Source organism: Schistocerca nitens, chromosome 11, assembly GCF_023898315.1.
Source record: "Schistocerca nitens isolate TAMUIC-IGC-003100 chromosome 11, iqSchNite1.1, whole genome shotgun sequence".
Taxonomy (NCBI): Eukaryota; Metazoa; Arthropoda; class Insecta; order Orthoptera; family Acrididae; genus Schistocerca; species Schistocerca nitens.
In genome coordinates, this window is record NC_064624.1 from 70,715,317 (window position 1) to 70,769,779 (window position 54,463).

Consider the following 54,463-nt stretch of genomic DNA (forward strand, 5'->3'; position numbering starts at 1 on the left):
AGCAAAGGGCAGGATCTCCCAGGTGTAAATGATGCACTTTTTGTTTATGGTAGAGACACACATTATTTTACTTCAGTGTACATCATATCTTACATTGTGAATTGCCTAATAGTTGAGAGATACGCCGTGTACCGTACACAGGCTACCTTGAACAGCATCCATAATTTCTTCATCATCGTCTTCACGTGTCGAGCTCTCGTACTGATTATGAACGCTAGGTAGAGTACCTGTCTCCCGTAGTATTCTAAATACTCCACTAATGATTCGTCCATTCGGAATCCTCCGAGATGGATAACGTCCGCGATATTCGTTAATTTCAGCCGTAGCATTGCCATCACATTTTCCATAAATAAACACTATATCGGCGTATTCATACGTCGTAAATTTGAAAGGCATCCCTATTTCAGAAATAATCTACAAACTACAACAGTTACTATATGGTTTTACTTAAATACACTGTTCTTATTGTGTTCTTTGATTGAACAGTACAGAAAACTAACTCGTGTAAAGGTTAGGGAACGACTGAAACAACTCATTAATGGTAACCAACAATGACATAAACGTTACTACATTCTTAATGAAAAGTAAACAAATTTACTTGTATAACAACCTTGCCTTCTCTGGACGTTCCACTGCAGATAGACGTCTGGGTCATGTTTTATTAGATTCAACAGACCAGTAACAACAAGATAAATAGAAATCGTGCTTTAATTTAACCTCGTACAGTTTTGCGAGCGTGATGCTTGGCTTATGAGCAGCCGCTCGACCACGAGACCCAAGTTTTCTCACCGCCCACCTAAGTCATAGTACTTGCCGTGGATCCTATTGCAGTTTGGAATTCCTGTATGATGGTCTGGGCAGATGTCTGTTTATAACACATTACGACCCTCTTCAACTGTAGGCGCTCTCTGTCAGTCAACAGACGAGATCGGCCTGTACGCTTTTGTGCTGTATCACATTGGAAATAGTGGACCTAGTGATATTTAGGATTGTAGAAATCTCGCGTGCAGACGTATGACACAAGTGACACCTAATGACTTGGCCACATTCGAAGTCTGTGAGTTTCGCAGAGCGCCCCATTCTGCTGTCTCACGGTGACGAATGACTGCAGATGTCGGTCATATGGAGTTCCTGGCAGTAGGTAGCAAACAATGCACCTAATATGAAAAACTTATGTTTATGGGGGTGTCCGGATGCTTTTGTTCTCGTAGTGTTTGCCTATGACCTCCCATTAAACCCCTGGACCCATTTCACCGAAATAAGACAAACAAACAAACTACATGACTGTATGAGCATCATCACTGCTTGTCTTGTAGCCTTCCAGGTCGATAGGAGTGAGAATATGGACCATATCGTATTTTGACAGCTCATGACATATCAGATGCTCCGTATAATAGGCATGTTGTGTTCATATAGAGGTGGCTGGTCTTAGGAACCTGCTTTGCTGTGATGCCTACTAATCGACTGTACAAAACGGTTTTACAGAGGGTAGGCTGTACTGAACAACAGTGTGTTGGGATCAAGTAGAACTGACCTGGTTTATCGATTTTCTTTGCATGACATCAGGGGCACTGATTGGTTTCAAGTCCCTGATGTGTAAGCTGCAATCCACAATATGTTTGTTGTGGGAATATTATCAGCCTGCTTTATCGACATGTTTAGTAATGGCTACATATGTGGGTGGGCATGGCTGGGGAATTTCTAAATGGATAGAGGAGGGGATGGACTGAGGGAGGGACCAGGAAATGATGGACTGCGTAAATGGAGGCAGTGGGAGATGATAGGAGGCGATGGACCGAGAGAGAAGGAGCAGGAGAAGACATAAAGAGAGATGGGAGTGGGAGGAGGTGAACACTGAGTGGCCGGGAGTAGAAGATGAATGAGGAGAGGCGGCTGGGGTAGATGAGTGGGGGATAGGAGGAGATGGGTAGGAGAGATGGGCAGGAGGAGAGGAAAAAATGTAGGGAAGAAGAGATGGTTCAAAATGGCTCTAAGCACTATGGGACTTAATTTCTGAGGCTATCAGTCCTGTAGACTTAGCACTACTTAAACCTAACTAACCTAAGAACATCACATACATCAATGCCCAAGGCATGATTCGAACCTGCGACTGTATCAGCTGCATGGTTCCAGACTGAAGCGCCTAGAACCGCTCGGCCACAGTGGCCAGTGAAGAAGAGATGGGTTTGGAGAAGAGGAAAGAAAGGTAGAGAGGTGTAGGAGATAATGGAAAGAGAAACGGTGGCAGGAGGAGATGGATAAGAGAAAGAGGCCAGTAGGAAGTGGATAGGGAAGGATGGGAGATGCAAAGGGAGAGGGTGCAAGAGGAAATGGATATATAGAGGGGGCAGATTTAGATGGAATAACAGATTGGAGGCAGGAAGAGATGGAGAGGGAGAGTGATGGAAAGGCTATGGACAAAGTGGGGAGGAGGATGTGGACAGTGAGAAAAGGGAAAGGAGAAAATGGAGAGAGGGGGTGGAGTAGATGGACAGAGTGAGAGGGAGGAGGAGGAGATGTAGAGAGAGAAAATAGAGGAGATAATCAGAGGTAGAGGGAGAATGAGATGAACTGAGACAGGGGTTGCAGGAGCCAGATGGATAGTGTAGGTGAGTAGTAAGATGGAAAATGATGAGGGCATAGGACTGGACAGACAGACAGAGGGGTGAGGAGGAGATGGATGAAGACAGTGTGCAGGCAGAGATGTATGCAATATATGTGCCATACAGGTTTGCAAGTGAAATTGTGGGAACAGTGACATACAACTGATCCTCTAAACTGTACACCCATATCACAGACATTATAGTCAGTAAGATTTTGGAATATACAGGCTGATCCAAGTTTATAAAGTACCTTGAATCATCGGCACATGGACAGCACTGACTCAGGAAATATCTTTCTTATGGAACCCTACTGGCTTTTTGTCCACACAAAGTAATTACTGCTATCGACAGAGGACCTGTAGTTGATTCCATAATTCTAGACCTACAGATAGCTTTTAACACCGTTCCTCACAACCAGCTTCTAATAAAATTACATACCTGTGGAGTATCATCTGTGACTGGATTCGTGAGTTTACGCTATAAAGCTCTCATTATTCATCTCTTGGTGCTCCATCTCTCTTTCCATCCCTCTTTATCCCCATCCATCCCCATCTGCCCCTTTCTCTAGCATTCCCTTCTCTATGTATTTCAACCTCCCCAGACATGTAGCCCCTATTAAACGTGATGACAAAACAAGCTGACAATACTCCCACAACACGCCTATAATACTGTGTGGCCTACATCTCAAGGGCTTGAAACCATTTTCTTCTCTTGATTTATATGTTGTGGAGCTCTGTATGGCGACTGCAGGGTGAACCATCTCAAACTTGCACTGCAAATATTATGGAAATGGAATGTGATATTGACGTGCAGTTTTCACAGAATGAATTGGAAGCCAGAGTCTCGTACTGTTGGTCAATACGCAGATTGTAATAATACTTAGAAACTGTATTTTCTGTACCTGCAATTTTTCAAATGAAACAAATCTTATTGCCAGTAACAAACTAAAAATGGGGTAAACTAGAATTTCAGTGCTGTTTGCTGCAAAAGTCTAGTGCGAGCCAGTTATGGGATATCACATTGTGAAAAGTTTCCACATTGACACTTCTTTGTGCCATCCAACCTGCATAGTTGTTAGATCGATGTTGTTACGTTGGTTTACAGTGTGCTTGTGTGTTCCTTGAGTGCACTGCTATGAGTTACTAAGTGACAGTCTAAGCAGTATCCCATGTGTGTACAATGGGATTTATCGGTGCAGAAAAAGCTGACATGTTCATGGTGTATGGAGAGTGTAGGAAGAATGCAGTGCATGTGGCAGGAGCCCAGTCTCGGCCATCTTCTCAATAATTTGTGTGAAAATGATAGTGTAAGAACTATGGACCGCAACAGAATGAAACAAGTGATGAGAGATGGGAGGAAATTAATTTTCTTGCTGTTGTTGCAGTTGATCAACACAGTACCTCCTGTGCAATCGATTGTGGAAGTGGCATGAGTCAGGCAAGTGCCCTACACATTCTCCATCAGCGTAAATTCCATCCCCATTACATCTACCTCAGTCAAGAGCTCCATGGAAACAATTATAAGAATCGTGTTAACTTCTGTACATAAGCATTACGACTAGTACTCCAGATGTTTCATGTGTCTTCTTTCGTGGTGAAGCCAGGTAAACGGTGAAAACGTGCACTATTGGTATGTTGACAATCCCCATTGGCTTCCTTGGGTGGAACATCAGTGCCCATGGAGTGTAAACATTTGCTGTGGGATAGTAAACCATCAAATCATAGGCATGAGTTTCATAGATAGAACACTGAATGCGCACAACTATCACAGCCTCCTAACAAACCATCTCCCACAGATACTAGAAGGCTTTCCTCTGCGCACAAGGAGGAACCTGTGTTACCAATATGACCGCTGTGCACTACATAGTGAGTGGAGTTTTACAGCGTGTCTTCACAAATTGTTTCCAAAACGTTGGATTGGATGGCGAGGACCAGTACGTTAGCTGCCCCATTTTCCAGATTTGATGCCTGTTGACTTTTTCTGTGGAGAAAGCTGAGTGACGCTGTCTGCAAGGACATACCGACTACACTTGATGATACGCAACGAGTCATAACTGCAGCCTGCTCGGAGATGTTCGACGAAATGCTAGCATGTGTGCAGCAGTCGCTCCATATCAGATAGGAAACGTGTGCTGCCGCTGCTGGTGGTCATTGTGAACACAACCTGTGATGGTCAGTCAGCTACCTCGTTACTGCCCAGAATCCCCATAACTAGTGCATACATTTACGTTGTCCTTTAGTGTGTACTACCACAGGTATTGTACAAGTGACAGTGTGGCAACCTTACAAAGTATTTTATTGTAAGCAGCTTGCAATAGAATCCTGCAACAAACCAAACAACATTATAATTTACGCTATTTTTAGTTTCTTAATGACAGTAAGCATTGTTCCATTCAAAAAGTGTACCTTTGCACAAAAAATACACTTTACAAATATTATTACAAACTGTTTATTGGCCAACAATACGGAGCCCTGACTACCTGTACGTTCTGTGATAACTGCGCATCAATAGCAATATTTTCGGTGCAAATTTTATGTTAGTCACCCTGTATGTATACTTTACATTTTCTGTTACGCATATAGCTGCATCCAAGCTGCTGTCCTGGAAACTAGCATGAGTTCTTGCAGTTCCCATGTGACCAACCAGTACATCCGAACATTATGAAGCACCGAGAAGAAAACTATCTATTGACACATAATCAGCAAGGTCTCAGAAAATATCGTTCTTTTAAAACACGACTAGGTCTTTTCACTCACGAAGTAATAAGTGCTGTCGACGGGGGCTTCCTATTTTTAGATTTCCAAAAGGCTTTCGACACCGTTCCTCACAAGCTTCTTCCAACCATGCCTATGGAATATCTCCAGAGTTGTGCGACTTGATTCGTGATTTCCTGTCAGAAACGCCACAGTTTGTAGTAACAGACGGAAAGACACCGAGTAAAACAGAAGTAATATCCGGCGTTCCCGAAGGAAGTGTTATAGGCCCTCTATTGTTTCTGGTCTGTATTAACGACATAGGAGACAAATTGAGTAGCCGTCTTAGGATCTTTGCAGAAGATGCTGTCATTTATTTTCTTGCAATGTCATCAGATGACCATACCGAATTGCAAAATGATTTAGATAAGATATCTGTGTTGTGCGGAAAATGGGAATCGACACCGAATAAACAAAACTGTGAAGTTATTCTCATGAGTACTAAAAGAAATCCGTTAAATTTCGATTACGCGATGACTCACGCAAATCTGAAGGCTGCAAATTCAATTAAATGCTTTGGGATTACAATTACAAATAACTGAAATTGGAACGAGCACATAGATAAGGTTGTGGGTAGAGCAAACCTAACACTGTGATTCATTGGCAGAACACTTAGAAGGCGCAACAGGTCTTCTAAAGAGACTGCTTACACCACGCTTGTCCGCCCTATTTTGGAGTATTGCTGTGCGGTGTGGGATCCCCATCAGGTGGTACGGACGGATGACACCTGAAAAGTTCAAAGAAGGGCAACTCGTTTTATATTATCGCGAAATAGGGGAGATAGTGCCACAGAAATGATATGTGAATCGGAGTGGGAATCATTAAAAAAAAAAGCGTTTTTCGTCGCAATGCGATCTTCTTATGAAATTTCAATCATCAGCTATTTCCTCCGATTGCGAAAACATTCTGTTGGCACCCACCTACATAGGGAGAAATGATCATCACTATAAATCAAGAGAAATTAGGGCTCACACAGAAAAATTTATGTACTGGTTTTTCCCGCGCACCACTCGAGAGTGGAACGGTAGAGAGACATCTTGAAGGTGATTCATTGAACCCTCTGCCAGGCACTTTATTGTGAGTAGCTGAGTAATCACGTAGATGTAGATGTAGATGTAGAACCCTGCATAGCATATGGGACTCTATCTAGAAAAATCCGTTGACAGGGTACGATCGCATTCCTCTGCTGAATGTACCAAACAGCCATTTGGGAAGCTTGAGAAAGGGATCACATGTTGCCACTGGGCGCGTCCTGTGGAGCAGAGGACACTCAAGTCGCCCTCTTGTGACGCAGTCGCCATGCAGAGCAGACGCTCCTGTATTTTCAGCCTTCTGTCGTAGCTGACCGCACTTTGCCGAATTTTCCTTTCTCTGCTCTCTGGTACCAGAAACCAGCTTGCTCTAAACGCGCGCTACCCTCTTCTCTCTTTCCTGCACCAGTACTTCACTAACAGACTGATGAACGTCCCTAAACTCCAGCCTGGACAAGACCTCGTGTACTCCGTAGTTTTCAAAATGTAGCAGAATGTTGGTTTCTCTGACAGTGCTCTTCTCTCGCATTCTTGACACAGTCCACTTCCACAACTGGTGCGATTTGTATAATTATTGTGAACTGGTTTTGACTTTACCACTATACAGGAAACTGGTAACATTCTGTGTAATGCTGTGCAAATGCTTTGTTGTACATAAAGAACGTGAGTGAGTAATGTATGAGGGAGTGCCTGAGTTTCTCTCAATATATGCGAGATGACTCATATAAGATTTTGACCTTGAAAATACACAATGTGATCAAAAGTATTCGGACACCTGGCTGAAAATAAGTTACAAGTTCGTGGCCTCTCCATCACTAATACTGGAATGTAATATGGTGTTGGCTCACCCTTTGCCTTGATGACAGCTTCCACACTCGCAGGCATACGTTCAATCAGGTGGTGGAAGGTTTCTTGGGGAATGGCAGCACATTCTTCTCACTATCACATGTCAAATAGTGGACCTAGGGATGTGTAGGAGTGTGGAAATCTCGCATACAGACGTATTATAAAAGTGACGTCTAATCGCCAGACGATGTTCAAAGTCCGTGAGTTTTTGTGAATTTTTTGATTAATTTCAGCAAAAATAACAAAGTTGCTCTGTGATATCCGCTGAAGATTGTGAGTATAGTTCTCCAATTACGTGCAGTGTAGCCATTCCGATTTTCATCTGAAATCAGAAAGGATTTGATTTTACGTTACTAACTTATTTTCTAAGAATATGAGCCTCAGTGCAGGTGAAAATAATGGAGATTAAAAACTGTGCAGGCGTTGGAACAATTTACTGCGATTTTCACGTTTTTTTCTCCATTTAGGCGAAGAAAAATACCCGTGAAATCATGACATCTCCTCATAAGTTGGTTCATATAATTAGTAATTTTATACACAATCATACTATCACATTTAATAATGATCGATTCAATACTTTTTGAGTCAGACTGCACGCAAATGTGAAAAAAGTCATTTGGAGATGAACGCATTTGAGAAATCAATTCTTGGAAACTGGAAGTTCAAGGAAGTCAACAATAATGTAAAATACTTACCAATTGATCTGCGATTCCAGCGCCATATAGTAACCATTCTTCTTCCTCACAGGCTTCATTTTGCGCTTGCTGCAGTGCTTTGCGTGCCTTCCGACTTTTCTTCGATTCAATGAACTACGTCGATTGTGCCAGCATACGCGCTGGTTATCCATTTGTTCGGTATAACTGAAGCTTTACGTGTCTCCTACAGTTCCTGCCTCGTTCATGGCCATCAGAAGGGATGAATTTCCTTCATTGAATAAGCCAGCTGCTAAATACGACACCAAATCAACCACTTTTAGTCCGGAGTGCAAGTGTTTGGGAGCTAATCACCAAATAGTGGAATTAAAAGTTTCATTAGCATTTTGTGTGTGGCCACCTACACATTTCTCCAGTAATTCATCCCCTGATAAATCTTATATCGGAAGAATTTCTTTCTGTACGAATGCGAATTTCCCTTTGAAATTTTGACAGAGTATTCTTGGATAGTTAGCTTAACGATTTATACAATAAAAACTGGATTTTTCGAACCTGCTAGTGTGGTTTCCCCATTAACCATCGTAATCCAGATTAGGTTACTATATTAATTTAGATTTTCTATCCAGTTTGGTGAAAGTAAATAAATTGTGGAGATTTACTTACTTATCAATTTACAGATTCTCCAGCAGTTGTTTATTTGGTCTGACAGCATTGTCCTTACATCATGTTCTGCAGAAGCGTTAGTTGGTTCAACTGCATTTTTGTCGCGGTACTCACAGCTGCCGACTATAGCGACTCTCATCCCAGTACAGGTAAAGATTTTACTTGTACAAATTTACGTAAGTCTGTATATGATAACGAATAACCAGTTTTAGCAGGTAATGAAAAACATATTCCATATTTTCATTAAGTATTTCACATATTTGTTTCTCGATCCTGAACTCACAGTCTACCACTTTGGAACTGACAATTTGAGTAAGTGCCATTATTTTCCATTACTTCCAGAAACTTTTCGTGGTTCAAGAAATTCATGCAGTGCAAACTTATCTCATTGCTAGACTTATTTGATGATTTAATAACTGTTTTGGGTCATTTGATTATTATGTGTAAAATCTCTAACTTCACTGAGCTCCTATTATTATTATTTATTATTATTATTATTATCGTTAATTCCCCATTAAGGAAAGCGTTAAAACACAATCAATATTCACAAAGACAATATGGTACATAAATTGGTACATTTCAAATTCATGGCACTTTTTTGTCTCTTTCTTTTCTCTTCCCAAAAACCTTTCATAAATTCACTGTGTTTCTTCTTCCTCTCTTCTGTCCACTTCTTTCCTGGTTTCTTCTCTTTTGGTGTTTCTTTGAATTTCTGTTTGTTGATTTTTTCTCTGTATTTTCCTGTGTTTGATATTTCTTCTGTGGAGATGTTTAGATTTTTGAGGTCTTCCATGGTTTCCTTTACCCAGTTAGTTTTCACCTTATTCGTCGCCACTATGTTAAAAATCTTCTTGGACAGCCTATTTTCATTCATCCTATGAATGTGCCCATAGAATTTTGCCCTTCTTTTTCTGATATTGTCTGTAATTGTCTCTGCCTGTTTGTACAATTCTTTCTTGGTCTCTTTATCCAGATCCCCTGTCTCTGAACTGGCCCATAGATCTTTCTCAGAATCTTCCTCTCTTGCTTTTCCATTTCCTTGATTTTAGTTCTTCCTCTGATTACTGTTGTTTCTGAGGCATACAAGGCCTCAGGTAAGACTACTGTTTTGTAATGTCTTAATTTGGCATTGACAGAAATATTTCTTTTATTATAATGGTTCCAGGTAAGTCTGTATGCTTTTTGTAGTTTTGTAACCCTTTCTTCATTGGCTGTTGAATTCAGTCCTGTTTTCTGTATAATCTCTCCCAGGTATTTGAAACTTTCTACTTGTGTTATCTTTCCATACTTTGTTATCAATGGGCTTCTGTCTGCAGATTTTATGTCCACGTACTGGGTTTCTTCATATGATATTTGTAGTCCTGTTCTGGCTGCGATTTCATGCAATATCTCTAGGGCTTCTCTGGCTTCTTTTCTGTCATTTATAATGATGGCTATATCGTCGGCAAAGGCCAGACATTTTATGTTACGGTTCTATTTTTCTCTCTCCCCATCTTTACCCCATTGACTCCTTTGTCCCACGTCCTGATTATTTTCTGTAAAACAGCGTTAAATAATATGGGTGACAGGCCATCTCCCTGTCTCACTCCTGTCTTGATTTCGAAAGATTCTGAGATCTCGCCCATGAACTTCACTTTTGACTTTGTATTTGTTAATGTTTCCTGAATTAGTTTTCTGGTCTTATTGTCTACCTTCATTTCTTCTAGTGTATTAAAAAGTGTTTCTCTATCTATGGAATCGTAAGCCTTCTTGAAATCAACAAATGTTACTGTGGTGTTTCTGGACTTTCTCGTTGTTAATAATGTTCTCAGACACCAGATCTGCTCACTGCATGATCTTCCCTTCCTGAACCCTCCTTGGTATTCTCCGATCTGTGGATCTATCTGAGGTTCTAGGCGATTTAACAGAGCCTTTGATAGAATTTTGTATGCCACTGGCAGTAACGAAATTCCTCTATAGTTATTAGGGTCTGTTTTGTCTCCTTTCTTATGGAGGGGGTGTATTAGGGCTGACTTCCATTCTTCTGGTATCTTTTCTGTTTCCCAGATGTTTTTGATTATACTATGAATTTTGCGTGTAATTTTTTCATGGTCTAATTTCCAGATTTCTGCAATCAGTCCATCTTCTCCTGGTGCTCTATTATTTTTCAAGGATTTTATTATTTTCACGATTTCTTCATATGTTGGGGGTTCGGAGTCCCGGTTGGGTTCTGGTTTTGTAAACTGTAATCTCTGTTTTGGTTTATCACAGTTAAGTATCGTGTCAAAGTATCTGGCTAATATTTCACAGTTTTTCTTCGGATTTGTCTCCAGTGTTCCATCTTGTCTTTTGAGGCATAAGCTTGGTGGCTGATATCCTGTCATATTTTCTCGGAATACTCTGTAAAAATTTCGTGTGTTGTTTCTGGTGAAGTCTTCTTCTATCTCCTTCAACCTGCTGTTTTCGTAACCTCTTTTTTCTCTTCGGATTATTTTTGAAGTGTTTTTCTGTATCCTGTTGAAGTCTTCCCATTTTCCTTGTGTTTTATGGCTGTTAAATTTTTTCCAGGCTTGTATTCTGTCTTCTATGGCCCTGTCGCATGTCATGTTCCACCATCGGTGTTTCCTTTTTCTCGGTGGCTGCCCCAATTTTATCAGTTCTTTTATTTTTTCTGACAGTTCTGTCCAGTTGTTGCTGTTGATTTTCGTAATTTCTTCTATTATTTCTTTCTTGTTTATTTGTAGGTACTCTGGATCTGTTCTGAAAGATCTGTTGGTTCTCTTGATTTGTCTATTGGGTATAAATTCTACTTTAATTTGGAGAAGGTGATGATCAGATTCGAAAACACCTTTCCTTGTTCTTACGTTCATTATTTCTCTGGTGTTTTTTGTGGATATTGCTACGTGGTCTATCTGAAATTCTCCTAGAGCATGGTTGGGGGATTTCCAAGTTACAAGTTTTCTGTGTGGTTTCTGGAATTGCGTTGACATGACTTTCAGATCAAAATTTCTGCAGAAGTTTATCAAGTTCTCTCCATTTTTGTTTGTTCTCATGTGGGCTGTGTGTTTCCCTGTCGTGTCTCGGAATTTTCTTTCCTTGCCTAACTGGGCATTGAAGCCTCCTAGTAACACTTTTATGTGATTCTTGGGGATTTTGCTGGTAGTTTCTTCCAGATGTTCCCAGAATTCCTCAATCATCTCTGGGTTCTTCTTGTTATAATTGTTTGTGGGGGCATGTCCATTGATTAATGTATAGGCTTTGTTTCCAGATCTTATCGTGAGTGTCGACATTTTTTCTGATTTTGAGGTGAAATCTATTACGGAGTCCAGTATCGATTTATGTACTACAAAACCAGTTCCGAAGAGTTTGAGATTTCTTCCTGGGATGGTTATGGCTGTTTCCCCCTTATATATCCTGTAATTTTCAGAATCAAAGTGGTTCTCATCTGCAAATCGTGTTTCCTGTATTGCCATAACTTTGATGTTGTATTTATCCATGGCATTTGTTAATTGTTTCAGTTTACCTGGCCTCAGTAGTGTGTTGGTGTTGAGTGTTCCCATGTAAAATACTTTCTTCATCTTGAGGGTTTTTGAGAGGCTCCGATTCTTCTCTTCATGACATGCCTGATCCCCTGGAATCCGATGATCAGGTCTATTACCCAGTCTTACTGACTGGGGCCCAGGGTAGTGGATTCTTTCCCGTTGTTCTGTCATGATTATTGGTTTGTGTTGAGGTATTGGTGGTGAAATCACGAAGGATCTCACATAATTTCGACTGGAGTTTTGAGTTCCAGAAGATTAACTTACAGCCGAGCTCACAGGGCCAACAGACGCTGACCAGAGTACCGGTGGCTGCCACGCAGACGTGTCTGGATTTTGGGGCTTCGCATGTAACCCTATGCAGGGGCCCTCACAGGGTGCTACCATCCGGAGCCAGATGGACCCAGGTTTTTTTTTACGAGGTGTTACTCCTCCCCCTCCTCCTTCCTCATCACTTGCGAGATGAGGCCCCGGGCTTGGGACCGGCAGTGGCGGAGCTCCTATATTATTACTTCTGTTTTTATAGTCTGTATGAGTTGGAATACAGTTTACATATGTGTTACATACGTGTTGGTAGACCTTGACAGTGGTAATCATAGCCTTTTTCTGAATTATTTTCATAAAGGTTTACTGGTCCCGTCTAGATCAATATAACACATGAATAGACGAAGTTAAACAGAATTTATTTCACATAAGTAGTCGTGGTATACAGGTATTTGACATGTCTTCCAGGATTACGGTAGTACATTGTACACCGCCTTCCATAAATTTATATTGACTACAGAAAAACCTTCTTACGTTGACAATATTTATATAACCAATTAAAAACACGAATGTGACAATGGTATTCATCTCAGGAGGTATCCATCAGAAATTGTAAGGCCTGTGCTGACTACGTTATATCCCTGTTTCTTATCTGTTTAAATTCATTGAGGTATGGGTTAAAAATTGTGGTACGTTTGCTTCCAACGTGTCCTTTCATCAGTGGCAGAATTTTTAAATTAATGGTGGATGTCATCATTGTGGTTCAGCTAAACATTTGCTTTCATGTAGAACAGAGTTCCATAGAACCTCCACATGGGCACAAACAGTAAATTTTGAAGGAGTGTTAAGTGTTCCCATCTATATAGATAACTTGTAGCACTTACTCCTTCAATTTATTTTGAACAACATACTAGTTTCTCTTTTCTTGGAAATAATGGCTATTTTAGGAAGACAGGTATGAGCTTAAGAGCCAGTCACATGGCACATGCTGCAACTATACCAGTAGCATTATCGTTCTCTTGTTAGTAACATTAGTAAATCGATAATAAACCATGTTCGTCTTCACAGTGTGAGATATGTCATGTTCTATATTATGATTGCTATCTGAGTGAATGTCCATCAAATTATTGCTATTTACTTTCTGTAACAATACGTTACAGAAAGTAACTACAAGTAGGTCTACATTTTCGTAGCAGTATGTAGCTGATATGTACACCGTTTCAAAGGAACCACATGGTAAACAAAATGTCATTCAAGAATGGGACATAATTGATGTCTGTAGATCATAAATTTTAAGTAAGCACGTTGGTGTCGTCTGTAAGCATTAATTTACTTTCACACCTAATTAACGCCTGCTGTGTGCAGATTGTTACCAGAAATTCGAAGCATAAGGGGACGCTAGGCTATACAAAAATGTAACACCTTGTTCTGATGCCACAGAAACCTCCTGTGATGAGACAAGGTTTTAGCCAGTTAACTGATGAGTTACTGATTTTATAATTGCTAATAGCAGGCTGAACAGCACAAAGGCTTTAGTCCAATCAAACAAGATACTTACAGAAAAATAATTTCTGTTTCAATGCTCTAAGGTATACACAAATACAAAGATAGGAATATTCCTCTGAAAGCCAAATTATTTTTATTCCTAATTGCAAAGTATTCAATACATTTAATTGTATGAATTAATTATTTTAATAATTGGAGGTTCTCCACATTTGTAACATGCTTTTAGAGTTCCCTGGAATTTTGTGTAGGGCACCTTTTTCTAAAGAGTTCATATGATGGTGTATTTCATTTTGATAAGACCAATACTGTGGTGAAGTGTTGCATTAAAACATAAGTGAAATCTGTTTATTCCATCTATTTCCCCAGAGTAGGTTTTCAGCTGTTTATATGATGTACAGCCACATCATGTGATGCTTATTTCTGGAAGGCAGGATGGTTTGGTTGAGTTACCCAGTGGTTACAGACAGGTGACTCATAACTTTCGTGTAAAATATTGGGAGTTAGTTGTTGTACGATATACACTGCAAGTCTAATGTCCGTGACATTTGAGCATATCATGTACCTGGTCAGTGTGTGTCATGTGCCTTCTGCCTAGTCTGATGCACTGTCGCGACTTCCTCCCTGTGCCAACTTCTTACCTTCAGAGTAGAACGGGTTATCTCACGTTCCACGTTGAAAATTCATACCAGGACGTAATATCTTAGAAATTTTTTTCTTATGTTTGGTTGTAGTAGACACCTTCGACGGAGGAAAGCCATCTTTCCCTCTGCATGTCTGCCTCTCAAATCCGCCTTACTTGGTCCTTCATCTGTAATTTTGCCTTCAAGGAAGCAAAATTCCTTCATCTATTTTGTGATCCCAGACTTTGACGTTAAATTTAATGCTTATCTCATTTCTGGTATTCTTCATTACGTTAATCTTTCATTTGTTCACACTAAGTACATATTTGCATTCATTTGACTCCCCATTCCATACAACAGACCTTATAATTCTTCCTGATCTTCACTGACAGTAATGTTTTCAGCGAATCTTCCCCATGGCACTTTATAACCATGACTGTTAATCCAACTCCTACATTTCGCTTTTATTTTCATTACGGTTTCCTAAATGTACAGATTAGACAGTTGGGGAGAAACACCGTTTCACTACCTTACACCCTCATTAAGCACATCCCTTTTCTCATAGTCTTCTGTTCTTATAGCTTCTTTTGTGTTCCTATACATATTATTGTATACCCAAATTTCTGAGTATTTCTAGTCATTTCACACTGTAGAACGCTCTTCCTAGGTCGAAGAATTCTATACAAGTTGGTTGGTTGGTTGTTTGGGGAAGGAGACCAGACAGCGTGGTCATCGGTCTCATCGAATTAGGGAAGGATGGGGAAGGAAGTCGGCCGTGCCCTTTCAGAGGAACCATCCCGGCATTTGCCTGGAGTGATTTAGGGAAATCACGGAAAACCTAAATCAGGATGGCCGGACGCGGGATTGAACCGTCGTCCTCCCGAATGCGAGTCCAGTGTCTAACCACTGCGCCACCTCGCTCGGTCTATACAAGTATCCTTATTCTTCTTAACTCCTGCATACATTACCAAGTGGAATGCAGCACTTGTCGTCTGGGTTCTGTCGTGTTTCCGATGCACCTACGCTACATCTGTTCTCCAGACCAGAGCTTTCTTTGTGGACCAAAGTCTCCTCCAGCCACTCACCACGGATGCAAGACTCTTAAGCTCAACATCGAGGCGATAGCATACAGGAGGATGGCACACTGTAATACTTGAGAATCGAGACAATCCTCTGGGCTGCCAGATCTGTCCTTTCGTTCCTCGCAATTCCGATGTGTCCTGGTACCCAGCAAAAAGACACCTAAATCCCCAGTCGTTGTAGATGGAGGAGGGACTAGCTTCCCTGCTGAGTACAAACGTTTTACAGAGTGAAGGGAACTTAGAAAATCGGATGAGACAAGAAATTTATCACTGGAAGAACGTCTCACCTACTCCAATGACCGCAAGATCGCATAAAATTGTGCATAAAGGACAGTAAGCGCTTAAGGCAGTCTGATCTTGAGGACAAGATCTGTCAAAAAAAAAAAAAAAAAGAGCAACCAACAGGATCCCCTTGTAGCGATGCATGCATAAAAACAGCTATATTGTTGTGGTGCCTAGGTAAAATGTCAGAAAATATGTCATTAAAAGCGGAAGCAGGAGTGTAGCGCCCCAAATCTAAAATCACTCTGGGTCTCTCCAGTAACCATGGCAGCAGGCAGTTAAAACCCTGGATTTGGGGCAGTACATGGTGCACGTGGATCGCAAATGGCTTGTGGCTCTTAAATGGTTGGAAATAAGGGGGATGAGCAACACTATAGAGTGTGGGTGAAGTTGGAGCTGTGAGGAACTTGCATGCCTGATGCACTAGGTGGAGCTGCTGGTGACCCCCCCAGCCTCTGCACATAGGCTGGGTATGGGACTGGTCCTATAGCGACCTGTGGCCTACTGGAGCCCCTCAAGGTGGACAGTGTCAATTCAAATCAAAAGGCCTCGCATAAACCATGCACCCACAGTCCAGCCATGAACGCATGAAAGCCGTATAAAACTACAATGCTCAGATACACATTGCTGCGGCTCAATGCAAGTTCTTTAGCTGTCAGAATCTACATTCCTAAATCAATAGCTAGGGTCCGGGGTCTCTCTCAGGAATGCTGGTCCCCATGTGCCACAATGCATCCCTTGTGCATCAGCTCTCATCTGTGACAAGATTTTAGCTCACATTCCTGATGAAAACCTCCAATATAATCTTCTGAACCTCAAAGATCCATTGCTCATCTCATGACTTCCTATCATTCGAGCTTCTGAGCAGGCTGCCACAGCAGCAGCTTTTATCGAAGACCCAACTCTGGTATTAGCCACTTAACCCAAATTGGAAGCTTTACAACATTGGTTGTAGCCCAAGTCTGGAAAAGTCCTCAATGCCATTTCCACAAGGTGAATTGAGTTACTAGGTGTTAGTGTACCCACAAAGCTGAAATTTGCCACACCTGCACTTCTATGTCTGTGGACTGGTGACTGGGCGACACCAAGGAGTATTCTACCCATCCATATTTTACAGAAGCGACACTGGTACAGGCTATAGTCTTGCAGTTAACTCAGTTGCTTTCTATACAAGCTAAGTTGTAACGCAAGCCAGTCACCTTCCAGACTGACGCTGGGTCATCAGCTACAGTAATCGACTGGCCTACACAAGCCATTAAGTCTCCTCCAAGCACACCAGGCGAACGGTCTACCCGACGGGAGACCCTAGTCACACGGCATTTTCATTTCCATACCTTCACAACGAAGTTATGTAGTTTTAGTAACAACACCATTTCTGTTACAGGACGTATCTGTTAGAGGACTTTTCCATAGCAAACGCTACTGTGGCGCCACAGTAACTCCAGCTTGGATTCTGATGGTTGTGGCGCCTCAGGCCTCTAATCTATCCAGCCTAGACATATTCCATGCCTTGGGGCTTGAGTTCTGCGCCACCTCTGATGCAGTCCAAGCCCTGGGCCTCTCCCTACACCACCTACATCTTGGTTAAATTAAGACCAGTGTTCTGCCAGTGAGCATCCTGGGGTTCCAGTCACATATATCTCTTACTGCAGCTCCAAAATTATTTAAGGTCTGTAGCGTCGAGTTTTCATACCAGGATAAGTGTCAACAGGACTTGCAACATCTTCAGGACGAGAGCGTCTTCAACCCAGTAACACACAGCCAGTGGGCCCTTCCAACTTGACTGTGGAGAAACCATCAGGCACTGGCTGCATTTGTCGTGACTTCCATGATACTGTGAATGCCCAATCTGTATTCGTCAGATATATCACTCCCATGCTTCAGGACACTCTTTACATCCCGCTGGGTCTATGGTATTTGCCAAAAATTACCTTCATTATGCTTATTTGCCAAAAATGACCTTCATGATGCTTATCTCCACCTCAAACTGCGTAACGGCTCCCAGGAGACTGTAATCACAACCATCATAGCCACTCCTTTTGGATTGCTCCAATATACATAGCTTCCGTTTGGTATCGCCAAAGTTACATCAGTTTGTGGAGGTACTATGTTGTTGTTGTAGTCTTCAGTCCTGAGACTGGTTTGATGCAGCTCTCCATGCTACTCTACCATGTGCAAGCTTCTTCATCCCCCAGTACTTACTGCAACCTCCATCCTTCTCAATCTGCTTAGTGTATTCATCTCTTGGTCTCCCTCTACGATTTTCACCCTCCACACTGCCCTCCAATGCAAAATTTGTGATCCCCTGATGCCACAGAACATGTCCTACCAACCGGTACTTTCTTCTTGTCAAGTTGTGCCACAAACTCCTCTTCTCCCCAATTCTATTCAACACTTCCTCCTTAGTTATGTGATCTACCCATGTTCAGCATTCTTCTGTAGCACTACATTTCGAAAACTTCTATTCTCTTCTTGTCCAAACTATTTATCGTCCATGTTTCAATTCCATACATGGCTACACTCCATACACATACTTTCAGAAACGACTTCCTGACACTTATATCAATACTCGATGTTAACAAATTTCTCTTCTTCACAAACGTTTTCCTTGCCATTGCCAGTCTACATTTCATATCCTCTCTACTTCGACCATCATCAGTTGTTTTGCTCACCAAATGGCAAAACTCCTTTACTACTTTAATCGTCTCATATCCTAATCTAATTCCCTCAGCATCACCCGACTTAATTCGACTACATTCCATTATCCTCGCTTGCTTTTGATGCTGTTCATTTTATATCCTCCTTTCAAGACACTATCCATTCCGCTCAACTGGTCTTCCAAATGCTTTGCTGTCTCTGACAGAATTTCAATGTCATCGGTGAACCTCGAAGTTTTTATTTCTTCTCCATGGATTTTAATACCTACCCCGAACTTTTCTTTTGTTTCCTTTACTGCTTGCTCAATATACAGATTGAATGACATCACGAAGAGGTTACAAACCTGTCTTACTCCCTTCCCAACAACTGCTTCCCTTTTGTGCCCCTCGACTCTTATAACTGCCTTCTGGTTTCTGTACAAATTGTAAATAGCCTTTCGCTCCCTGTATTTTACCCCTGACACCTTTAGAATTTGATAGAGAGTATTCAAGTTAACATTGTCCAAAGCTTTCTCTAAGTCCACATATGCTAGAAACGTAGGTTTGCCTTTCTTCTAAGATAAGTCATTAGGTCAGTATTGCTTCACGTGTTCCAACATTTCTATGGAATCCATACTGATCTTCCTCGAGGTCGGCTTCTACCAGTTTTTCCATTCGCCTGTAAAGAATTCGTGTTAGTATTTTGCAGCTGTGACTTATTAAACTGATAGTTCGGTAATTTTCACATCTGTCAACAAGTGCTTTCTTTGGGATTGGAATTATTATATTCTTCTTGAAGTCTGAGGGTATTTAGCTTGTCTCATACATCTTGCTCACCAGATGGTAGAGTTTTGTAAGGACTGGCTCTCCCAAGGCTGTCAGTAGTTCTAATGGAATGTTGTCTACTCCCGGGGCCTTGTTTCGATTCAGGTCTTTCATTGCTCTCTCAAACTCTTCACGCAGTATCGTACCTCTCATTTCATCTTCATCTACATCCTCGTCCATTTCCATAATATTGTCCTCAAGTACATCGCCCTTGTATAGACCCTCTATATACTCCTTCCACCTTTCTGCTTTCCCTTCTTTGCCTAGAACTGGATTTCCATCTGAGCTCTTGATATTCATACAAGTGGCTCTCTTTTCTCCAAAGGTCTCTTTAATTTTCCTATAGGCAGTATCTACCTTACCCCTATTGAGGTAAGCCTCTACATCCTTACATTTGTCCTCTAGCCATCCCTGCTTAGCCATGCTGCACTTCCTGTCGATATCATTTTTGAGACGTTTGTATTCCTTTTTGCCTGCCTCATTTACTGAATTTTTATTTTTCTCCCTTTATCAGTTAAATTCAATATGTTTTCTGTTACCCAAGGATTTCTACTAGCCCTCGTCTTTTTCCTACTTGATTCTCTACTTGCTTCACTACTTCGTCCCTCAGAGCTGCCCATTGTTCTTCTACTGTATTTCTTTCCCCCATTCCCGTCAATTCTTCCCTTATGCCGTCCCTGAAGCTCTGTACAAACTCTGGTTTAGCTGGTTTATCCAGGTCCCATCTCCTTAAATTCCCACCTTTTTGCAGTATCTTCAGTTTCAATCTACTGTTTATAACCCATACATTGTGGTCAGAGTCCATATCGGCCCCCTGGAAATGTCTTATAATTTAAAACCTGGTTCCTAAATCTCTGTCTTGCCTTTATATAACCTATCTGATACCTCCTAGTATCTTCACGATTATTCCATGTATATAACCTTCTTTTATGATTCTTGAACCAAGAGTTAGCTATGATTAAGTTATGCTCTGTGCAAAATTCTACCAGACAGCTTCCTCTTTCGTTTCTAATCACCAATCCATATTCATCCTTTTCCTATTCTCGAATTCCAGTCACCTGTGACTATTAAATTTTAATCTCCCTTCACTACCTGAATAATTCCTTTTATCTCATCATACATTTCATAAACTTCTCCATCATCTGCAGAGCTATTTGGCATATAAACTTGTACTACTGTAGTAGGCATGGGCTGCATGTCTATCTTGGCCACAATAATGCTTTCACTACGCTGTTTGTAGTAGCTTACCTGCACTCCTATTTTTTTTATTCATTATTAAACCTACTCCTGCATTACCCCTCTTTGATTTTGTATTTATAACCCTGAATTCACCTGACCAAAAGTCTTGATCCTCCTGCCACCGAACTTCACTAATTCCCACTATATCCAGCTTTAACCTATCCATTTCCCTGTTTAAATTCTCTAATCTACCTGCCCAATTAAGGGATCTGACATTCCGCACTCCGATCTGTAGAACGCCAATTTTCTTTTTTCTGATAACGACATCCTCTTGAGTAGTCCCTGCTCGGAGATCCTAATGGGGGACTATTTTACCTCTGGAATATTTTACCCAAGAGGACGCCATCATCAGTTAACCAAACACTAAAGCTGCATGCCCTTGGGCAAAATTATAGCTGTAGTTTCCCATTGCTTTCAGCTGTTCACGGTACCAGCACAGCAAGGCCGTTTTGGTTAGTGTTACAAGGCCAGATCAGTCAGTCATCGAGACTGTTGCCCCTGCAAGTACTGAAAAGGCTGCTGCCCATCTTCAGGAACCACACATTCATCTGGCCTCTCAACAGATACCCCTCCATTGTGTTTGCACCTACGGTACGGCCATCAGTATTGCTGAGGCACGCAAGCCTCCCCACCAACAGCAAGGTCGATGGTTCACAGGGGGGGGGGGGGGGGAGGATGAGCAAAACTTAAAGGACGTCTCAGGGACTGTGAGCTGCCTTGACAATTTCCTGGTTGTTGGAAAGTATACAGCTGATGTTGCTCTTCTCCCCATTCACAGAAGCTTACCGACGTTGTAATCTTGGCATATGTTCTTTTTCCATCCACCAGGTCGAATATTTACGACACATCTTCAGGACATCAGGCAAATGGCTTACACCACATTGTGTGCCTGCCATCCAAAAATTACTGGCCTCGATAGATGCATTCCAGCCGAAGTCTAAGTCAGCGAAACTGCTATAGACCATTCATGCCCCATGCTTCAGCGATTCTGGCACCACTCGCTCTGTAACAGAGTTCCCTGGAAGTGGCCATCTTAATGTAATAAGGTGTTCCAAAACCTGAAGAAGGCCCTCTTCGACCTACTTGTCTCATGGCATACAATCCAACGAAACCATTGGTGTTAGTGGCTGATGCTGACTGGCACACTTTTGTCCCATATTGAGAATGGCGTGGAGCGACCCACTGCGTTTGTATCCAAGACACTTACAGCAGGATAGAGGAACCACATAGAAAAGGAGGCTTTGGTCATCATTTTTGGCAGCAAATGCTTCCATGCCTACATCTATAGCCGCCGTTTCACACTCATGACAGCTCATAAGCCTCTAATGCGTCTCTTCAAGTATTTAGCAACTTGCCACTGTGGGCTCTGTTTCTCTCAGGATATGCCTATGGTATCCAATATCACCCTAATGCCGCCCCTGCCAATGCCAATATCCTATCGCGATTTCATGTCAGCTAGAACCCAGAATTTCATGAGGATGCAGAAGTCTGTTTTCATGAGGACAGTGAGACTGCCATCATCAAAGACCTATCTTCCAAAATTGATGCACGCCTTGTGGGATAACACACAGTGACAGGCCATGTCCTCCAGGAGGTTTTGCATTATACAACAGAAAGATGGCCTTCTGACAAAGTAATGTCTCGTGTACCCAGACCTCCAAGCCTTCTGTAGCACGCAGCAAAAGTCTTTATCTTTGCATCACATTGTGCTGATAAAGGTCGGGATGGGCCGCGCTCAGGTCCTGATTCCCAGAACCCTATGGCATTGGGAAGTCATTTTGACTCTCCTAGCAATACATCCACTGGAAGGGTGTGGAGACACTTAATGCGAGAATGGTGAAAGAGTGCCTCACATGTCAAAACAAGCAAGCTGTGCCCCTGTCTGTATTTTCCATGGCCTCCTATGGGGACTCATTGGTCCTGTCTTCATTTGGACTTTGCTGGCCCATTCCTTGGATCTGTGTGGCGTCTGATTTTGAATGTGAGCAGTGGGTTGTGCTTTGTGTTTTTCATGCCATTCACAACCTCAGTGAAGACGATCCAGATTGTTCCATGGTTGTTCGCCCTTAAAGGCGTCCCAAAAGCCTTGGTCACTGACAATGGCCCCAATTATCATCAGCAGAATTCTGATTCTTGCTGTTCAATTTAATTTCATCAGTCAACATGGTCAACCTCACAAATCACCATTTTCCCTAGAATCAGAACAGCACCATACCTTCTTGGATCAATAGATGGTGTAGATTTTCTTTGCAGGATCCAGTGCAGCTGTGGACACCCTCCCTTTGTTCTCCATTTGATTGGACAGCCAATGTTTGAATTCCAGTTGCTGTGAAGAGGCTGTTGCTGCTGGCATATCCATGAAGTATGGGCCCATCATGGATCCAAACCACTAATGGGTGCCATAACTCCTTCTTGCACTCCAGACGCCTGAAATGCGACTCTCTTTGCGCCATCTACCATTTCCCCCACCCAAGACCTCCTGTGGCCAGCCACAATTCGTCACACTCTCATCCCATATGAATAGAAGTGGATCCAGTCCCCCCCCCCCCCAAATGGTGAATGCTCCAACACGGTCCAGGCCTCCAGGTCCTGCTGTGGCCTAGATGCACTTTTGGGGGAGAAGGGCGGGCAGTGGCAACATGAATTATGGTTGTACCATGTATGCCACAGAATGTAACACTCATGCAGTCCATAGCAGCCACGCAAGATTTTCAGAGGGCGCACGGAGAACTACAGACCAATAGATATCTCGACAGGCAAAAGTAAGAGGTCGCTGGCCTTATTGCAAGACCGTGCCTGTATCCGGTCACGAGTTAGAACGGGACAGCACCGTTCTTCCTGGAGAATAACTATTTAAGGAAACCCAGGGATCACTGTGGACAGTTCCCATCGACGAGAGTTGGCCGATTCATGCTATTGTCTATACGCCATCGATGACGACAATGTAGCGGCGAGAAGTAGGCTTCTGATTTGGAAAACAGCTCTCACCGAGTGTTGTTCATTTCAATGTTTAGTTCCGGCTCCAGGGATTTAGGTGGAGCCAAATCCACTGAATTGTATTTTGTTCGGAAACGCAGAGGAGGTATAGTCAGATTGTAATTATAAATTGTGACAAACAGTTAATTTGCCTTTCGAACGGACAATAATGAAACTAAGACAATATATTTTGCTTCAACTGGGATACTCAATAATGAAAAACAGATGGATTTTGCAGAAATTATGAGCTCCACAGTGAGAATAAAAAGCTAAAGGGTAGTTCCGATGTATGAATGCATGAACCCCACAGGAATTCCCCCACATAGATGCAGCACAGTCATAAGCCTGTCCTCAGAAACATGCTTTATAATTGCACGAAACTTACACATGTATTTGACATCTTGTTTGTCAACTTCAGTAGGATCTAAGTCGTTAAGGGGGCCTTAATGCAACCTCCTGACATCCACAGATAATCACCACATCGTTGAGAGGGTCTAGCCCTTTTCTGTTTCCTTCCCACCTGTTCCACCAAGCCTTGGTCCTGGCGATGTTTCATATCTCTTGCCTTGTTCATCATCATGTGAACAAAATTTTGACCATGAATTGGAGTAGCTATATAGTAAGTACTGCAGGCCTGGATGTTGAAATATGAAGATCATTACTTCTACACCAGAAACTTGGAGTTTTCCAGGGATGTAACATTTTGATTACTACCTTTACCAGACTTGTCATAGCGAAAAACAGACAGTACTTACGGAAGACACCGTCCTCTTTGGCAAAGTAAACTAAATAAAGTTGAATGTACGATATTGGCAAATTTGCAAAGTGAGGGGAAATATATAAATTGCATTAGGCACAGAAAAGTTTTGGCATTGTTGTAGCTTCATGTGGTAATAAAATTTTTTGATACTTAGCGAACAAATACTTATCTCATAGTTACAGCCCGATCGTGTATTGTCTCCATGCAGCCAAACATTACTATTTACAATCAATGATCGGCTCAATGGGACCAGAGGACCCAGTCCACTCCATGTAAACACAGTCCACACCAGTATGAAGCCAGCACCAGCTTGCACTGTGTCTTGTTAACAACTTGGGCCATGACTTCGTCGAGATCTGCACCATCCTCGAACTCTACAATCAGATCTTACCAACTTTAATCGGGACTCATCCAATCAGACCACCGTCTTCCAGTCGTCTAGGGTCCAACCAGTGTGATCACGAGCACAGGAGAGGGGCTACAGGGAAAGTCGTGCTGTTATGCAAATGCACTCACATTGGTCACCTGCTGTCATAGCCCATTAACGTAAGTTTGCTGCACTGTCCTAAGAGATGCGTTTATCGTATGTCTCACATTGATTTTTGCGGTTGTTTCGCCAAGTGTTCCTCGCTTCTTAGCACTGACAAACACCGCTGCTCTCGGCCCCTAAATGAACGCCGTCGGCCACTGCCCTGTTTGTGATGAGAGGTTCTCCCAGCATACTCTTGACGCTGTGGATCTCCAAATGATGAATTGTCTAACGATTTCCGAAATGGAATGTCCCATTTGTCTACCTCCTCCTTCTAATCAGCGTTCAAAGTTTATTAATCCCCGTCGTGCGGCTATAATCAAGCTGGAAACCTTTTCATGTGAATCACCTGAATACAATCGACAGCTCGGCCAATAAACTGGCGCTTCATACCTCGTGTATGCCGGACTACCGCCATATGTGAAAGTGCATACCGCTATCCCATGATTTTGCCACCTCTGTGTGGATGTAGCAGCAGGCATCTCTCGTAGTTTGATTCTCGAACTTCAACCGTGGACTTCCTCTGGTATTTTTCTGATATATATATGTCCATTGCACCAAAACAGATAATCAACAAACCCCTTCTAGCCAGCATTATTTTATTGATTTCGTTGTTTCTTATCTTATTAGCCCCTTTGGCTTTTCACGGTGTGCCTTTAACAACACATTTCAAAAGTATTACGTTTTTCAGTTCCTTATATCAAGGAGTCCTGGTCTCACATTTACGAGATGCAACACTACAGGCACGCTTTTGGAAGCATTTTTCTGGTGTGTTAGCAGTCAGTTTTAGAGGCTAACATCTTTTTTCTAGGTTTTGTTCTGATTCTTAAATTTTCCTCGCTCCTTACACCTCCAGCTATTTTATTTCCTAAATAAGCAACAAGGTGTTAGAGTACGTGGCCATCCACGACAGGTACTCGGACGCTGATTTGTCGTCGTTTTGTCACAAACCATTAGAAATACAGTTTCGTCATGACTTCGTCCACCTCATTTAAAGTGGAATCTAAGATGTGCTGGATCAAATGGTGTCGTTAAGGATATGTGGGTATTCACGTGACTCATTTTTTTGACACAGGAAGAATGTCGTATTGTTGTACTGACTTGTGAAGAACAATATTTCTACTAGGAGTACTATGTGGGTCATTTTTGACCCAGCTTACCCGCCTCTATAATCATCGCACGACCAAATGCTCCCGTGACTTTTCATCATTTATGGGGTTGTACGACTTACCCAAATTTCATCCCCCCTAGTTCACTCACCTATAAGTACGAAAAATTCATCTATTATACCAGTAGTACGATCTGGGTCATTTTTGACCCGTACCCGCACAGTTTGATATCAGGTAATACCGGTTTTCTGGCACTAAATAGTTTCTGGGCACGCCTCGACGTTATTCACGAGCTGTTAGAGTATATTATACTTTGGGCCAAAAAGAATGTTAAATACAAATTATTCGGTTGTCGAATGATACTTTATATCAGCGAGGCTTTCCGTTTTCTATGAACTGGCGACATGCAGACCTACGCGGAGTAACATTGCAAAACTACAGAATAATATGTGACATATTACACTTCATTATTTTCATCGTGGCAGCGACACTATAAAAGAGGTAGTGCCGGAGGACATACGTTGCCATATGTAATTTTATTTATGTTCGGAACAGGCTTATGTCTCTTGAAGCTATTTTATTGGTCTTGACGCAGCTGCTGGTCTAAGACATTTTTCATTTATTTGTGTTTGCAAGTCGCCGAGTCCAGTGCCTGTGCTTCGAATTGTTCCATGAAGAAGTTGGCCACCACTGGACTGAGAGGACTACCCATGGCGACACCTTCCAGCTGTTCGTAGAAATCGCCATTCCACGTGAAATAACTCGTGGTGAGACATGCATGGAAGAGCTTTTTGATGTCTTGCGGGAACATGGAACCGATGTGCTCCAGAGCGTCACTGAGTGGTACTTTCGTAAATAACGAAACAACATCAAAGCTGACCAGGATGTCGTTTGGCGCAAGTTTCAGTTTCTTCAGCTTCTCAGTGAAATGTCCTGAGTCCTTAATGTATGTGTCGGTCTTCTCCACGTGTGGCTGGAGCAGAGAGGCCAAGTGTTTCGCCAGTTTATACGTTGGTGAGCCAGGAGCGCTAACGATCGGTCTCAGTGGAACGTTGTTCTTATGGATCTTGGGTAATCCATACAGCCGAGGCGGTAGGGCTTCTGTGTTGCGCAGGTTTCTCTGTATGTCCGCCGGCAGAGAAGACGCCTTGATTAATCGATTCGTATTCTGATTGATACGCTGCGTCGAATCTGCGCTTAGTTTTCGGTACGTCGTCGGATCTAATAGGTCTCGGATCTTTTGCTCATAATCTTCGGTCTTCATTACGACGGTCGCATTCCCCTTATCGGCAGGCAGTACCAATATACTCTTGTCGGCGTTGAGGTTCTTAATGGCTTGTACCTCTTCTTTCTTCAGGTTGCAAGCTGGTGGTTTTGCTTGGCGCAGTATGCTGGCTGTTTTAGTGCGTATTTCCTCTGCCCTTTCACAAGGAAGGGTCCGAATGGCTGCTTCGGTGTTGGCAATGATGTCCTCCATAGGTATAGTTCTCGGGATGATAGCGAAATTCCCTCCTTTTTGAAGAACAGACACTTCCTCTTCGGTCAATTGTCGTTCAGTGAGGTTGACCACTGTGTGTGACATGTCGGGAATCGCCTTGTCGATCTGCTTCCGGCATATTTCAAACTTTTTCTTTTGCCGCTTGGTGCAGCGTTCGAGTTCGTTCTGCATGCTCCTGTGAGTGTTGCTGTCGATCTTGTCCCAGTCGTCTCGATGCACTCTGCTACTTAGTTGATAGAAAATGTCCAGAAGTTCCTGATCCGTTCTTGCCAAGTCTCTCCGTGTTGTATGTATTCGCTCACGAAGAAAAGCTCGTTCCATTCTGTCGTAGATACGATGTGCTTGGGCGGTGGTGAATAGGCGCTTGCATCTCAAGAACTTCGGTGTAGCACATTTCATCTCGGCACCGTGACAGAAAGGCGAGAGAGGACATCAGTCGCGCTTTATTCTTCCGTCGTTGGTCAAGGCGTCGGTACAATCTGCAAATTTGTTCCCCGTAGAGGCGTAATACAAAATTTTTAAGGCTTTCGTGGCCACTTGTTGACAAACTGCCTATTGGCTTCTGTCTCGGGTTCTTCGGCCGACGTTCATCTAATGATTTTTCTGACGTTTCGCCAGCACGAGTGGCTGGCATTGTCAAAGCTTCACGAATATGTGAGCCTCAACACCTCAAACGAGAAATGCAACACCTGGAAACTGTTCTGCGGAGCAATGGGTACTCCACAAATTACATTAGAGGTGTAACAGAGCCAAACACTCGGCGAAGTAAGGAACCAGAAAAAGAAATGTCGGGTACGGCCTTTCTGCCATACATTCCCAGATTGACGGACAGAATCGGCCGTATATAGCGCAAACACGGCGTAAAGACGATTTTCAAACCGACAAGGAAGATCAAAGAGTGTCTTAGATCGGCGAAGGAGAAAAGAGACCCACTTGCAATGTCGAGAATATACCGTATACCATGCACGTGCGGAAAAGTTTATGTCAGAATGACAGGACGATCAATTAACACCAGGATCAAAGAGCATAAGCGACATTGCAGGTTGGGGCAGGTGGAGAAATCGACCGTGGCAGAGCATGCACTGAATGAGACCGACCACGTAATAAAATTCGCCGACACGGAAGTTCTGGCTGTAGAGAAGCACTATCACACGCGCTTCTTTAGAGAAGATGTAGAAATACAAAAACGCGCGAACAGTTTCAACAAGAAAGAGGAAAGCCTTAAGGTAAACGGATCCTGGCTGCCCGTACTGCGGCGAACGACCGTCGCAGGTAGCAAGAGGAGAACCGCACCGGAAATGACCGCGGAGAAGCCCTCGGACGTTGGCCCGCCAGGTACATATAGCCTGCGCCCGCGAGCTCGGTTCCAGTTCACCACCGGCAATGGAGGGTGAAGTTTTGACAATGCCAGCCACTCGTGCTGGCGAAACGTCAGAAAAATCACTTTTCTATGTATTCACTTTGTGGTCCATACCACAGCCACTGGTTCGTCTGGACTTATCGCAAAGCCTAAAAGGCTCAGTTCTACCTGTGGCCTCCACTGGCAGTTTTTCTCTATTCTTGGTGAGTTCCAGGACTCAGAAACAGTCTACACAGATGGCCCAATGGCTCTTGTTGGCTTCACTTATGCTCACGTTGGACATGCTGAACGGAGCTCCTAGCTGGATTGCTTCAGTGTTTTCACTGCACATTTGGTATCTATCTCGCGCACTCTTCAGCATATCCATTCCTGCACAGGTGGGTCCTTCTTCATCTCTAGTGACTCTTTAAGTAGCATACAAGCTCTCAATCAGTGCTTCCCTCACCACCCTTTGCTGTTAACTATCCAGCAGTCTCTTTGTGCCCTCGGCGACAGCGGACATTCAGTGACCTACATTAGGACCCCAGGACATGCTGGGATCCTGGGCAGTGAACTTTCTGGCAGGCTGACCAAACATGCTACCAGTAAACCAACTCTGGAATTCTTCGCACTGGAGACTGATCTCCAGTTGGTCTTACGCTGTAAAGTTTTCAGGATCTGGGATGCTTAATGACACACGGTCAGTAAACCAAATAAACTATGTGTTGTCAAGGAGAATACAAATCTGTGATAATCATCCATGCAAGCCACTCGCAGGGAGTCTTTTGTCCTTTGCTAACCCCACATCAGCCGCACCTGGCTGACTCATAGACACCTCCTCCGTCGCTAGGACGTACCTCAGTGTTGCTGTGGGTCCTACGTGACTGTCGTCCTCATCTCACTGGACTGCCCTAGTTTAGTTGCTCTGCAGTGGACTTTTAACCTTCCCATCACACTGTTAACGGTGTTGGGAGTCAATGTCTTAACGGTTGACATCGTTTTACGTTTTATTTGTGAGGGGAATTTTTATCACACAATCTAATGGTGAGCATCTGGCTTTTTCTACCTTTATTTTAACTCTTCCTCACTCTTTCTTTGCTGTTTTTTAACCTTGGTGTTCGTATTTTCCCTGTCCAAGTTCGTCTAGCCTTGTCTTTAAGGCTGGAGGTTTTAGTGTGTTGCAGAGTGACTCGCTCATCCTTTATTCCTGTTGTGATCACCCAGTCCTGGCCATCTGCTACATTGTTCTGATACCATCCACTGTGTTTTCTTTTACTTTACGTTTTCCACTTTTGTTAGCCTTTTTTGTTTTCTTCTTCAGTGTGGTTTCGAGTCAGCCTTTCGCCTTTTACTTTCCCGAAATCGTTTTGGTAATGTTTTTAACCTGAGAGCTGTTTGAATGTTGGGAAAGGGACAGATGACAGCGTAGTTTGATCCCTTTACTCCCCACACCAACCAACCAATTAAAACTGCTCTCATAAAGAATCGAACTCAATGCAGTTTTCGTAGTACTATAGCTAGGAACATGTCAGATCTATTGCCAGAATGTACAGATATATTTTATATCAGACCTCAGCTTGTAAATCACATCCAGCGAAAATGATAGTTGGGTTGGACAATGCATATGACTGAGTGAAAAACAATTTTTAATATGACAGTGAGCAAAATGCGATTTAACGGATGAGTGACTAACATGATATATAGTGTTATAATTAACGAGGCATCCACAGTCATCGTTAGTCAGCATCTTATGACACCACTATACCCAGATTAGTATGGGATGGCTGCTGCCAGCAACATCACACGCTTCTGATTTTAAATCACATCTCGTAATATGACAAGGACTTCAGGTTTCCTAGATGAAGAAGATATGTAAGGAAAATGCTCACAAATCAGTTTGCAGTTCAACAGGAACTAAAATTTGCAGAAAACTGCACACGTTTGAACAGCGAGACCAGTAATTGACTACGAAACAGTTCCTGCTCATAAAACTAGCCTAAATATCATCTCCATAAATGTAACAGACGAGAGGATGCTTGCGGATCTTATGTATTTTCCCACAATTTACGATATGGTTTGAGTTAGTTAGGAACATAACCGTATGTCAGTGCTTCAAAGGCTAGACGGCTGTGACACAAAAATTTCTTATAAGATACAAGTGGTAACTTTCATGAAGACTTATACCATTGGTAAAAGTGTTTAGCAGTAGTATTTCCACTGTCCACAACATTTCCAAACAGAACACAGGCAGTGGTGTATTCCTTCATGTGTAATGACAGCACCTTCAAGACCATCTTTAGTGTCACAATGCTACAGGACATGCAGATGTTGGATCTCAAGCCATGGAACTGAACGTCACGACAGACAAGAACTTACTGCTATGGTCAAATGCATTCTCATTCCATATGAAGCATCTAGCAGATACATTTCGATCAATGTAGATCTAATAAATCACAAGCTAGATTCTGTTTCCGAGTATTAGTTGGACACAGTTTGTTTTCAGGGAATAATCTAAATAATCCCTTGCTGACCACAAAACTCAGAGCCAGCAGGTAGGAGGTAATTTGTGATATTGTTCCCATCACAGATATATTATACAGTTTCCTATCCCTCCAAGTTTACTTTGTCTGCAATTCTGAATAGTAGACAAACGATGAATGGAGCTGCATGGTGGAAAAAACATGTTCACCAACAGAGCAACTTACAAACACACGGAATTCAAGTGCATTCCTAAACCGAAATATACTGATCACCAATGCACTAAATCACTATTTTAAAGAAAAGAAATCCTATTAACGGTCTCTCAAAGTGAAAGATTAAAAAATCTGTTAAAGTGCCTGTTCATGCTAAGCAGGAAATCTAACTTGCGGTCGTGATGTTAAACAAAATTTAAACTAATGTTCATTACATTACTTTGCAAATTCAACTTTTCTGAGTGGTTTTCCAGGATATCATTTCACTTCAGTGCATGTTCATTGTTTTCAGTCTGATTGGCTTCTTCTTTCTTAGTGCATTAGATTAATTTCTCTTCAATTATTGTTTATGGCACATACTGTCTCTCAAATGGTTCAAATGGCTCTGAGCACTATGGGACTTAACTTCGAAGGTCATCAGTTCCCTAGAACTTAGAACTACTTACACTGATCTAACCTAAGGACATCACACATATCCATGCCCGTGGCAGGATTCGAACCTGCGACCCTAGCGGTCGCGCGGTTCCAGACTGTAGCGCCTAGAACCGCTCGGCCGCCTTGGCCGGGTGCCTCTCAAAACATCTTACTATAACTGAATTATATTTTTATAGTAGGTTTGTGTTCCTGCTACTTTCATGAGGTGAAACTTTATTTTTCATCACTAGAGAGGAAAAATTGTGTGCCAAAATTATAAATGAAAAACACTGTTTTGAGAATCATTCGGCAAAAGTCCGTTAAGTATAACAAATATTTTATAAAGTCATTCTTACATTTCAGAGTGAATATAAGCTACCCCATTTCCTGTTAGTATTCTCCGTACAGTAATCCATATGCAGAGAGCGAACTTTTAATTTATGGGAGCACAGTCAGTCCCATGGATTGAGATCCTACATCTACATGTACTGTAGCATTGTGACACTAAAGGCAGTCTTGAAGATGCTGTCATTACATAGAAAGTGACACACCACTGGCTGTGTTCTGTTAGAAAATTTTTGGGCAGTGGAAGGACTGCTGCTAAATACTGAAAGAATTGGGAGTGACTCATTATTACTAACAAAGTTTATATGTACGTAATATTTGTCAAAAATATGGGAGAAAATGCTAGGAAAGCTTATGGCGTGTAGTTTTCATTTTCATGCATGCAATTTTGGGCATGGTTTGCAGGTCTCCACCATATCCATTGTACATCAGTGCTAGAAACACCACTCAATAAATTGCCTGCTACACAACACCCCATCAGAGATCACTCGTGTATAGAAGGTGGCTATCATCGGTTCACAGCTGAGGCACGCCCATGCTGGGTGGTACCACTACCAGCCCCAATAACCACACGTATGAAAGGCAAAGACTCGTCGCTCTGTAGAAGTTGTGTGTGTCTGCTTCAGCAACAGATTTAGAGTACAGAGTAGCGGATCATTTTTTAACAACGAAAAGCTTTGTGGCACAGAAGCCCACATACGACTGATCTAACAGAATATAGACTTGCAGCATCTTGTCCACCCAGAAAATCTGTTGGATTGGAGGAGAGGGGATCATGCACTGGGTGTACGCACGAGGCAACGAGCTGTAATTAAAGAGGGGATTCCATAAAATATTCAGTAGTAATGAGAAACCGTAGTAGATTAAGTGTCTCAAATCGTCACTGATTCTGGTCAGGTTATAAATGATTACCATTAAAGCACCAGTAATGATAGATTAACGCCTGTTTGTGAAGCAGCTCCCACAGCTCCGTATTAAATTGCCCAAACAGCTCAGAGTCTGGCTCTCATCTGTAGGAGTTTTTTGAATCTGGAGATGTGACTTTCACGTCTGTCAGTGATCTGTGCATTTAAAAACTAAGTAGCGCTACTTCAAACATTCAGTGTCACACCGTGGGTACACCTTCACCAGACTACACACACACATACACACACACACACACACACACACACACACACACACACACAAAACACACACACAAAACACACACACACACAGAACATACACACACACACACACACACACTGAAACATGTGTGCGAGGCAAACATAAATACACTGCCTTCACCGGGACGACACCAAGTTAAGCACTGTGGGAGTCAAAAGGGTTCAGAGCTGTTGGTTCCTGTACAGTCATTCAGGATTCACGTCTGTTTCTCTCTATATAGAAAAGAACCATTATTATCTCATGCAGTTATCAGAACTATAAAATGAGTTTTGAGTATGTCAACTGTATGATTTTCAATAGAATCAGCAACATTTGCAAATCTGTCTGCCCAAAATATTTCTAGAAAAAGGAATTATATATTTTATCGACAGCGGATATTGGATTCATTATTTTAATACGTCATTTACCAGAATAATGGAAATAATTACTTCTTAATTGACTTTAGTTTCAGAAAATGTTACTAAATTCTTGTCCTGAACAAATGCCGCACAGTGCGTTGTATCAGCATGTAGGTATTTTCGTTTAGACCCGTCCTACCGAGATTGTCGCATGTAAATTACATACTGCAGCACTTTCCAGGAAACAAGATTTACTTTCCAACGGTTGCCATATCGAGACAAGTACATTAAACTTTAATTTACTCTCATGATCTCGCTGTCGCCTTAAGGCGCATCACAGCCAGAGGAATATAAGACGAAAGTTTCTCTCTCTCTTTCTCTCTCTCTCTTTCTTTGTCTCTCTCTCTCTATCTCTCTCTCTCTTTCTCTGTGTATGTTTCTGTGTGTGTGTGTGTGTGTGTTCGTTTGTTTGTTTGTGTTAGTTCTTGTATGTGCATCTTTCAATGAGTGTGATTGTGTGTAGGGGTAGAGGAGTCGAGTTAGGTATCATTGCTGTATCCGAAACGTCACTACTAAATGGTTTCCTGGTTAACAGTAGCTTTCTCTGTTTGACGAGTTTGTGTCAAGAAACTTGTTGATAATTGGGTTTACTTTTGCTCCTGTAATAACAGAAACTTCTCTTTAAATAGCAGGAGACGTCATTAGCATTATTTGTCACATTTTCAAGTGTCAGAGAGGACTGCTGCACACAGAGACGTAGTAATGGCTGAACGAAGTGGAAGGCAACAACTTCTATTACGACTGAATTCTAAGGTCAAAAAACTAACGATCACGAATTAAAGTGACAAAATGTGATAACTTTGTATCTTGAGAGTTGGAGTGTAGGAATTTTTTGTGGAGAGTGCATGAAGAATTTGAGAGGATGACGTAACTGTGCATCTGTACGTTAATATAAAACAATTTTCTCAGTGTTCTGTATCACAGAAGGGAGATTTATCAGTTGTCAGAGAGATGAGTTTTAGAATTGGTTACAGTTGTACCACTCTGATACGCTTCTTCATCAGAAGTGTGTGTCTGAAGGAAAGTATGAGAGTTTCTGTGTTTTGTGTAGGACGCTCTCTGCGGCGGAGAAAGGCAGGAGGCTGATAAAGGCAGCTAACGATGCGACAGTGCAAGAGCTGCAGATGCTGCTGGCAGCTGGGGCTGATGTGGGTGCGACGGATGGGAAAAAGAATACTGCGCTGCACTGGGCAGCCTGGGAGGGTCACGTGGAAGCGGCGAGCTGTCTGGTGGGGGCTGGCGCGGAGGTGGACGCCGGGAACTGGGTCCAGAACACGCCGCTCCACTGGGCTGCATGGGGCGGCAGGCCGGCAGTGGTGCGGCTGCTGGCGGCGTCGTCTGCAGACCCCAATGCCAGGAACGTGGACGGGGACACGCCGCTGCACTTCGCGGCCGAGCATGGCCGCACGGAGGAGGCGACTGCACTGCTCGATGCAGGGGCTGACAGCGGGGCCAGGAATCACAAGGGGAAAACCCCAGTGGACCGCGCCAGGCAGTTCAACCTCCAACACTGGAAAGACAGGATAAGACGACACTAGCACTACAATACACACCTCTGAAGTAAATAGAACACTGCTCTAGTAAAATCACAACAGTAGCGACAATGTGAGATTCGTATACACTAATGTGTGTAGCAAGAAGCGAGTTTCCTTCCATGAAAACTCAACAATAATCGAAACGTATATCATTAATAATAAACATGTTTTTAACTAAATTCATTATTGTAAAGTAATTGGTAAAAATATGCTATTACACATAACACCACAGCCAGTGTGGCAGTAAGGCGCTGTACTGTTGCGGTAAGTTGCTGGACTACAATAACAATAAATCTTCAATTTAATCAACAACAATTTATTTATTCAGCCAACTGCACAGTTTGCAAACACTGTCAGTGAGTGTCCGTCAAGTATGACTTTAAGTAAACAGTTATGATGAAAGTCCAAAGACAGTCGTCTGAACAGAAAAAGAGCACGTTGTATTGAGGAGGAACATCAGTCATCCCCAAGGAAACCCCAGAGGCTTAGTTTGTGTCTCAGAATACTGTAATACAGTATCACAGTAGCTGTGGAAAAAATAACAATGAGTACTCAAAACAAACCATTCCTGTTCCAATACCATAAAGATATTATAGCACTTCTTAAAAACATCAAGAATTTTCTTACTTGCCAAGGACAAGCATTTACAAGAGAAACACATTCACTAATTATATCCATGTCTTGCGGAGATGCAAATGTGTTCACAATGCAACAATTTCCAAAATTTATGATAAGGCATACACCCACAGAAATTTCCATTGAAGGAGTCCACATACATGAAAATAAATCATCTTTGGTAAAACAATTACTGACTGGTTCTTCCGTGTAGTACGCTGCACAAAGTGGAAACTGTAAGATCACGACAACTTAAAGAAATAAAAGGTAAAATATTATTAATCTGGCCTTAAGAGTCAATGTAACAATCTATCAAACAATGCTCAGAGCTGTATCTCATCTAGAGTAATTTAAGATTATGTTTACATGTTATTCTAAGCCAATTACATACATGAAAAACAGTTTTGCATCACCCCAGTTCCCAGAACTCCTGAAGATAGATGTTGACTTTGGCTACTGTATCACGGAAACAGTCTATTTTACTGTTCAGAGTTGTCTATACCCACCCAAAGATGTAAACAACCATGTATGAGCAGCGCCTATTAGACGGAGGGAGTCCAGTCATTCCATCAAGAAGGAGATACACGGCTAGTGTTGTCTGTAGTTCAACCCTGCCTAGACGGTCAGTACTGCGGTCTGATTGCGTTCGCATTGTTGTCAGGAAGGGCTCTCAAGAAGGGAAGTGTCCAGGTGTCTCAGAGTGAATTAAAGTGAAGTTGTTCAGACATGGAGGAGATAAAGAGAGAGAGGAACTGTCGATGACATCCCTCGCTCAGGCTGCCCAAGGGCTAGTATTGCAGCGCATGATCGCTTCCCACGGATTACGGCTCGGAGTAACTCTGACAGCAACGCCACCATGTTGCATAATGCTTTTTGCGCAGCCACAGGACGTCGTGTTACAACTCAAACTGTGTGGAATAGGCTGCATGATGCACAACTTCGCTCCAGATGTCGATGGTGAGGTCCATCTTTGCAACCACAACACCATGCAGTGTGGTACAGGTGGGCCCAACAACATGTGAATGCATCCCTCAGGACTGGCATCAAGTTCTCTTCACCGATAACAGTCGTATATGCCTTCAGTCAGACAACTGTCAGAGATGAGTTTGGAGGTGACCCAGTCAGGATGAACGCATTAGATACACTGCCCAGCGAGTGCAGCAAGATGGAAGCTCCCTGCTCTTTTGGGGTGGCATTGTGTGGGGCCGACGTACGCCACTGGTGGTCATGGAAGGGGCCATAATGGCAGCACATTACGTGAATTCCATCCTCCGAACGATAGTGCAACTATATTGGCAGCATATTAGCGAGGCATTCGTCTTCATGGATCATAATTTGCGCTCCCATCGTGCACATCTTGTAACGATTTCCTTCACCATAACGACATCGCTTGACTAGAGTGGCCAGCATGTTCTCCAGATATGAACCCAATCGCTCATGCCTCTGATAGGTAGTGTGGTTAATGGACGACGTGACCCTTGAACCACTCTGAGGCATCTTCGCCGAATCGCCATTGAGGAGTGGGACAATCTGGAGCAACAGTGCCTTGATGAACTTGTGGGTAGTGTGCCACGACGAATACAGGCACGCATCAATGCAAGAGGACGTGCTACTGGGGATGAGAGGTACCGGTGTGTACAGCAATCTGGATCACCATCTCTGAACGTCTCGCTCTATGGTGATTCAACATGCAGTGTGTGGTTTTTACGGGCAATAAAAAGGGAGGAAATGATGTTTCTGTTGAGCTCTATTCCAGATTCTGTACATATTCCGAAACTCTCCGAACCGAGTTGATGCAAAATTTTTCTTGATGTGTGCGTTTTAGCTGGTCAAGAGGCATCAGATAAGGCGCTCTTGCTTAACTTCTCTCTGTAAATAAATGAATGTATGAAAAGGAACTTCATATATGTCGGTCAAATGTGACCATAAATATAATTTGGCATAAACTTCTACATATTGTGTGAAACTAGTATATAAAAAGAAGACGAAAATAAACTTAAGTAACCAATTACTCTAACTGGAACGACTTAGCAGAAGTCTTGTTGGGCAGAGTAGTGCCCAACAGCCAACAGCGCTCCACAGGTTACAAACACAGTAAAGTTAACACTGCGCTGGATACCTGTAGGAGGCTCACGAGGAAGAGTAAATAAGCACACTATGCAATTAATACACACTGGCCTACGGTTACTATTAAAGGAAACGTAACATATCCAAATACCTCAATTGACGATGGATAAACAGTGTTACGTGGATTAGTACAATTTTGAACTTCGCCAGACTCCCCTTAAAGACAAGTAATGACCTTGGTCACAAAACCTGGCTTAGGCCTGTACTATTCGTATTTTTATTTAATAATGGACATTTATACTAGATCTTAAGTCACTGGCAAGAATAGTAGGAATTAGTACACAACAACAAAAATAAATAACAAGCAGCCAAATCAGTAGTTTTCTCAGAACAGTTCATCAGTTGGCTCACACTAAAACGTATTGTAAACCAGAGCATAGGTCTGTAAGAGAAGCGCGGAATACTAACGCAAATCAATCACAACTAACGAAATCTGCAGTTAACACCGAAGATCAGTTACTCTCACAGCCCATGAATTGACCACACAGAAATGTATCTAAAGTTCCACCACTGCACGCAATATATAACTGCCAAACTTTGTACAAATTGACGAGGTAAAGGCGGCAGCAAAATCATAGAGGAGAACATTAACTGAAGAAAGATAGAGGTGGAACCAGAATGCGATGGATTACTGCGATGTGAAACCAGTACTTGGTGAGACATATCAAGTGTCACAGTTAATTACAAGAATCGCAGTATCGGGCAGTCCAAACCATTTTCCTTCCGCCTAAGGCCTGATGTATTAATCACGCAGCTCCATTGGTCATCTACAATCCAAGACGCTGCAAAGTCCAACAACCGCAAACACAGCAATAATAGGTCCCCCTCACCGTCCATGACTCTGACCACGAAATTCTCCATCGGCCATGTAAAATTGTCCTTCATGTGCCCAAAATACCCTGTGCTCGGGCACCTACAGCTGACCAGCGGAGCTAGGAACTCTTAGCTTCGCTGGAACCAAAGAGTGCGCGTGAGCTACTGATACACACTGGTACCAAGAAAACAGAACACGTGTGTGGCACATCCATATTACTGGCATGTGAAATCTATGGTTAGAATGCATTTTCACTTCAAATCTAAGACTGCTTCTGTGTGTGCAGACGATGCATTAATTGGCGACCCCTGTTATAATATGACATTAATAGCAATATTCACACCACTTAGTTCTGATCCCAGACTAAATTTACTCATGTGTCAGCAGTAGAGATGGTTTGAAAGCTAGTGTGTTCATAGCATGGCGTTAGTACCAATATTTGCACCATATCGGTTGCGCATGATATGAAACAATATAATAGGTTTACGTTTACTTACAACGAATTGCAGAAAACCGTTAGTAACACATGTCCCAACAGAGCTGTAAATCTGTAGTTCCGCAACACATTACGATGTGTGGGATAAAATAGACCTTCACGGTGACATTCCAGGGTGCTGCAGCATATTTTCCCTTTTTAAATTTTTGCCTTCCATCCGTCGTCTGTGCATCTCCCTGCACCAGGCGTCACATCGGCAGAGCGCCTGCAGGTGCCGTAACTCGGGCAGGGCGGGTGCAGCTGCCCTAGTCGGCAGTGTGCTGAACTGCAGAAAATGTACCGCTTGTTCAATATGCAGATTGAATAACATTTGGGATAGGCTACAACCCTGTCTAACTCCCTTCTCAACCACTGCGAGGGCTTTGTGTATATCTTGGCTACAATAATGAATTCAATATGCTTTTCGTAGTTGCTTACCCGCACTCCTATTTTTTAAATCATCATTAATCCTACTCCTGCATTACCACTATAACCCTGTATTCACCTTACCAGAAGTTTTGTTTCTCCTGCCACAGAACGTCGCTAATTCCCACTATATCCAGCTTTAACCTGTCCGTTTCCCTTTATAAATTTTCTAACCTACCAGCCAGATTAATGGATCTGACATTCAACGCTCCGATCTGCAGAACGCCAGTTTTCTTTCTCCTGATAATTATGTCCTCCTAAGTTCAAAAAAATGGTTCAAATGGCTCTGAGCACTATGGGACTCAACTGCTGTGGTCATAAGTCCCCTAGAACTTAGAACTACTTAAACCTAACTAACCTAAGGACAGCACACAACACCCAGCCATCACGAGGCAGAGAAAATCCCTGACCCCGCCGGGAATCGAACCCGGGAACCCGGGCGTGGGAAGCGAGAACGCTACCGCACGACCACGAGATGCGGGCTGTCCTCCTAAGTAGTTCCTGTCTAGAGATCCGAACGGGGCACTTTTTTACCTAGAGAATATTTTACCCAAGAGGGCGCCATAATCATTTGACCATACAGTAAAGCGGTGCCCTCGGAAAAATTACGGCTGTAGTTTCCCCTTGCTTTAAGCCGTTCGCAGTGCCAGAGCAGCAAGGCCGTTGTGGTTAATGTTACAAGGCCAGGTCAGTCAATCATCCAGACTGCTGCCCGTGCAACTACTGAAAAAGCTGCTGCCCGTCTTCAGGAACCACATGTTTGTCTGGCCTCTCAACAGATACCCCTCCATCGTGGTGGCAACTACGGTACAGCTATCTGTATCGCTGAGGCAAGCAAACCTCCGCGCCAACGTCAAAGTCTATGGTTCATGGGTGGGAAATGGAATATGTTACACATCAAAAATGAAATTGATACCATCTTCATTTCATCATGCACACATTTCATCATCCAAATAAAGTTGTCAAAAGGGTAGAAGTTCCCATACAGGCAAAAGTGAAACTGTGACCTATGAATACAAGACAGTCAAACAAATTTCACAAAGATAGACATGAAATGGAACCCACCCTAGGCAGAATGGTGCAACTGAGGCGGTAATAACAGAAGTACAGGGAATAATTTGATACTTTTTCCATAATTCAAGTAAATAATTGTGATTAAGTTAGTGATCCGTCAGCTGAGTTGCTGATATCCATATTGATGGAAATTAAACAGCTTCTTTGACTCTCCGTGAATGATAAAGCGTAATATGTCTATCAAACGTTTGTAAAAGTTAAGCTATCATTACCTATAGATAATGAGGAATTCATATATCAGCTTCACAGCTATTGACCTTCACTTGGGCAGTATCAACAACATATACATCTACATGGATTCTGTCCAAATCACGTTTAAGTGCCTGGCAGAGGGTTCATCGAGCCACCTTCACAATTCTCTATTATTCCAATCTGGTATAACGTGCAACGAACGAGCACCTGTATCTGTCTGTACGAGCTCTCCGTTCCCTTATTTTGTCGTGGTCATCGTTTCTCCCTATGTAGGTCTGTCTCAACAAAATATTTTCGCATTCGGAGGAAAAGTTGGTGATTGAAATTTCGTTAGAATATTCCGTCGCATAGAAAAACGCCCTTGTTTCAATGATGTCCAGCCCAAATCCTGTATCATTTCAGTGACACTCTCTCCCATATCTCGAGATAATATAAAACGTGCTGTCCTTCTTTCAACTGTTTCGATGTACTTTGCCAGTCCTATCTGGTAAGGATTGAACACCGTGCAGCAGTGTTCTAAAAGAGGACGGACAAGCGTAGTGTAGGCCGTCTCCTTAGTAGATCTGTTACATTTTCTAAGTGTCCTGCCAATAAAACGCAGTCTTCGGTTAGCCTTCCCCACAATATTTTCCATGTGTACCTTCCAATTTAAGTTTTCCGTAACTGTAATTCCTAGATATTTAGCTGAAGTTACGGCCTTTAGATTTCACTGATTTATCGTGTAACCGAAGTTTAACGGATTTCTTTTAGCACTCATGTGGATAACTTCCCACTTTTCGTCATTTAGGGTCAACTGCCAATTTTCGAAGCATTCAGATATTTCTTCTAAACCGTTTTGCGATTTGTGTTGATCTTCTGATGACCTTATTAGTCGATAAACGACAGCGTCATCTGCAAACAACCCGCTCAGATTATCTCCCAAATTGTCTATATAGATAAGGAACAGCAAAGGGCCTATAACACTACCTTGGGGAACGCCAGAAATAGCATCTGTTTTCCTCGATGACTTTTCATCAAATTACTGCGAACTGTGACCTCTATAACAGGAAATCACAAATACAGTCACATAACTGAGACGATATTCCATAAGCACGCAATTTCACTACGAGCCACTTCTGTGGTACAGTGTCAGAAGCCTTCCGGAAATCCAGAAATACGGAATCGGTCTGAAATCCCTTGTCAACAGCAATCGACACTTCATGCCAATAAAGAGCTAGTTGTGTTTCACAAGAACGATGTTTTGCAAATCATTGTTGACTGTCTGTCAATAGACTCTATGCTTTGAGGTAATTCATAATGTTCGAATACAATACATGTTCCAAAATCCTGCTGCATACTCAATCCTCAGTGCGTTTTCATTTAAAACATATACATAAGTTGTTTTAGCGTAGATGAGTTACAATTTTTTTTGCCGCCAGCACAGCCGAATAGTTATCGTCATTGCCTTCAGTGCGGAAGGACGAGAGTTCGAATTCTGGAACCGCCTCAGTTTTTCTATGAGGCCAGGAAGTCTGGAAAAGGTTCCACCCAGCCCTGTGGAGCCAGTGGAGTAGCTCCTCGAATAAAGAACTGGTGATACCATCAGGATACATATGTGGCAGTAGCAGGTGGAATTATTGGCTGTATGGCGATGACAAGGGCCACGGTCATAGATAGCTCATCAGTCTGATTTGTGGGTATAAGTTGCCCAGACTGAACAGACCTAAGGCTTAACCTCTTAATGATTTACGCTCTACATCCTATGTTTTATATGTACAGTGTACAGGTGATATGTCACTCGGACAGAATGTACACTTTTTCACGATTTAACACAATGAGGAGACAAAAGTTTGAGATACCTCCTAATATCGTGTCAGACCACTATTTGCTCGCCGGCGAGTAGCAACTCGACGTCGCACTGACTCAAGAAGTCGCTGGAAGGCCCCTGCCGAAATATTGAACCATGCTCCCTCTACAGCCGTCACTGACTTGTAAAGTGTGTGCCAGAACTCTCCACTACATGAAACAATATATCCAACTCAACGCTATTCTTTCCATTGTGTAAGCATTCAAATATCGGTAGTAACATATCTGAGGGCGAAAGATGGGAGCGCATTGCTGTGAGACGAGGTGTGTCTGCCTGAGTGGAGGCAGTGGTGTCGGTCGAGAGCTCGGGGACAGGAGACGCGTCACGCTGCCCTCACAGCTGTGACTGCAGATCTCACCACACTCAAGGCCTGGTGTCATTTATACAGCCAGGAGAGATTCAGATGGCTTAACTACGCTTGGAGATGAAATTCCAGGTAAAATTCGCAAGCATAGCGCACAAGCAATTGCATGGTTTGACTCGTGATTGTTAGTCCGAGTTTGCAATAATTCCATGTTTCGTTTGTCAGTGAAAGAAGGCTCCTTATCTTCCAAATAATAATAAATATTCTGCACATATAAATATGCTGTGGTTACTAAATGTTAACGCAATTCTGAAACTGAAATAATAGCCATTATTGACACATATGTCATTTGTCATTGTCACTATTAATACTTGTTCATGATGATTCTGAAGTTTACAATAGATTTAATTGATAAAATCCGTCCTCACAAGTTATTTAGTAGTCAACAGGGCCCAAGCAAACCACTTTTTATTAAATTTGCTCTTAGTAACAATAAGCTTTAGCCGCTGCTGCTGCATGCTGCTGCGAATTGCTGTAAACGACATGGAAAAAGGCAGTCATCTAAAGAGGTGAGTGCAGAACTTAGGGCCAAAACAGAGACACTGACTCACCACAACATGTCATGTACTCTAATCCAGTGAGTTCCGTTGCACAAGTCAGATTTTGCACCACCTGTAAATTCTGGTTCAAAAACGCAATCAGATAATTTGGGTACTGTTTCAGATTCATTTGTTCCTGTAGTTTTTCATATTAAAATACGCATACATATAGCTTATCCAAATGTTAGTTTTAAGGTTTTCATGTAAAGATCTGCTGAGGGCTGAAATGACAATGAATATGACACTCATACAACACGCACACAGCGTAATGAAGGTTAGATTCCACTTACTGATAGCTCACGTTTTTTACCGAATCCAGTTTCACAGACGAACACAGGCAATTTTGGCTGTAGCTACGTTACATATATTAGTTGAATATACGTTACAAACTGCGGAAATGTAGCCATTGGAAGATTTTATGACAAAGTGACGTCTCGATTATGTCCCATATTTTTCTATTCATGTCGGCCGATCTGGGAGGGCAGTTATTCGCGCGAACTGTGCAGAAAATTCTTAAAACCAGTCGCGAACTTTCGTGGCCCGGTGACATGGGACACCGTCATCCATAAAAATTCCATTGTTGTTTGGCAACATGAAGTTCGTGAATGGCTGCAAATGGTCTCCAAACAGCACAACATAGCAGTTTCTAGGCAATGATCGGCTCAGTTGGACGAGAGGAGCCAATACGCTCTATGCAAACACAGCCCACAGCATTGTGGAGCCGTCCCCGACTTGGACAGCGGCTTGCTGTCAACCTGGGCCCATGATTACGTGGGGTTCGCTCTTAGCAAATGAAATCTGGACTCATGTGATCAGTACGCGGATTTCCAGAAGTCTAATGTCAATATTCCAAGAGAGGCGGTGCAGGCAATGTGGAGTTGTTTACAAAGGTACCTGCGTCGGTCGTCTACTGGTACAGCCCATTAACGCTAAATTCTGCTCCACTGTCCTAACAGATACGTTAATCGTACGTCTCACAATGATTTCTGTAGTCGTTTAACGAAGGTTAGCTTGTCTGGTAATACCTACAACTCTAGGCAAACGCTGTTGTTCTCGGTTGTTAAGTGAAGGCCGCGACCACTGCGTTGTCCGTGGTGAGAGATGATGCCTAAAATTTTGTATTCTCGGCCCAGTCTTGACGGTTTGGATCTCGCCATATTGAATCCTCTAACGATTTCCGACACCTAATGTCCCATGACTCTAGCTGCAACTACTATTCCGCATTCAAAGTCTGTTAATTAACGCCGTGGGGCCAATCACGACAACAACCTTTCCACATGAATCACCTGAGTATAAAAGACAGCTCTGACAATGCACTCTCCTTTCACACACTATGTGATCATATGTGTCAGGACACCCCCAAAACCAATCGATTTTCATATTAGGTATAGGAGGCGGTATACTTGGAAAACAATGTGTGATACAGGGATATTTCAGTTAGATTACATCATAGTTAGATAGAGATTCCGGAGTCAGATACTGGATTGTAAGGCGTACCCAGGCGCAGATATAGACTAGATCACAGTATAGTAGTGATTAAGAGGAAGCTGAAGTTCAAGAGATTAGTAAGGAAGAACCAATACACCAAGAAGTGGGATACGGAAGTACTAAGGGATGACGAAACTTTCTTTTTTTAAGACAACAGATACAGCAATAAGGAATAGCTCAGTAGGCAGTACAGATGAACACGGATGCACGTCTCTAAAAAGGGCAATCACAGAAGTTGGAATGAAAAATGTAGATTCAAAGAAGGTAAGTGCGAAGAAACCATGGGTAACAGAAGAAATATTTCATGAAAGAAGGAAGTACAAAAATGTTCAGATAAATTCAAGAATACAGAAATACAAGTTGCTGAGGAATGAAATAAACACAAAATCCAGGAAAGCTAAGACGAAATGGATGCATGAAAAATGCGAAGAAATGGAAAAAGAAATGGGTGTTGGATGGAGTGACTCAGAATGTAAGAACGACAAAACAACTTTCCGTGACCTTAAGAGCAAGGGTGATAGCATAAAGAGTGCAATGGGAATTCCACTGTTAAATGCAGAGAGGGAAGATTCGTCTGATGTGATAGAAGAAAAATCAGGAGTCGATTTAGAAGAGATAGGGGATCCGGTACCAGAAAAAGAATTTAAGAGAGCTTTGGAGGACTTGCAACAAATAAGATAGAAAGTGTAGATAACATTCCATCAGAATTTCTAAAATCATTGAGGGAATTGGCAACAAAACGACTCTTGACGTTGGTGTGCATAACGTATGAGTGTGGGTACATGCCATCGGGCTTTCGGAAAAACATCATCCACAAAATTTCGAAGGCAGCAAGAGCTGACAAGTGTGAGAATTATCGCACGATCAGCCTAACAGCTCATGCATCCAAGTTGCTAAAAAGGATAGTACATAGAAGAATGGAAAATAAAATTGAGCATTTGGCCTTGGAAAAGGTAAAGGCAAATGACAGGCAATTCTGACATTGCGATTGATTCTGGAAGGAAGATTATAGGAATATCAAGACACATAGGATTTGTCGACCTATAAAAAGCGTTCGACAATGTAAAATGGTGCAAGATGTTCGAAATTCTGAGAAAAATTGGGGTAAGGTATAGGGAGAGACGGGTAATATACAATGTGTAAAAGAGGCAAGAGGGAAAAATAGGAGTGGACGAACAAGAACGAAGCGTTCTAACCGAAACGGATGTAAGACAGGGGTGTAGACCTTCCCCACGACTGTTCAATCTGTACATCGAAGAAGCAATGATGAAAATAAAAGGAGGGTTCAGGAGTGGAATTAAAATTCAGTGTGATAGGATATCGACGACACGAATCGCTGACGACACTGCTACCCTCAGTGAAAGTGAAGAAGAATTACAAGGTATGCTGAATGCAATGAACAATCTGATGAGTACAGAATATAGACTGAGAGTAAATCGAAGAAAGACGAAAGTAATGACAAACATTAGAAATGGGAACAGCGTGAAACTTAACATCAGGAGTGATGAAGTTAAGGAAATCTGTTAGCTAGGCAGCAAAATAACGAATGATGGCTCTAGCAAGGAGGACAAAAATGGTTTAAATGGTTCTGAGCACTACGGGACTTAACTTCTGAGGACATCAGTCCCCTTGAACTTAGAACTACTGGAACCTAACTAACCTAAGGACATCACACACATCCATGCCCGAGGCAGGATTCGAACCTGCGACCATAGTGGTTGCGCGGTTCCAGACTGTAGCGCCTAGAACCGCTCGGCCACTTTGGCCAGCCAAGGAGGACATCAAAAGCAGACCAGCACTGGCAAAAAGGGCAATCCTGGCAAAGAGAACTCTATAGGTATCAAGCATATGCCTTCATTTGAGGAAGAAACTTCTGAGAATGTATGTCTGAAGCACAGCACTGTATGGTACTGAAAGATGGACTTTGGGAAAACCGGAACAGAAGAGAATCGAAGCATTTCAGATGTGATGCTACAGACGAATGTTGAAAATTAGGTAGACTGATAGGGTAAGAAAAGACGAGGTTCTGCGCAAAATCGGAGAGGAAAGGAATAAGCAGAAAACACTGACAAAAAGAGAGGACGGGATTATAGGACATCCGTTAAGACATGAAGGAATTACTTCCATGGTACTAGAGGGAATTGTAAAGAGCAAAAACTGTAGAGGAAGCCAGAGACTGGAAGACGTCCAGCAAATAACAGAGGACGTAGGTTGCAAGTGCTACTCTGAGATGAAACGGTAGCAGAGGAGAGGAATCCGTGGCGGAAGCATCAAACCAGGCAGAAGACTGATGATACCCCCGCCCCCCCCCCCTCCAAATAAAAAAAATATTCTGATTATATGAAAGAAGCAACTGAAGCAATAGGGCCACTTTAGACATGTGGATGGTAACCTGTGGCATGGTGGCTGTATTAAGCGTCCTGTAACTGTGCTCATTTTGGCCTGTGCGTTCCACAAAAACAGTCTCTCGTCTCGGGCGACGAACATTAATTCGGTCAAGAAAAGATGTAGAAAAATCGACTGAAGCATTCGTGTCACAAAACTGTATAACGTTGAGTGTTGTTCTGCTGTAGGTTTGTTTCACATGTCGGTTCTAGATTCACTAACTAACTGAAGTAAGCACTTTGAAAAACATATGTTTCATGTGTTGGCATAAAGTCACAAAAAATTTCACTAAGCTTGTAACACGCAATGCACAGTACTTGCTACAAATGTCAACGTTAGTTTAAAGCAATCAGTCTTTACGCTCTATCCAAAACCCGCCATCCTCATCGAGCTACCGGTAAGAAACTGCAAGTAAATACAGTGTCATTGTCAAAATTGTTCTCATAATACTCTATGATAAGCATTGCTCTCCTAAATATTTCATAGTTCATTACTTCATAGGTAGCTTGCATCTCACAGCACTATTGCGGCTTGGATTACGGAAACTCACAATAAAAATACCCAAAATGGACGTTAATAATTATGCCGGCTTGATAGTGTTTTCTGCCATACAGTTTTTCACAAAACTACATGAATGAATTAATTTTAAAGACACCCTGTAGTTCATCATACAGTGTGAACCACATCTCCACCTACGTACTTTCAGAGGTTTTGCAGGTAAACCTTCTGAGTGTTTCGGTATAAGGACTCATGCTCTCTGGTAGCTTTATCTGAGTTTCTGTATTTATTTTGGTATTTTGCTGCAGTTAGCTCTGTACATCTCTTAAAGTGAAAACGCATGCACAAAAGTGCGACAGAATTTGGTGTGTGCCTAGCTTGGAGACAAACTTGTTCCATTCATTCAGCGCACCTGCTATTTACAACAATAATGCCTGCTTCAAATCTCGCCCTCAAGATTACATACGGTACGGCACGCTCCTGCCTCCTGTTTGTTTTTCCAGTGGTGTCCGTTTTACGTCGGCAGAGATACACGGAAATATGGATAGGTTTGCTGGTAGGTAATTGGCCAACATGCACATCGTGTACGAGTTCACTGAATGCAACGAAGAGAGGCATAGCGATGTCAGGCCGAGTAACTGCTTCCACGTCACACTACCTTTGCGATGGAGGGTTGTTGCGTAGGACTCTGGCGACATCCTTGGCGATTTCATGTTGTATCATATTTTAGTGCTCTGAAGAAGTAAACCGACTAAATCAAATAACATTATTACTCAGTAATGGATAATTTAGAATTTTAACCCGCGTGGTTGACGTGCAATGCGATCTTAACACACATGTGTTCAACTGATGAGATCTAGGAGGGGTTTTGTGACGATTTTACCTGTGAGCATTCAACTGAAGACTATCTTCATAGTGCCCTACATGGCGATTGGAAAGGGCAGATAATGGACGAGAATAAGAAGGAGAATACTGTTCAGTAATAAAGGTCATGCAGTAGGATGATTTGCCATATCATCCAATAATTGTCAGTTACAGTGTAGAGGCTATATTTTTTATTTACAAAATTCAAATTGCATAACAATCTGCTGTGCTTGAGTCTCTTTATTTGGCAAGAGTAGCTCATCATACTCTGCATTTTATTAAATTTTGGAAGGTGCAAGTGTAGTAAAATACTTCGAGAAAAGTTATCGACACACGGAGATATCTGACAGAACTAACATGCCTGTCAACCCAGGTCGTGCAAGGTAAGGACATCACGCCACCACCGGTTTCATGCAATCTGTCCGCTCCAAACACTGTCTGTGCCTTTGTAAAAATTTCGGCAGAATTTATCTCTGACTTCAGCCAGCTATCTGTACCTATAACGATATCAGCTTCGGTGCTTTCTATCAGCGCTTGAAGTTCCAGTACTTTACCAACGCAGCTTCGACAGTTTACAATACTGACTGCTTCTTGGTCCCCACATGTGCTGACTTTGCCCGCACCATTTGAGGCTGTCGCCCTTTCTGTACTTTCCCAAGGCCATCTAACCTAAAAAACCGCCTAGTCCACGCCACACAACCCCTGCTACCCGTGTACCCGCCTGTTGGTTGTAGTGGACTCCTGACCTATCCAGCAGACCCCGAAACACCACCACCCTATGGCGTAAGTCGAGGAATCTGCAGCCCACACGGTCGCAGAACCGTCTCAGCCTCTGATTCAGACCCTCCACCCGGCTCTGTACCAAAAGTCCGCAGTCAGTCCCGTCGACGATGCAGCAGATGGTGAGCTCTGCTTTCATCCCACTAGCGAGACTTGCAGTCTTCACCAAATCAGATAGCCGCTGTAAGCCAGAGAGGATTTCCTCCGATCCATAGCGACACACATCATTGTGTCGACATGAGCGACCACCTTCAGATGGGTGCACCCTGTTCCCTTCATGGCATCCGGAAGGATCCTTTCCACATCTTCAATGACTCCCCCGGTATGCACACGGAGTGCACATTGGTTTTCTTCCCCTCCCTTGCAGCCATATCCCTAAGGGGCCCCATTACGCACCTGACGTTGGAGCTCCCAACTACCAGTAAGCCCACCCTCGGCAACCGCCCGGATATTGCAGACTGAGGGCACCTCTGGAACAGGACAAGCTGGCATGTCCGGCCGAAGATAAGTATCAGCTGGAGACAGAGCCTGAAACCGGTTCGTCAGACAAACTGTAGAGGTCTTCCGTTCAGCCCTCCGGAATGTCTTTCGCCCCAATTATCCAATTAGAGGTAGCGAAGCTGGGATCGGGATAGCCAGCTTAAGGAGATAATACGAATAAAATCACATTACTGCGTACTATTTAATTTAAATTAGTTACTGTTATCTGCAAATTTCGTTATTGACACACTGAACGTACCATTTCTACCGTACCTTACAAAATGTGCTGAAACTGTCGGCCATTAACGTCAACGCAAGCATAACATCGGGGAACGAACTTATGATGCAACCTGGCAAATATCTCTGCTATGACCCTCATGTTTCCAGGTCCCTCACTGCTGCTTTCCAATTAACCTGTCTCCAGTATTCGTCGATCGAGAGAAATAAACAGTCGTCGTGACGGATGATGCCTGTTAGGGAATCGTTCCGTGTACAATGTTTCAGCAGCGAGAGTATTGCAACCTACTTACCCATACACGAGGTGCACGTCAGTACGTCTCTGTATGGCACTGAGTAATGAATGGTTCTGTCGTTGATTCAAAGCAGGTTCTGTTCAAAAATGGCTCTGAGCACTATGGGACTTAACATCTGAGGTCGTCAGACCCCTAGAACTTAAAACTACTTAAACTTAAGTAACCCAAGTACATCACACACATCCATGCCCGAGGCAGGATTCTAACCTGCGACTGTAGCGGTCGCGCGGTTCCAGACTGTAGTGCCTAGAACTGCTCGGCTACCCCGGCAAGCTGGAACTTCTGCGGGCGCACATTCTGTCATGGCACAATGTAAGTACGGTACAACAGCGATACCTTATGGACATGTATGGTAAACTAAACCTGCATCATGACTTCCTAGTAATCAGCTTCGTCCCGGCGGTGTGGCTGAGCGGTTCTAGGCGCTTCAGTCTGGGACCGCGCGAGCGCTACGGTCGCAGGTTCGAATCCTGCCTCGGGTATGGCTGTGTGTGATGTCCTTAGGTAAGTTAAGTTTAAGTAGTTCTAAGTTCTAGGCGACTGATGATCTCAGATGTTAAGTCCCATAGTGCTCAGAGCCATTTAAACCATTTGAATCAGCTTCGTCGTTCTTGTTTTCTTGCAAGAGATAAACTATGTACATGTCAATAAAGAGCACAGTACGTATAAAGTTGTACGAATGTTAGTTGTAAATAAGCTGGAAAACAGTAATGCTGGGCAATGCTGTAGACAGGTTTGCCTTCATACGTCGTTAAGATGGCTTGCTCCACCCCAGGTTCAATACCTCAATTTGTTCAGTGGAACATTCTCTATGCCCTGTTATATTTTTGCACGCTCTTACAAAAACACCCTGTATAGGGTGGCGTAAACCTCGTATAATTCCCGCTTATAGTGACTGAAAGAGTACGAAATTTTCTACTATATTATTCACAAGGATTTCAGGCAAGGAAACAGTCTGATTGATAAGAAAATCCGATAGTAGCTTGGTATATACATGAAGAAGCTTACATAGTTGTGTGTTGTGGTAAAGCTGAGCAAAATGATCATTTATAGAGTCAGAACTATCTTTATTACGTGCGAAGCATTGGTACAGAGCACGCTCTATTGTCGTTCTATTTATTCCCACGAGGTATGCCTCGTGGACTTGGTGTGGTGACATGAACTGTAGCACAGGTGCTCGACGGCATCGCAGGTGCAGCAAGTGAAGCATAATATATAGGAACAATGTCAACATACATTGAATCTTTTTGTAACAGTATTTACAATCAGTATTAATTCATATTATCAACCTACCGTCTTGCAGTAGCTATCTGTTATAGTACTTTGGTATGAAAACCGCCAGAATGTCAGACTCTCTGCCAATAATTTCTAATAACTGCTGAAAAGCATCCAGAGGTATACTATCAACGGTAGCTTCTCTACTTCTGTAGAAGATTTGATGATTTAACGTATTTGTTGTTTTGGGAAAGCTACCAGTACACTGTCGTTACCTTCCACAGTAATCCCGCATACATAGAGTGTGCTAGAGTGCCTGGAAACGTGTTGTGTTGTAACGCACTTCCCGGACGCTGCCACTTGCCACACACAGAGATATCTGACAGAACCCAGGCCCTGCAAGGTAAGGAGATCTGGATCGCGATTAAACATCAGAATAACAGACATCATACACGCCCTAAAATATTTCAGTGACGAAAGGATACCCTTGACTGTAGAACACACAAACAACTGTTAACTGCACTAAATCTTTTTATTATAGAATCAGCATAAACATTGGGTTCAGGTATGTAGTTGGTGGCATTGGTAAATCCTCCACAATTAGGAAGATCCTGACGACGAATTCACAAATGAACTTAATCGTCATACATGAACACATAGCAACCTTTCAAATGCGTTTCTACAAAAGAACCCCTAGCGTAACTTACAATACAATGATCACAAAACAATTTAACCTCCCAAATATTACACTCACAATTCATTATTACCCTATTGTCTATGCTATTTGAGCTGGGTTCAAATGGTTCAAATGGCTCTGAGCACTATGGGACTCAACATCTTAGGTCATAAGTCCCCTAGAACTTAGAACTACTTAAACCTAACTAACCTAAGGACATCACACACACCCATGCCCGAGGCAGGATTCGAACCTGCGACCGTAGCAGTCCCGCGGTTCCGGACTGCAGCGCCAGAACCGCTAGACCACCGCGGCCGGCATTTGAGCTGGGCATTAACATATATTTACCGATACCTTTCTCGATTTTTAAGCCCTATGAACACACACACGATACGTAGCTAGCTTGGACACAAGTGAATGGAAGGAAAATACGTAACACAACTCGAATCTCCAGTAGAACTGCAGTGCACGCACACGTTAGTGACTGCCTTACCGAGCGCCTGAGAAACACGACATCCAGCGCGCTCTGTCGGCGGCTGCTGTGGCCGGCAGTTGCGTGTGATGGCGGCGGCGCGTCGACGCTGTGCGGACGTCTGAACCTCGACGCTGTTCTGGCCTCAGCTGTGTCAGCAGTCGGAAACCTACCCTCACTTTTCGTGAGGCTAATCCAATGGCAGTGTCCACTCTGCCCTCTTAATTGTTCCGCAGAACGTGACTAACTCTGGCCGAAATCTGTAATCTCGACTCCGGACATGTTACGAGATTTTCGAACCCTGTGAACAGAAGTGTTCACAAAAAAACTCTTTTAGGCTTACAGAACAGTAAGTGTTCCGTCTACACGTGACCCTGGTCTGAAGAGCCCTCTCCTCCTACCCAGGGTCCCGCTCTGTATATCTTTTTCGTTCTCCCCCGCTGTACCCTGTGTTCTTCTCCTACCACAGGTAGTAGCGGCCAGTGCTGACTGTGGTGCCGACTTGCGTCGTTTCTTGGTGGAATGAAGCTTGAGAAGCGTATTGGAGGGTGGAAACTACTTTCCTTCTGGCCTATAGCATTCATTTTCGTTCATGTCCTCTCAGAGTCCGCCCATAAACGAGCTGTTCACATGGAACCTCGTGTTGTCCACTCCTTCATCACGTGATATGCGAGTATTTGTTAAAAATAGCGGTGCTCTCCACCGGTCTGTTTTCCATCCTGAAAAAAATAAACACAGGGACAATGTTTTTCGTGCTTGTCAAAGACCTCCCGTTGTCATTCTGAAAGCATTCCTTTTCGAGAAGCTTTCCGAGGCCTCTGGTGTGGTCTTCCCATGTGTGTTCTCCCGTCGTCTGTGCCCCACTCTTAACTTTATTTTTGCGACTTAATATTTCTCGCAAATGCAAATTCCGTGTATTGGTCCTCTCAGAGCGGCTATGTGGACCCCTGCTATGCTAAGAAGTTTCTTTCCCTTCCACGCAGGTGTCAGTCAGAGAATCTCGATTAATGGCTTACTGTCAGCTAATGGTGTCATTTTTAGCTGCTTTTCACAAACTGTTTGCCACGTTCTGCCCCACGTGTAACTGATTTCTCACTGTTTGTTCAAATATTACTTAAACTAATCAAATTACTTAAATACACTTAATGTTGTTCTATGATCATCAGATTTAGTTTGCAGATCATGTGTGAGGGACACGGCTCCTAAGGGCACTGCTTCTCACGCCCTCCACCTGCTCCTCCCTCCTCGGCAGCCGACGCCGCAGGTAGGCCGCAGGCAGCGCTTCACGCCACACGGTGCTGCCTGTGTTTCTCAGG

General features: G+C 42.9%; 1 protein-coding gene across 1 annotated transcript; it reads left to right on the plus strand.

The window, feature by feature from the left end:
• The first annotated feature begins 2,296 nt into the window (after positions 1-2,296).
• On the plus strand, positions 2,297-35,287 carry LOC126212650 (ankyrin repeat and SOCS box protein 8-like). The gene is made up of 2 exons (XM_049940075.1): positions 2,297-2,496; positions 34,801-35,287. Exons 1-2 carry the CDS (start codon positions 2,297-2,299, stop codon positions 35,285-35,287), a joined length of 687 nt encoding a protein of 228 aa, XP_049796032.1.
• Positions 35,288-54,463: the final 19,176 nt, after the last annotated feature.

Bases quoted from the DNA above. Each gene is read 5' to 3' on its own strand.
- LOC126212650 (XM_049940075.1), top strand. From the start codon at position 2,297: ATGGGAGATGCAAAGGGAGAGGGTGCAAGAGGAAATGGATATATAGAG. The intron at 2,497-34,800 runs GTGAGAGGGAGG...TGTTTTGTGTAG, and splicing joins GGGTGGAGTAGATGGACAGA to GACGCTCTCTGCGGCGGAGA.